This window comes from Nuphar pumila, chromosome 4 (assembly GCF_984573655.1).
Source record: "Nuphar pumila chromosome 4, dmNupPumi1.hap1.1, whole genome shotgun sequence".
Lineage (NCBI taxonomy): Eukaryota > Viridiplantae > Streptophyta > Magnoliopsida > Nymphaeales > Nymphaeaceae > Nuphar > Nuphar pumila.
Window position 1 is genome coordinate 84,468,117 of NC_143252.1, and position 72,089 is coordinate 84,540,205.

The window sequence follows — 72,089 nt, forward strand, 5'->3', positions numbered from 1 at the left end:
TACATTTAGTTCTTAAAATCATTTAGTGAGTTGTCATTAGGATTATATAGTTCATAGTTATCTTGTACACATTAGCATTATAGGATTAGTATAAATTGCTTAATATAGTTTTTACTTCTATCTTGTGTACTGCTGGTGTTCATTTGATTTGTGCAGGATAATGCAGGATTGGAGCGGAAGTGATTACACGACACACGAAGCGCAAGAATAGAAGAATTTAACTTTTCATTTTAGAATTAGGAATTTGATTTTGGGTTTGTAAATATTGCACTTTACGCCCTCTGCGAAGGGTATTCATTTGTTGTAATAGTTAGTTGTTTTTAATTTTCTCGTACATTTTACATTTCAAATAATTCGGCAATAAAGAATAGTTTAGATTTGTGTGCTTGAATACAAAATATTCCCGTTCCCTGAGTTCGACCCGGTCTCATCCACTAGTGAGAACCGGTTTTTATTATTTGATGTCTGGTTTTCACATGTTTTTCATATAAAAATCTTTTCAAAATTTACAACGATTGCAAAAAGACATCAGGGGCCACAAGAAAAGTGAGTCTTCGTCGAGCCTCTCCCTTTAAAAGGGGTTCCTTATGTGAAATTGGAAATTGTTTTGCAAACGGTTCACAAAGACACGAGTCCCTTCAAACTGTCTCTGAAAAGGGGCTATGTGAACGAATTGGATAGCATGCGAAAAGAATGAGCTCCCTCAAACTCTCCCTAAAAAGGGTCTCTCGTAAGAGAAAATAATTGAAATTTGATATTGAGCTAATAGGTGGAATGAACACGACCTAGATTGGCAAAGGTGACCCGCAGGTCGAAAATGATTGAAATAGACTTGGTAACCCGAAGGTTTGAAATTGGATGATCTAGCGATCGAAATTGAAAATTGGTTGACCAAAAGGTCGAAATTGGGTGACCGGAAGGTCGAAATTGAGAATTGAGTGACCCGAAGGTCGAAATTGAGAATTGAGTGACCCGAAGGTCGAAATTGGAGAATTGGATGACCCGAAGGTCAACATTGGAAATTGAACTTGAAAAACTGCAATTGGGTGACTCGAAGGTCAAAATTGGAGAGTTGACTGACCCGACGGTCAAAATTAAAGAATTGAATGACTTGAGGGTCGAAATTGAAGAATTGAATGACCCAAGGGTCGAGATTGAAGAATTGAATGACCTGAGGGTCGAAATTGAAGATTTGAATGACCTATGGGTCGAAATTGAAGATTTGAATGACCCGAGGGCCGAAATTGAAGAATTAGATGATCCAAGGATTTAAATTGGGAATTGGTGGGCAAAATGTCAAATTTGAGAAATTGACAGACCCTGGGGATCGAAATGACTTGGATCAATAAAGGAGAATAATGAGTTCGAGTCAGAACTCGAATAAAGTAAAGAGATCACGAGTCGAAACCCGGATCAACAAAAGAAAATGAAGAGCTTGAATCATAGCTCGAATAAGGTAAAGAGATCATGAGTCAGAACTTGGATCAAGAAAGGAAAATGAAGAGCTCGAATAAGGTAAAGAGATCACGAGTTGGAACTCGGATCAACAAATCAAAATAAAGAGCTCGAATCAAAGCTCGAATAAAGTAAAGAGATCACGAGTCGGAACTCGGATCAATAAAGGAAAATGAAAAGCTCGGATCAGAACTCGAGTAAAGTAAAGAGATCACGAGTCAGAACTCGGATCAACAAGGGAGAGATAATTTGAAGGAAAATCTGAGTCGGAACTCGGATCTTCAAAGGAAAATAATTTAGAGGAAAACCAGAGTCGGAACTCGGTTTTTCAAAGAAGAAATATAATTTAAAGAAAAACCTGAGTCGGAACTCGGTTTTTTAAAGAAGATAATTTGAAACAAACCCGAGTCGGAACTCGGATCAATAAAGGAAAATAATTTGAATAAAAACCCGAGTCGGAACTCGGTTTTTTAAAGACCATCTTAAAAGTTGGATTTTGAAAATAGTACCAGTTCAAGCACTGGATTTTGAAATAATGCCAATTCGGGCACTGGATTTTGAAATCATACAAGTTCGAGCACTGGATTTTGGTTGAGTATTAATGGTTGTTTTTCAATTTTTGAATAGCAATTTAGGAATTGTGATGAGACTGTTTGTTGAAATCCCAATACTGACCAGATTGTTATTAATGCAGTTGAAATGCAAATGAATGTAAATTGATAAACATGAGAGCACAAGTGTGTGAAATGAGAAATTTGTTTATCCTGCCTACATACAAAACAAAATTTTAAAATGCCCCAATGTAACTGGGAAAAGAAAGTTTGATCCTTATTGAAGAAAATGAGAAGATTACAAAGGAAGAATAGATGCTTCAAGTATAGAACTTTTTCAAGTGTCAAGCATTAATGGGATATGGTAATTCTACCCCATCGGCATTGATGAGCCGATATGACTTGCGGGGTAATGCTTCTTTGACAACATAGGGACCTTCCAGTTTTGGCGACCATTTGCCACCAAGATGATGCTTGAGATAAGTTGTGGATCGAAGTACTAGATCATTGACTTTGAATCTTCTTTCGATGACAGACTTCGCGTACTGCCTGGCTATTCTCTGGCGATAGGATTGAGCATGCTCTGCTACTTTTAGCCTTCTCTCATCGAGCAAGTCTAGTTGTACTAGTCATTGCTGTTGGTATTGATCAAGGGGTAATTGCAGGAGTGAAGCAAATTTCAAAGCGGGCTTCTGAACATGTAGCGACAATACTACTTTTGTTCCATAGACCAGTTCTGAAGGAGTAGCATTTGTTGGAGTGCTAATGGTACTCCGATAGGCCCATAGTGCATCATGGATCTTCTCATGCCAGTCACGGCCTGTTTCCACGGTTCGCTCCAAGATACGAATTAAAATCTTGTTGGTAGCTTCTGCCTGACCATTCCCTTGAGGGTAGTAGGGAGCGAAGAAATGATGATAGATTTTGAACTTTGAGCAGAATGTCTTCATTCTTTCATTCTTGAAATGACTGCTATTATCTGACACGATGTCATGTGGGATGCCGAAACGGCAAAGGTTGCTCTTGTGGATGAAAGAGACCACGTGTTAGCCTTCTACTGTGCGTAGGGTGATGGCTTCTACCCACTTGGTGAAATATTCCATTGCAGCGAGGAAGTATTTGTGGCCATTTGAAGCAGAGGGAGTGATGGGACCTACGACGTCGAAGGCCCACATAGAGAACGGCCATGGAGAGACAACAGACTGTAAATATGTTGCTGGAGCATGAATAGAAGGTGCATGTATCTGACATTGAACACACTTCTTCACATAATGATAACAGTCTTGCTGCATAGTTTTCCAATAATAACCTGCTCGGATGATTTGCTTGACAAGGGTTTGGTAGCCGACGTGGCCACCACAAATTCCTTTGTGTGCTTCTCGCACGACTTCTTTGGCTTTGTCTTCGTCTAAACATTTGGAATACTCTGAACTGAATCCACGATGATAGAGGACATTGGCCAGGATGAAATATCGAGTAGACATGCACTAAATTGCCCGTTGCTCTTTCTTTGAGAGTTCGAGAGGAAATTCACTGGTTTCTATGAAAGTTTTGATATTGTAATACCAAGGCTTCTTCTTTTGCTCAGCTTGATATACTTGTTCTATTGGAAGAAAGGCAGGTTGGTCAAGTCTGCCAATTTCGAAGGAGCAACAAGATTCTCCATTCTTGAATGCCATAATAGAGCCTAAGCTGGCCAGACTATCAGCCACTTGATTGAAAACTCTCTTAATATGGAAAAGCTGAAATTCTTCAAATTTGCTGACAAGAGCTGAAACGATTTTCTGATAAGGAAATAGCTTTTGATCTTTCACTTGCCATTCGGCTCAGACTTGATTGACGAGTAATGAGTCGCCGCAAGCGTGCACTCTCTTGACACTGAAGTCTAGTAGAATCTTCAGACCTTGAATCAGGGCTTCATACTCAGCCATATTGTGGGTGCATTGAAAATCTAACTTGAGAGAAAATGGAATCATCTCCTTCTCAGGAGTGATTAATAAGATCCCAATGCCTATTCCGGCCATATTCTTGGAACCGTCAAAAAATAAATTCCAGACTGGATATTGCAAATTTGCTCGTCTGGGAAATCATCTTCGGCTTTCACCTCTTCTGCCAAGGGAAAATCTGCCAATTGATCTGCAATTGCTTGGCCTTTAATTGATTGTTGCGAGACATATTCTAAGTCATACTGCATCAGTAAAACTTGTCATTTGGCGACTCGTCCGCTGAGAAAAGGTTGCTCTAGGATGTACTTGAGAGGATTGAGTTTGGACAAGATTTTGACTTCAGATGCCAGCAGGTAGTGTCTTAGCTTCTGACACATCCATACCAGAGCTAGGCAGGTCTTCTCTATTTGAGAGTATTTCTTTTCATAGTCTATGAAAGTATTACTCACATAATAAATGGCGTGCTCTATCAGGTTGCCTTCTTTATACTGCGCCAAGAATCTGCCGCATGCTACTTGATTGACTGAGATATATAACAAAAGAGGTTTTCCCAATTCTGACGGCTTCAGGATAGAAGGATTGAGAAGATACTTCTTGATTCGATCGAACGATTGCTGACACTCTGGTCCCCATTCGAATTTCACTCCTTTTCTGAGTAAGTGGTTGAAAGGTTCACATCTCATTGTCAAGTTGGAAATAAATCGCCGGATTGATTGCATACGTCCCTGAAGGCTACGCAATTCTTTGAGATTTGTTGGGGGTGGCATATCAATGATAGCCTTTGCTTTGGCTGGGTCAACTTCAATTCCCTTTTTGCTGACCAGAAAACCCAACAATTTGCCTGATTCGACTCCAAAAACACACTTTTGGGGGTTAAGCCTTAACTTATAAAGGATGAGTCACTTGAAGACTTGGTCAAGGGCTTCGAGGTGATCTTCTTCCTCTTTTGATTTCACGAGGATGTCATCAACGTATGCATCCATGATTTTGCGCATCTGATCATGAAAGATGACAACCATTGCCCGTTGATATGTTGCTCCAGCATTCTTGAGTCCAAAAGGCATAACTGTATAACAGAAAGTGCCCCAAGGTGTAGTGAAGGAAGTTTTGGATTGGTCGCGGGCGGCCAACTTAATCTGATTATAGCCGGAATATCCATCCATAAAGGAGAACATGGCATGTCCTGCCGTGCTGTTGACTAGAAGATCGATGCTTGGAAGTGGATAATCATCTTTCGGAGTCACTTTGTTGAGGTCTCTGAAGTCTATGCAAATCCTCACTTTTCCGCTTTTGTTTGGAACAACGACAATATTGGCTAACCAATCTGGGTAATCGATAGTTCGGATAAACCCTGCTTTGAGCAAGTCTTCAAGAAACTCTTTGACTTGTTCTATTCTGGGATCCATTTTCTTCAGCTTTTGCTTAACTGGCTTAGCATCTAGTTTTAAAACGAGACAGTGTTCGACTAGTTTTGGGTCTAAGCCCGACATATCTTCATATGTCCATGCAAACACTTCTTAATGTTGCTTGAGAAAATTTGTAAGCCTTTCCTTCTCTTCCGGACTCAGACTAGTTTCGATCCGGAGAATTTTGGGATTGTCCTCTGAACCGACATTGACATCTTCAGTTGGATCTTGTACTAGAGCAGATGGTTTATCCTGTTTCTGAACTGAGGCAAACTCTGGTAATTCCTGAAGAGACTGATCAAATTCTGCATAGTCATATGATTGTTTTGCAACCTTGCCATCTTCTGTGCTCGCTTTGACTCAATGAATTGCTGCCAACTTTTGAGAAGCCTTTGGGTTGAGAACAAGCCTCTTGATCGCTTGAGAAAACATTCTGAAATTTCAGATAAGAAACTTGATTCAGGTAAAATTTCCCATCATAAGACAAACAATCATTTGAAGAGAATCATGCATAGAATGACATTGGCATTATAAAATGAGGAGATAGAGGGAAAGGAGACAGATGGCATCCAGATAGACAAAGAAACTTGAAATTTTATTGATTTTGAATTAATCAAGGACATTGATAAAATGAGACATTTATTAAAAAGAATAGAAAGAAAAAAAATAATAAATGGTTCTCAATGTGCCCCTTTGACAAAAACAGTTTTCTTTGGTGAGCTTCTGTCGAAAAACCCTAATCCTGCTCTGTGGGGACAATGCTTTTGGATCATTGGCTTGATACGACCATCTTCATTTTGAAAATAGCCTTTGTCATCTTTCATTTTTGAAAATAGCGGGAAAATCCATGGGATGGGGCTCGACCTGTGGGTACGAGGTTCGACCGTTCCTGCCGCCTTTAACAGGAGTAATCGAACCAAGGACCAAAAATGTGCTTGACTTAGCTAAATTATCAAAATCGTGTTCTATCCTAAATGCACAGAGAATTCAGGCATGTGCTATGAAATTTTGTAAAATGTAAGTTGGAAAACATGATGTATGCTCAGAAAATACTTTGGAGTTGGAAAATATTTCTAAGTCAAAAGATGGAAATCAATCTCTCAGGAAACTCTGATGAAAATATTTGGAATCATAAGAAAGTTCATTTGGGAAAATCATGAAGGAGTGAGAATCTTGATAAAATAGAAAGAATTTTTGAGATAACCTTTTGAAGAGGAACTATTTGTGAAAGAAAACTCCAACTTTGGAAAGTTTCTTTGGAAAATGATTGAAATTTACAGGAAAATCAAAACTCAGGAAATTGAAATCCTGAGAATTAGACTTGAATTATTTTGAAAATCGATTTTGATTCTTGAGAAAGATTGAAAAACTCTTTTTGAAAATGAATCTTGGGAAAATAACCTTTTCCAGGGAAAATCACGAGAAAACTTAACTTGGGAAATCCAACTTCAAAAATTTTCAGAGTTTCTTAAGGAATGGGTTTCCAGGGAATGACATTTTCTTGAGAAAGTCATGAGAAAAGCAGATGATGCCACGATGCAGATGATTTGAATGAATGAATACACTTTGAAAAGATTTTTTGAGAAATTTGTTGGAAAATTGTGTATTAAGTCAAAGTAAATTCTTCACATATTCTGACTGTGGCCATGAACATGTTCAGAGTTTAATTGATTTAATTCACAATATTTTGCAAAATTGGAAATATGATGTGCACTTTTGAAGATAGCCTAAGAGTGTAGGCTCAGTGTGACTAGTAGAAAGATGCTGAATTTGGGTCTCGTCCATATTCCGACTAGGGCCGTAAATATGGACTCCACCGAGTTCATCAACTCCTTAAGAGTTGGTGCACGTGCCATTTGTGTACATCCATAGTGCTTTTGAAATAAAATGCATGAATCACATAATCAGGATATTGCATGAATTCAAACTATATGATATGCATCCCAGTCTAAGCAGAAAATTAAACCTCTTATTCCAAAATTTACATTATTACATCACTAAATAAAAAGAAATAAAGATAATTAAAGACTTCAGCTCCTTCCTTTGAATATCCCTGCCAAACTTGAAATGGGGTTAGCTCAAATATGTGGGTTTTTCGAAGATTTTGAAATAATATTCTGAAATTATTGGACTTAGTTGGATATAAACCCTATTTTCACAGTTTCTTGATATTTGAAATGATGTAAATACAAGAAAATTCAGCAATAAATAGTTTTAAATTCGGATTTAGGGTCAAAATGACCAAAATACCCCTAATATTGAAGTTATACCTTTAAAATTACGGTTATTTGAAAGAATTTTGGTAAAATTTGAGATTTTGAAATTTGAATTGAACCAAATGATGATGAAATGCATGATGAGACATGATGACATGCTGCTAAACATATTAGGACTGTAAAAATCAGAATTTGAGTTTGAAACTTGGCCAAAATAATGAATTTCGCTTGTTTTTCGCCCGGATCAGGGTCCCGCGGGGCCCTGTTTTGATGATACGGCTAAACCAATCATCAAACGAATTTCAAATCATGCCAAATTCGGTAGGGAGAACCCCTCTACGTTTAGAAACAACCTAGAATGATAAAATGCATGAAAAGACATGGCCTAGATGCAAAATTTCAAAGAAAATCCTAAAATAGGCAAATTTCGCATACGGGACGAACCAAATGTAGTATTGAACGCAATAATGTAAATTCCACCATAAAAATGTTTGATATTTTGCAGGCTGCTAAAGGACATAAAAATGAACATCTTTGGATTTTACAGCCTCGGGATTTGAACTACGGTGAGTTCGGTAATAGGAATTTGGTTATGATAGAGGTAAAATCAACCTAATCTGATGCAAAATTGAATGCAAAATAGCATCCGACCATAAAAACTCCTGAAATTTAAATGGAAAACTAATGACATATTCAGAAACAACTTTCATTTTTATGTCTTTCGCATTTGGTCAACAGTAACAGGGATAAAAATGCGACATTATGTGCCTAAATCAGAAGAACAGATAAACATGCCAAAACAAGAGACTGACAAGAAAAATCCGAAACAGATACTAAGACTATACTAAAAATCATGAAATTTTAAAAGAAAATAGAGGACATTCGTAACATAAACTTCACCTTTTACAGATTCAGATTTGAAGCTATATCTAGAGAGAACCCATCGACGTAAGTCGATCCAGAGTCTCATAGATGCAAATCAAGCTCTGACACGTGTTCCAAACTCTCAGATTTTTTTCAGACACAAAAAAACTTTAGAAAATTTTAAAACAATCATGTTAAATACTAGACATCATCCCGAGTTCAGTACATTTTTCAGATCGAAAATCGGATATCATATTAAGGCGATCTCGATTTTACAAGTTGGAAATAAATCTTTAAAATGTTTCCCGGGTAACAAAACCCGAATGAGCATTTCGAACTTTCAACGCCATAAGTTAATTCAAATCTTTCCTATTTATTTGCAGATTGTTAAGAACACCTAAGGGCATATACTGTGATTGTTTTAGCATTTTTAACCAAAAATAAATACATGAAATAATGAGTGGATGGACTGACAAAAGCAGAGAATTACAGAATTTAAGCAGGATTGAAATAAAGGCTAAAAAAAATCTAATTAATTTCTAAAATATGCTAAATCAACAAAATAAAATATGAACTAAATCTAATTAATGCATGGATGTTAAAAATCACCAAGGAAGCATAATTCTACTTTTGATATATGTCATTTTATGAGAATAGATCGATCCATCATTCAGATGAGCTCTTTCTTCAAAACGAAATTTCAAAATGCAAATCGAGACAAAGACATTACTTCAACAGAACCGATTGGAATAGAAACCCACCTTGTATTCTTTTGTTGTTCTGAAACCCTAGAGACAGACGGCTACCTTGATAGTGGACTCCAAAGGGGCGTGAATTCAGAGGAAAACAAAAGAAAGGAAAAGGGGAATTCCAAGTTGAAGTGCAAATCTCAAACAGGAGCCTCTTTCACTGGGAACGGGCTTGGGTATTTATAGAATTTTTGGAGATTTTTGAAATTCAAACAAAATGAATCTGGAGCCTCTATGTGGCGCCATCTCAGGGCATGCCATTTTGGATTTTTGAAATAAATAAAATGCATTTTTTGTGAATAGGACACCTCAGCTGGATTTGAAAATTTTCAAAATTAAAGTTTGTTTGATTTTCTCTGCAGGAGTTTCCCACATGGCGCCACCTCAGAGGATGCCCTCTTGGAGTTTGAAATTCAAAGCTTAGTTTTTCTGGAAGAAGGAGAGACTGCCATGTGGTTCCACCTCAGGGTGGCTCCACACTGCCATGTGTCATAAGGTAGGAGCAGAGAAAGCAGAAGACGCCACCTCAAGGGGGTTTGAATTTACTTTTTCTGATGAAAGGAGATCTGGACATGTGGCGCCATCTTAGACTAGATGGAAAAAGTAAAGTTCAGGATTTGCGCCACCTCAGCCTGGAGTTTAAATATTTGAATTGTTGCTTTTTCTGAAGGAGGCAAAGAGTGACATGTGTCTCTTGCTTTTTCTGAGAAGAGCAGAAGGTGACATGTGTCATTTGCTTTTTCTGAAGGAGGCAAAGAGTGACATGTGTCCCTTGCTTTTCTGAGAAGAGCAGAAGGTAACATGTGTCACTTGCTTTTTCTGAGAAAAGCAGAGAGAGACATGTGTCCCTTGCTTTTTCTGAGAAAAGCAGAACGTGACATGTGTCACTTGCTTTTTATGAGAAAAGCAGAGAGAGACATGTGTTCCTTGCTTTTTCTAAGAAGAGCAGAAGGTGACATGTGTCACTTGCTTTTTCTGAGAAGAGTAGGGAGTGACATGTGTCACTTGCTTTTTTTGAGAAAAGCAGGGAGTGACATGTGTCCCTTGCAGGAAGAACACATCAGATGGTGCCACTTCAGGGGGAGACAATTCCACTTTTTCTAGGAAAAGCAAAGCATGACACGTGGCGGTTCAGAGTGGCATCAGCATGACACATGGCAAGGGATGAAGGTGGTGGGCATTAAAACGTGGCATGGAATAAAGAGGGTGGCTAATGACATGTGGCGCCATCTTAAAGAGGCATCACACTGAGACATGTCAGAGGATGGAAAGAGAGAGAAAGTGACACGTGGCGCGACTCCTGGGTGAACCCCACGGTGACACATGGCAGAAAAATGGGAGGAGAGAGAAAATGGTCCAGTGGCGCCAATTTAGAGACAAGGCTCCTATATTTTTGGGTTTTTCAAAATTCATGTTTTTCCTGTGTCGTCTTTCAACAATGTGAAAGACGACACAGGAAAATCTTTCGAAGGGGTCAAGATGCATCAATATGGACATCAAGCTCTCACTTAACATCAGGATAACTAGAAAATATTGTCAAAATGTTGAAAATTTGTTGTTGAATCAAAGTAATTGAAAATGATGCTCATTGTTGTGAAAATATTCCTTCTTTTCTACATAAAGTATTACCTCCAAACAGGATTGACTTCATAGAATCAAGATTTGGAATCCAAATTGCTTGCGATTGACCTTCTTCAAAGAAGCTATCAATTTCCTTGATATGAGCAGGAAAGAGAATTTGATATTATGAAAGCAATCGATGAAAGGATATTGATAATAGAATTTCACAAATTTAAAGAAGATTCTTGATAAATGTGGCGGTTTGATATCCTAGGAGTTTCTCTCATGATAATCTTCCTGTGCTCTTTTGAACTCTCTTGGGCTTCGAGGGAGTTTATTACATCATCCTTCATTTTGGAGATGTCATGACTTTTCTCTCTTTCTTTTCCCTCTCTTGCTCTCTTTTGGAAAGGTACGTCACAAACTCTGTCAACTTGGAGATGTTTCGATCCTTCTTTGCCTCCGGGGTCATGTTGATGATATTGGCTCATTGGCTTGAAATCTTTGGATGATAGCTGAAATTAAATATCTTTTAGGGATTGTCTGGAGGTTCATCGCATTTGCCTTCATCTCGACAGTGCTTTGGACTTTTCCTGGAAGGATTCGTCTCAGACTCCGTCATCTTGGGGATGTTTCAAATCTTCTTTGGCCCTGGGGGTCTACTCGCTTAATTCGCCTTCATCTTGACGACAATTGAGAGGTCCCTTTTGCGGATATTTAATTGCAGCTTAGGTGATTTTGATGAGACAGGGCTTGGGTGAATTCTCTCTTTTTCTAGCGCTCAGAATATTTTCACTGCCTCATCTTTATGAGAATATTCTTTAGAGATGTGCCATAACTGCGATCAATATCAACCACCTATGGCTTTGCAATAACCTTGAATCTTCTTTTCTGGCCATATCGAGGACTTATCCTTCATCCTTTTGGTTGGCCAATAGAAAGAATTTGGATTTTGAATCCTTCTTCACAAAAGCTTTGCCTTTTTGGAAGTAATACTGAAGGTAAACTAAGGTAAAGATTTATGCAATAAAGATTTTGAAATCAACAAGTAATTGATTGACAAATTGACAAAGTATTCTTGAAATCCTTAGTAAAAGGAATCGCTTGACATCCAAGTTGACACATCCATGGGATGGTGCTCAATTTCGAAGGTGAATCCAATACAAAGTTGGAATTTTGAAGGTAAGTCCTGGCATAATGTTGGATTTTGAAGGTAAACCTAACTAAGAAGTTTGCTTTTGAAAGAACAGAGCTTTCAAAGGAAAGCTAGGAAGTTTGGTTCTTAAGGAGAGAACATTCAGATCGAAACCCAAATCTTCAAAAGAAAATTAGACCAACTCGAATTTTGAAGGAAAGAAAATTCAAGTTGAAACTCAAATCTTCAAAGAAAAGTTGGAAGGTTCGAGTCTGGGCTCGAATCTCGAAGAAAAATTGGAAAGCTTCAGATTTTGAAGGAAAGAAAACTCGAGTTAAAACTCAAATCTTCAAAGAAAAGCTGGAAAGTTCGAGTCAGGGCTTAAATCTTAAAGGAAATTTGGAAAATTTGAGTCAAAACTCGCATCTCAAAGAAAATTTAGAAGTTCGAGTAGAAACTCGAATCTCAAAGGAGAATTGGATGTTCGAGTCGAGTTCGAATCTTGAAGGAAAATCTTTAATCAGAAGATTGAATTTTGAAAATCAATAGTGTGAGGACTGGGATTTTAAGTTTTGAGAATGGCCAGTTCGAGGACTAGATTATTTGACTTGCAATGAAAAAGACCATCATATTTAGATGTATGTGGTCTAATTTTCAGGATTAACCCCTTATCTTGAACGGGAATATGAATAGAAATTTAAGAATTTTGGGGAAATCATGGAAAATGATTCAGGTTTATCCCTTAACCTGAAGGGGAAGAAAATGGATGAAGAATTAATACAAAATGAAATGCAAATGCACATGAAATGCACATGAAATGTAAATGAATGCAAAATTAATGCAAGTGGGTGCATATACATGCAAAATGAGAGATTGGTTTATCTTGCCTGCATACAGGATGTTTTGAGGTAAAGATAGATTTTCAAAAAAAATACCCCAGTGTAACTAGGGAGGAAGATTTTGGATACAAAGAAGGATAATCGAGGAATAAGGTGACAGGCTTCTTGATTGAGAGACGTCCTCAAGATCATTCCTCACAAGAGACATATCGTGAAAAGGAAAGAGACGCAAATAAAATGGTGCCAAACAATTGGCAAATTTCATAATTTTATTGATGCTTAAAAATCGAGGAAAGGAAACAGAATTATATTATCCCTTTGAAATGATAAAAGCAAAATGAGAAGTGAGAAAGTGCTTGCACATGGGATCTTTAAAGTAAAAGGAAAATGTTATTTTGAAAGTGAGAAATCATTTTGGAAAGAAAATCAATTGCAAAGTTGATTTTGAAGAATGATCAGCGTGAGAGCTGATCTTTGAAATGGATTCCCAACACGAGGGTTGATTTTGAAGAGAGATCATCATGAGGGTTGATTTTGAAAATGAATTGGTTTAACCATAATTTTGGAAAAGAAAATCAACACAAGGGTTGATTTTTAAAGATAATGGTTCAAAATTAAATTTTGGAAGTTAAGATCAACACGAAGGTTGATTTTGAAAACGAATTGGTTTAACACTAATTTTGGAAAAGAAAATCAACACCAGGGTTGATTTTAAAGATAATGGTTCGAAACCAATTTAAGAAGATCACCGCGATGGTTGATTTTTGAAAAAGATTGGACCAAAATATTAAACTTTTGGGTGATCATAACGAAGATGTTCGTAGAATTTTTTTTTTTTTTAAATTTCATGATTTTTGAAGAACTCTCATAGGTAATTTCATTTCTCTTATGAATGATGTTGGGATTGCCCCTCATCTTGAAAAAAAATGGAAATTTTATGCGGCTTAATAGAAGCCGATGGCAAAGAAGATTCTTTGAAAAAGGTGCCCTAATGGGGCAAAAGAAAGAAGTATTAGATGAAGAAAATTGACATTTTATTGATAAGCAGAATTGATAACAAAAAGACTGCATATTTATAAGCACTCGACCAAAAGGTTGCAAAAACTGGGCGGACTTGCCCCTACGAGGTGACTGGCAAAACGAAAGGAAGAAAGCAGGAAACTTTGGCATCATCAACTTTCTGAATGATCTGGGAAAGGCTAGGTCAGGATGGCCAGCTCGTCTTCTTCTTCATCTTTAGCAAGGAGGCTCTTGTTAATGCAGTCCTGAACAATATTTTTGAAGACAAAACAATGATCGATGTCATGCCCTACTGCCCGATGAAACTTGCAGAACTGATTCATGAATCTTCCCATGATGGTGGGAGGAGTTGTGGCCTTTGGGAGCTTCACTAATCCCTTGGTCAACATGAATTCAAGGGCTTCTTCGAGTGTTTGTTTGAGAGGAGTAAACACACGATCATTACTCCAACCTTCACGCTTTATCTTTTCCTTTTGTGGAAAGTTGGGCTGAGATAGCTTGCTATTCTGTTTTTCATCTTGATCCGCATGGTTACCCTTACTACTTTTGTTATCATTGCAGCTGATGTTGGCGGGAGAGGTGAAATTTGCCTTTTTCTTTGAAACTAGATTGTTCTTGACGAGGGTGATACCATCGTAGACATCGTTCTCCAACCCCATCTCGAACCATTCGGCTCGTTCAATAAGCTCTATGAAAGACTTGAAAGGCGAGGTGGAGATAAGACTTCTCAAAGGTTGTGAGAAGTTGTTCAGGATCAACGATAAAGCATGCCTCTCTGATATAGGATCCCTCATTTTGTTGCAGGTCTCTCTCCATCTGCGAATGAAGTCCTTGGCTTTTTCACTGTCTCTCTGTTTCAGATTACAGAGGTGATTTAACGTTGGTGGTGCTTCAGTATTGAACAGAAATCGCTCAATGAATAGGTTGACCACCTTATCGAACTCTCGCAGCTCGATTGGATTGATATGTTCCACGTACCATTTGGCTGCGGCTCCTTCCAGGCTTCGGGGAAAACATAAGAACAGTGCTTTGTTGTCCCTCTTGAATTTGGAATATTCAGCGAAGAACATGGCGAGGTGGGCTTTGGGATCACCAGAACTGTTGAACTTGATGAATTTGCAGAGCAAGTTCTTCAGATTTTCATCCCCTTCTAAACCGTCATAAAAATCCTCACTGGTAAAGACTTTCTTGCCCTTGTCGCGGGCTTGCAGATCTTTTACCACTCTAGCCATTTCTTTAAATTGCGCTTGAAAAGGATCTGTCACTGCTTGAACTTTTGTCTTGCGAGTGATTTCTGGAATGATCTCCCATTCTTCCTCGGTATCATCTTCATCTGAAGTATCTTGAACATTCTTCTCAGAGGACTTGGTTGCTTTCTTGGTCCCACGATCTCTAATTCTCTTACTGAAAGGATCTTTGTCTGAGCTAGTGTCAGCCTGCTCACTCATCATTTTCTGGAACATGGCGTACATCTGTGGATCTATGCCATCGTCCTCTTGCTGCTGATCTTGACTTCTGGGGTGAACCATTTCTCCTTCTGAGGCTGAGGAGTACTGAGGTGATGTTGTTTTTCTGCCTGATCTTGTCTGAACCATCAAATACTGCGAATGCTCTCTGCAGGATAAAGTCTTGATTAGACTCTGAGGAAATTTTGGATTGGGGGGAAAATGATTATTGCTGATATGGTAGACAATTGGAAGAATATCTCATTACTAGGGATGGAATCGCCGCTGAAATCACGACAATTGTGTTATTATTCTTTGTAAGAGAAATAAACAACATAAAATGTGCCTTGTTACCTAGGCAAGGTCGTCAACCACGAGGAAAACACCATTTTTGAAGGAAAGAGATATCTCTTGGAAAAACAATCCGCAAACAAATTTAGAATAAGGAGAAGGCAAGGGGGTAAACAATTTCCACCTCAATAATCAAGGTATGCACGAGGAAAATAAGGTGAAGAATTTTGCAAATAGACAAAAGGATAGAAAATCCAATGAGAGAAAACATATGATTTTGGAAAATTGCAGGCAGGATAAAAATGCAGCTGGAAATTCGAGATCCAGTAGAACGGAAGAATGAAAAATCACCTGGAGTTTTTGAGAGAAATTAGACATTTGGGAAAATCATCCAAGGTTTGAGAAAAGAAAATATCTCGTGGAAAATAAGGATATTTTGAAAAAGGCCTAATAATGTGGAAAAAAATTGGGAAATATGAAGAATTGAGGAAATAAGATACATACAATCACATCCTGCACAAACACTTATGCACATACAACACTTCCTAAAAGGCTGACTCTAGATGCATCATTTTGAAAAACAACTGTAGGACCTTAATCCTAACTCTAAGTTCAGATTATCTTTGTCCAATCCAATTATGTCAATATACTAGAGTTGAGACCCGAAGTACGTGGCATAGAATTTCAACTCCGGTTCTAAGGTAAGGTTTTCCAACATCCTTGAGCGCCTACCGATATACTTCAGACTGTGGCCCGCGATACGTGGTAGGGGAGCGTTAACCCAAATAAGTGGCCCAGTTGTGAGGCTCTGTCCCGAACTAGGGTTCTGGAAGAGAGCCCAACAACGTGAAGACCGGGTAAAGATAGGTACGTGAGGTTTGAAAAAAATGATCACATGCAAGAAATAGAGGGATCTAAGTCCTAGAGAGTTAGATTTTGAAAATCTTTAAAGAAGCATATATTGTTTGCATTCATATCCTAAATTGAGGAGAGTTGTGTTTAGACGTAAGTCTATGTGAGCATGAAAGTATCTCCTCAATATAGTCCTACCAAACCATGCCTAGTCTATATGCAGTCAATGTCAGCTTGGTCAGAATCTAGGCTCCTAGGTTCGCATGATATCAGAAAGTAAAGAGCTGACATTTTGAGAACACAGTTTCGATAATTGAACTAAGTCAAGCACACTTTTAATCAGACAAGGACAGGTCCCATCTCGGTCGCCAAACCTGTTATCATCGCAAAATTTTCCCGTCTTCCCTTCCCTGCGGTAGAGAGAGGAAAATTCTTTCGCGAGTCAAACTTGACCAGAGTTTTGGAAATTGTTTTGAAATACTCGCCTCCGTTTTTTAAAATAGCGGGATAATCCATGGGATAGGGCTCGACCTGTGGGTACAAGGTTCGACCGTTCCTGCGGCCTTTAACAGGGATAATCCAACCAAGGACCAAAAATGTGCTTGACTTAGCTAAATTATCAAAATCGTGTTCTATCCTAAATGCACAGAGCAGGCATGTGCTATGAAATTTTGTAAAATGTAAGTTGGAAAACATGATGTATGCTCAGAAAATACTTTGGAGTTGGAAAATATTTCTAAGTCAAAAGATGGAAATCAATCTCTCAGGAAACTCTGATGAAAATATTTGGAATCATAAGAAAGTTCATTTGGGAAAATCATGAAGGAGTGAGAATCTTGATAAAATAGAAAGAATTTTTGAGATAACCTTTTGAAGAGGAACTATTTGTGAGGGAAAACTCCAACTTTGGAAAGTTTCTTTGGAAAATGATTGAAATTTACAGGAAAATCAAAACTCAGGAAATTGAAATCCTGAGAATTAGACTTGAATTATTTTGAAAATCGATTTTGATTCTTGAGAAAGATTGAAAAACTCTTTTTGAAAATGAATCTTGGGAAAATAACCTTTTCCAGGGAAAATCAAGAGAAAACTTAACTTGGGAAATCCAACTTCAAAAATTTTCAGAGTTTCTTAAGGAATGGGTTTCCAGGGAATGACATTTTCTTGAGAAAGTCATGAGAAAAGCAGATGATGCCACGATGCAGATGATTTGAATGAATGAATACACTTTGAAAAGATTTTTTGAGAAATTTGTTGGAAAATTGTGTATTAAGTCAAAGTAAATTCTTCACATATTCTGACTGTGGCCATGAACATGTTCAGAGTTTAATTGATTTAATTCACAATATTTTGCAAAATTGGAAATATGATGTGCACTTTTGAAGATAGCCTAAGAGTGTAGGCTCAGTGTGACTAGTAGAAAGATGCTGAATTTGGGTCTCGTCCATATTCCGACTAGGGCCGTAAATATGGACTCCACCGAGTTCATCAACTCCCTAAGAGTTGGTGCACGTGCCATTTGTGTACATCCATAGTGCTTTTGAAATAAAATGCATGAATCACATAATCAGGATATTGCATGAATTCAAACTATATGATATGCATCCCAGTCTAAGCAGAAAATTAAACCTCTTATTCCAAAATTTACATTATTACATCACTAAATAAAAAGAAATAAAGATAATTAAAGACTTCAGCTCCTTCCTTTGAATATCCCTGCCAAACTTGAAATGGGGTTAGCTCAAATATGTGGGTTTTTCCAAGATTTTGAAATAATATTCTGAAATTATTGGACTTAGTTGGATATAAACCTTATTTTCACAGTTTCTTGATATTTGAAATGATGTAAATACAAGAAAATTCAGCAATAAATAGTTTTAAATTCGGATTTAGGGTCAAAATGACCAAAATACCCCTAATATTGAAGTTATACCTTTAAAATTACGGTTATTTGAAAGAATTTTGGTAAAATTTGAGATTTTGAAATTTGAATTGAACCAAATGATGATAAAATGCATGATGAGACATGATGACATGCTGCTAAACATATTAGGACTGTAAAAATCAGAATTTGAGTTTGAAACTAGGCCAAAATAATGAATTTCGCTTGTTTTTCGCCCGGATCAGGGTCCCGCGGGGCCCTGTTTTGATGATACGGCTAAACCAATCATCAAACGAATTTCAAATCATGCCAAATTCGGTAGGGAGAACCCCTCTACCCTTAGAAACAACCTAGAATGATAAAATGCATGAAAAAACATGGCCTAGATGCAAATTTTCAAAGAAAATCCTAAAATAGGCAAATTGCGCATATGGGCATGAACCAAATGTAGTATTGAACGCAATAATGCAAATTCCACCATAGAAATGTTTCATATTTTGCAGGCTGCTAAAGGACATAAAAATGAACATCTTTGGATTTTACAGCCTCGAGATTTGAACTACGGTGAGTTCGGTAATAGGAATTTGGTTCTGATAGAGGTAAAATCAACCTAATCTGATGCAAAATTGAATGCAAAATAGCATCCGACCATAAAAACTCCTGAAATTTAAATGGAAAACTAATGACATATTCAGAAACAACTTTCATTTTTATTTCTTTGGCATTTGGTTAACAGTAACAGGGATAAAAATGCGACATTATGTGCCTAAATCAGAAGAACAGATAAACATGCCAAAACAGGAGATTGACAAGAAAAATCCGAAACAGATACTAAGACTATCCTAAAAATCATGAAATTTTAAAAGAAAATAGAGGACATTCGTAACATAAACTTCACCTTTTACAGATTCAGATTTGAAGCTATATCTAGAGAGAACCCATCGACGTAAGTCGATCCAGAGTCTCATAGATGCAAATCAAGCTCTGACACGTGTCTCAAACTCTCAGATTTTTTTCAGACACAAAAAAACTTTAGAAATATCTGAAAACATCATGTTAAATACTAGACATCATCCCAAGTTCAGTACATTGTTCTGATCAAAAATAGGATCTCATATAAGGGAGATCTCGATTTTAAAAGTTGGAAATATATCTTCAAAATGTGAACCAGGTAACAAAACCCGACTGAGCATTTCGAACTTTAAACGCAGTTGTAAACACCCCAAATTTTTACCCTCATCCAGTGTTTGTCCATTTCATGTGTCATTGCATATCATTGCATGTATTCTGCATATCATTCCATAGCATTGCATGTCATTGCATTTCATTTTTGAGATCCAGCACTCCTATTTCAAAACATTCAATCCAGATTTGAATTTTAAAGCTTTTATTTCAAAATCAATTTTAAAACCTGGGTTTTTATTCAATACTCTGTCATTTTCCAACCCCAGGACTTTATATTTCGAAATATTTTCTCAAGAAAACAATCTGGATTCATTTCAAATTCAAATTTTAATCGATTTCAATTCACAGATGAGACCCATTGAGGTGGTGTCGCTTCTGAATTCCTCTATTTATCAAATTTCTCAAAGTTTTGAAAGTTTCAGTCCGATCAGGACTCTGTCCTAGAGTCCTAATTCAGTCAGGAGTCTGTTTTGAAATCTGTTTTACTTCCATTTTCAGTCTTTTTCGATTATTGTCAAAATTTAGGTCATTTTACAGAGTCTAGTTAGTTCAAAACTCTATTTTAGAGTTCGGTCGAGTTAGGAGTCTAACCCTGACTGCGTTTTCTGACTTATTTCATCATTTCTTGATAAAATCTTTCGAAAATTCTTTCATTTGGCTTTTAAAATCTAAGATCTCAGAGTCCTAAGAGTTCAGGACTCTAACTCGGAGTTCCAGTTCGCTTGAGACCCTATTTTCAAAGATCTTGAATTTCAAATGTCGATTTTAACCCTTTTTCAAAGCCATTTTCAGTGTTTATTTCAAAATTATTCAAAATTCGATGTGGGCCCACTCAGTTGGCACCATATTCAGAGGAGTTCTAACCTAGTTAGGACCCTATGCCATTTCAAAAATTATAACTTTGAAGTTTGTCTTTGAAAATCCTTTTGAAAACTCCTTCAATTTCAAGTTTTAAAATCGCTTTTTGAAAAACTCAAGTAGGGCTCACTCGGAGTGGTGCCATATTCGAGTCAGTCAGGGCTAGACTAGGGTTAGTTGATGTCTTGGTTAGTGTTAGAGGTTTATAAGAGTCAAAACCATTTTTGAAAAACTCATTTTTGAAAGTTAGTTTTTAAAACTAGTGTTTTTAAAGGGTTTTAAAGGTGTTTTAAAATGCCAAATGTAGAAAATGCCAAGTGGCATTACATTTGGGGATTTTTTAGGAAAGTCTAGGGGTTAATTAGGCACTAGTTTAGATAATTTAGGCTAGGGGTAGTTAGGTTTTTCCACCCAAAAATCGCCCCCCCTTGTTAGAGTCCAAAAAATTCAAAATTCCCAATTTTTAAACCTAAAAAAATTCTATAAATAGTCTCCATAGGGGGGTCAATTTTTCCAACTTGCTCTCCTTGGGATTCTTGGAGCTTCTCTCTCCTCTCCAGCCCTTCCTCCATTTCAGCCACCTCAAGGTAATTATTTTGTTTAATTTTTAGCTTTTATTTCATGTTTTTAATAGTTTTAAATCAATTTTAGCCATTAATACCTCATATTTCATGGATTCAACCATGGTTTCACCTCAAGAACCATCAAGAATCAGCAAGAACGATTCAAGAAGGTGATCTAACCCTGTTTTCGGTGATTTACAGGGATTTTAATCCATTAGAATTGATTTTAATATGATTCTTTACATTATTAACCAATAAAATATATGATTTACCCTTTTAATGGGTTAAATCTATGTTTTAAAGGTGATATCAAATTCCAGCCATTGATTCCCTATTTTTATTTTATTTTCATGGTTTATTCATATTTGTTTTACGTTCTATAGCATAGAAATAATTTTTATTTACTGTTTTATGGTTTATTTCATTGATTTACATTAGTTAATGCATGGTTTTCCAAGTTTCTTAAATTTCTGTGTGTTTTAGGTTTAGAACAGTAAAGATAATATTATTTCGGATTGAAGTACTCATTGTTTATTTCTGATTTTTTTATATGTGATGCATGCATGAGTTATTGAGTTACTGTAGAAAAATCAGAGGTTTTGGACCTCAAGAACCCTGTCAAAAAAATCAGACATCAAATCGGGTTTTTAAAGCTTTAAAATCATGGTTAAAATCAAGAAGGTAACTTGCTGTTATGATATTTCTCTCATCTTATATCCTATTTTGGATCTGTAAAGTGCTATGGATTTACATTGAGTAGATATGTCTGCTGTGAAATTTTCGGATTTTTTTATCACTGTTTAGTATTTTTCCTCTTTTAGAGAATCTGTTTTTAAATTTAAAACTCATTAGGGTTTACCAAAACCCTAATCAGACTTGTGTTAGTCATAAATCCCAAACCACAGATCCGATTCATAATCTGTAAAAAGTGAGTATTGCTATTTTTATGTATACTGTTTACTATTAAAATTTCAGAGATTTTTGTTTAGGTTTGCAATTTATGTTTGTATTTTCAATCTGAAACAGCTGTTTTAATCCCTGTTAAAAGTGATATATTTTAGCTCAGATTGCCGGAAGGGTTTCTCCCTAACCGAAGATGCTTTTTCTGATATGTAAATTAGTAAATCTCTGTTTTTCTTCTTAGTTAGTCTCTGTAAAATTACATAAATTTTCATGGAGATTTGACCCCTAGTTCGGGTCTTGGACTGAGACTGGTTGGTGAACTAGGTCAAAAATAGCATATTTTTAGGGTTTGATGCTATTTTCGGATTAATTTAATTCTAATTTGATATTAGGGTTATACCAAGTGCAGGTACCAATTTTGAGGATTTTTAGAATCTGTTTGATGTTTGAATGGCTTGAATTGCAAAACAGGGCACCCAAAGAATTCCAAAACACTGCCAAAAATCACAAAATTTGTGATATTCTTGGATTTTCGTGCATAAGCATATATTTTTAGGGTTTAATCATATTCATAATCCTATTAGGATACTTTAGGTTAAATTTGATGTTTATTTGATTTCATTTAGTGCATAAAACCTAAGTTTTACCAAAATATTTTCTAAAAGCCCTGATTTCAAGGCCATAGTCTTGCTATCAGGGGCAATTTGGTCATTTGACCTAAATTTCGAAATTCCTAACCCTAATTTTCATATTTTTAATCATGTCACATCATATTTAGTTTGATTTATCTTTATTCGTATTTCAAAACTTGCATTTACCAAATATCTTTCTAAAAACCCTAATTTCAAGGCCATAGTCTTGTTATTAGGGGTAATTTCGTCATTTTGACCCCAATTTCAAAATTTCATATCTTATCTTCCTTATTTATTCAATTTTATTTCATACTTTATCATTTTGATTTAAGGGAATCATGGCAAAAAGGCTTCCAATAATTTCCTGATATTGTTGGATAAATCTAGAAAAGCCAACATATATTCACTAACAAGTTTTCTAGTTTTGCAGGTACATTGAAGACTTTAGTTTCTTTAATTTCATGTATTTAAATTTCAATAGTGATGTAATTTGTAATTAAACTTTGGAATAAGAATTTACATTTCCTGCTTAGCTTAGGCTGCATTGCATATAGTTTATTTTCTTCTTAATAATGTTAATGTGTGATGGATGATGATTCATGCATATTCAAACTCACTATGGTCTACACGAATGGCACATACACTAGCCTTTATGAAGTTTAAAAACTTGGTGGAATTTGTATTTATGGCCATAGTCAGAATACGAATGATACTTAGATTTATGATCTTCACATTAGCCACATTCAGCCTACACTCTTAGGCTAACTTCAAAATGCACTGCATTTCTCAAAAATACAAAAAGTATTTCTCACATCCTGAAATTCATATTCATTCATTTCATGCATTTGCCAATTTCAATTCAAATTCTAAGTCAAGGAAATTGAATTCCTCAAAATCTCCTAAGTCTTATAGCAAAATCGATTTTCCCAAAAGCATTGAATTTCAAAGAATATTTCAAGTATTTCCCAAGTTCCAAATTCAAATTTTCTAAGTTAGAATTTCAATTTCAAAGTTTGAATTCAGAGAAATCAAGTTTCTCAGAATCGATTTTCACCAAATGTCAAGGATTCCTCAAAATCAATTTTTACTTCTCTCAGAAGTACATTTCAAATCCCAATTCACGATTTTTCATGTGATATCATTTCCAAGATTTACATTTTCTAAATATTTCAATCATTCAAAGCAAACATCATGTTTTCAAATGTGCATTTTCTGAAAATTCATAGCACATGCCTGATTCTATGTGCATTTAGAAATTAGAATATGATTTAGACAAGTTGAATAGTTTAGAGCATAAGATTGATCCTTGGTTCAATTACCCCTGTTAAAGGTGGCAGGAACGGTTGAACCTCGTACCGACAGGCGAGTCCCTTTCTACGGAATTTTCCTGCATTTTAAAAACGGAGGCGAGTTATTTTCAAAATCTTTTCAAAGGTCAGTTTGACTTGCAAAAGTAAAATTTTGCGATGATAACAGGTTTGGCGACCGAGATGGGACCTGTCTTTGCCTGATCAATCTAATGCTCTACTTAGTTCAAATTGTCAAAATCGATTTCCATGGAATGTCAGCTTTGCTTTATGATATCATGTGAACCTAGGAGCTTAGACCTGAACCCAGCTGACATGGAATGCATATAGACTAGGTATATTTTGGTAGGACCATATTGAGGAGAATTATTCATGCTCACATAGACTTAGGTCTAATACAACACTCCTCAATTTAGGAATTGTATGAAAACAATGTTTGCTTCTTCAAATATTTCAAAATTCTATCTCTTTAGGACTTAGAGCCCTCTGTTTTCTTGCATGTGCTCATATTTCAAAAATCACCCTACCTATAATGTCCCGGTCTTCACGTTGCTGGGCTCTCTTCCAGAACCATAGTTTGGGACAGAGCCTCACAACTGGGCCACCTATTTGGGTGAAAACCCCTCTGCCACGTACCAAGGGCCATAGTCCAACGTATATCGGCAGGTGCTCAAGGATGTTGGAAAACTTGAACCTAGAACAGGAGGAATTGATTTTATGCCACGTACATTGAGCCTTGGCTTGAGTATATAGGCATAACTGAATTGGATACAGTTGATCTGAACCTTAGAGTTAGGATTAAGGTCCTACAACTATTTCAAAATTTGTGCATCTAGAGTCAGCTTTTAGGGAATGCTGTATGTGCATACTTGTTGTGATTGAATATGTTATAGTCATTTCCTTTTATTTTCCATATTTTCCCAATTTTCTAAAATACTGGACGATTTTCTCAAAATTCCCCAATCTATGTCCATGTACTGTCCATGTTTTAAACCTTGGACGATTTTCCAAATACTTCATTTTCCATTTATTTCTTCATATTTCATCAAACCCTGGACGATTTTCCAAATTTCCCTTAATTTCCTTCAAAACTCCAGGTGATTTCCCATCTTTCCTGTCTTCTGGATCTCGAATTTCCTACTTTATTTTTATCCTGCCTGCATTTTTCTCAAATTTCCTGTATTTTCCCAAGTCTTATTCCAATTTTCCATGTTTTCCAGTCTGATGGCATCCAGTCAGCTTGATTCAGTCTTTCCTAAGGGTCACATCTCCTACGAGGTGCGACAAGGTCTTCCAGAACATCGACTCCTCAGCACCGAATCCTTCTTTCCCCGGTGGTACTATTTATGGTTCAATAATTTCTCTCGTATGTTTCCGGACCACTTGGACGATTGTGGGTTAGAACTGGCGTCCGCAGTGGGAAAGCAGACAGTCAACGGCAACTTGATCCATGCACTAGCAGAACGGTGGAATCCGAGCACTTCTACCTTCTGGTTCCCGTGGGGCGAGATGACAGTACTGATGGATGAATTTTCAGAGATTATGGGATTATCCGAGCCAGCCGGTCAGCCTGGAGATCCATTGAAGAAACAGTTTCTGATTAATGTTAAGGGTCAGGACCCTAAGGATGCCTTAGCTCGCATGACAGGACGCAAGTCTTGGCCATTGATTGAAGAAGATGGAAACGAATATGTGGACCTGCTCGAAATCTATAGACAGTATGGGACATTTGTGGAAGTCAGCTCGTTGTCCAGGACAGCTCGAGAGAGAATTCAGCACGCGATGGTTCTGTGCACAGTGGGATTAGCTTTCTTTCCCGACGGACGAAATTATATGGATATCAGAATAGTTCAGCTTCTAAGGAGATGGGGAAGTCGACAGACCAGCCGCCTCTCGATAGCCATGGCCGCACTCGCCTTTCTATACCGAGGGTTGACTCGTTTCGTACTCGGAGAGTCGATCCTAGTCGAAGGGTGCACCTATGTCTTGCAGTCTTGGTTCCTCCGGCATGTGCCCGCCCGAGCCAGTTCATTCAGATACAATGGAGAGAAGCTTCTTCCAGTTGCGCGATACCGGTTCTTGATCGACAACCTTCAGGAGGAAGAAGTCATATGGGACTACTTCAATTGTCAGGAATCACCTCTCAGATATACCTACGCTTATGGCAAGCGGTTCAGGCTACTTGGCCCGTTCTTCTGCGCATACTATCATTCAGAGCGGTGCGTCAGGCAGTTCTCTCAGAGGCAGAAGCGCGTAGAGATTCGTCCACTAGCAGGGGTACTGCCAGAATTCGACCTCACATTAGATCAGTGGTCCGGAGCATACCATTCTGCCAGACATGGCTGGGATTCCTTTATCAGTCTTACTATTTTTCCTGGTCCTCGTGTATCTTCCGATTATCCGGAGTGGTGGAAAATTGTATGTCCCCCTCCCCTCTGTCAAGTGTATTATTGATAAAATCATATTTTTCCCCTCAATAAAATTCTTTTATTTTACATTTCACTTTGGTTTGACGACCTCGCCTAGGTAACAAGGCATATTTCCAGTTGTTTATTTTGCAAAGAATAGCAGCGCAATTGTCATAACTCCAGTGATGACTCAATCCCTAGTAATGGGATATTATTTCAATTGTCTACCAAAATTCTCAATAAATATTTTCCTCCAACCAAACTTCCTTCAGAAGCCTAACCATCAGTTCTACCTTGCAGAGAGCATCAGCAATATCCAAGAGAACATTTGTGATACCCGATGGTTCATACAAGATCCGGAAAGAAAACCTCATCAATCGAAGGTGTGGCATACTCGATCGCTTTGGAAGAAGAGATGGATTCCCCCCGATTAGCTAAAAATCAGGGACAGCAGGTTGAGGATGACATTGATCCTCAAATGTACGTCATGTTCAAGAAAATGATGACCAAGATGCTGGCAGAACAAGCTGAGGCCAGTACTGAGCAAATTCAGACCAAATAGAAGGATAAGGGTCATGCCGTCAAGAATGTGAAGATCAGCAAAAAGCAGAGTCGTCACGAGGAAATGTCTGATGAGTCAGAATTAGCTGACGATGCTGACAAGGAATGTGAAAATAAACATGAATTCAAAAGGTCGACTCAGGGCCAGGGGTCGGCTTACAAATCCAAAAATCAGTCTGTTGATGACCCTACTCAGTCGCAACTAAAAGATATGACGAAAATGGTCAAAGATCTGCAGGCCCGCGACAAGGGCAAGAAAGTCTTCACCAGCGAAGACTTCTATGATGGCTTGGATGGGGACGACAATCTGGATAATCTCCCTAGAAAATTTATCAAGTTTGATGGTTCTGGCGACCCTAAGGCTCACCTCGCCATGTTTTTCGCTGAATGTTCACGATTCAAGCGTGACAATCGGGCACTCTTCCTTTGCTTCCCTCGCAGTCTGTAGGGAACGACAGCTAAATGGTACTCGGAGCACATCAACCCCATAGAGCTGAAAGAATTTGATAAGGTGGTGAATATATTCATTGAGCGCTTTCTGTTCAATGCTGAGGCGCTCCCGACCCTCAGCCACCTCTGTGGCCTGAAACAGAGAGAAAATGAAAAGGCTCGAGATTTTATCCACCGCTGGAGGTCAGCTTGCAACAAGATGAGAGACCCCATATCAGAAGGGCATGCTTTGTCCTTGATTCTAAGCAATTTCTCGCAGCCTCTAAAAGGCCTCATCTCCACCGCACCATCCAGAACCTTTATAGAGTTAACAGAGCGAGCCGAATGGCTCGAATTGAGTATAGAGAATGGTTTCTACGAAGGTTTCACTTTCACCAAGAACAGCAGTCAAAATGAGTCGAAAAAGAAGACTCATTTCACTAATTCTGTCAGTAATAAACGGAATCATCGCAAGGGGCAGAATGGAGACTTCTGTTATGGGGCAAGAGGTTCAAACAAGAATGACCAGAAAGAAAAGTCGATCCCGCAATTCAGCAAGCCGCTTCAGCTAGAGCAGGGACCAAAACCCCGAGAGAAAGTGAAGCACGAAGGATGGAGCTATGAGAGGAAGTTCACTCCATTAGATCAATCACTCGAGACTGTGCTCGAGTACCTGTTGACCAAGGAGATGGTCAAATTGCCCAGGCTGGTCGATCCTTCCGCTCCTATGGGAAAATTCAAAGACCAATTCTGCAAGTTTCATCGAACAGTGGGGCACAACACTGAGAATTGCTTCGTTCTGAAGAACATTGTTCAGGACCTTATTGATAAAAATCTTCTGGTAGAAGGTGCGGAAGATGAAAATATAGATATTCTAAAAGAGCCATTTCCTCGTCATTCTACAGTAGTCATTACCGAACAGTCGTTTCAACAACAGGAGCGTATCAGGCCGTTCTTTGAAAATGATATGCAAGCTCAGCATCAAGTCCTGGTATTGCAACAGGCTCAGTCCAAGGCCCAGAAGATGGACCTTATTTCAGCTTTCGACAAAATGAAAGTATCTGACAAGCCCGCTGGGTTATCTCCCGAGGTAGCCAGAAGTATGCCATGGCTCCCTAAGCATCTCATTAAGTCCACCCCAAAGAAAAGCGAGACATCCACTCTAAAGCCTATTACAGCATTATCCAATGTCTCAATTTTGGACTTAACCCAAGCTTCCGCTAAACATCAACAAGTATTAAATAATCTGTTGCAGAAAATCAAGGTGAAACCAAGCATAACTCCGGAAGACATGGCCCACATAGTCAATCAGGCCATGACTAATGCTCCAGTTACTTTCTCCGATGAGGATCTCCCTAAACCTCATGTATTTCACAACAATGCCTTGTATGTTGTGGTTCGAACCAGAGGGATGACAGTTCCTCATGTGCTGATCGATGGAGGCAGCAACCTCAATATATGTCCGAAAATGACCGCCAAAGCTTTGGGCATTAAAGAAGAAGAATACATTCCAGATCCAATCACCATTTATGGGTTCAACAATCATGGCCAAACAGCGAAAGGAAAAATCTTCCTAGAGATCTTCATTGACTACTCGGTCCATTCAATTCTCTTTCACGTGGTCAATGTGACGCCCACTTATAATCTGCTTCTCGGGAGACCATGGATCCACAACACAAACGCAGTACCATCTACTCTGCATCAGTGCATCAAGTGGTCAAAAGGTGGTATGATCACAATAGTCTTAGGAGAAGATCCGGAGCAGAGGCTAGCACAACCCATGGTTCCCAGGCCCTCTTTCACTACTGATATCTCTAGCATTAGGGGTATTGAAAAGGTCAACTTTGAAGAGAATTCGGGAATAATACAGATGACAGAGCAACCCGAGCATATGGTGGCTACGACCCGATGGGGAGGTCCACAGTTCTTCAAGATTGGGGGACGAATTGATTACAGCACACTTAAGGATCATCCTCTATTCTCCCAATTTATGAAAGCTAAAAAGGGATTTGATTTACTAGTGAAGCACGGCTACCAGCCTTTTCAAGGCCTAGGCAAAAATGAAGATGGTCGTCTTGAACCAGTGATTCCTCAGCATTGCCCTAAAAGGGCCGGATTGGGCTTTAATGGCCAAAAATCTCAGAAAGGGACTGTTTTCATTAAGGGAACGCATTAGAAGAATTCATTTGTCTTTCCTTTTCTATTCTTTTGTCGGGATGATATCCCATTTCATTCTCATCATTGTCATTTTGATTAATTCTATCTTTCAATAAAGTTGCAAGTTTCATTTGTCTATCTTGGTGCCATTTGTCTCTTTACTTCTCAATATTAAATCTTCACAAAATTGAAATCATTTTGCTCTTTTATCTTTCCAATTATTTTTAATAAAAGCAATTTATTTCATGATGAGCAATTTCCCTAAATCAATTTATCCTCCAATTTTCAGAATGTCTTCCCGATCTATCAAGAAGCGCGTCTTTAATCCAAAAGCCTGTTCGAAATCAGCAATAATTCATCAGGTCAAAATAAGAACAGAATGTAGTTAGACTGCAAAGCAGTCAGAAGAATCCGCAGAGTTCGATTCAGCTCTTCAAGAATTACCAGAATTTGCATCAATTCAGAAACAAGATGAGCCATCATCCTTAGTTCAGGATCCGACTGAGGACATCAATATCGGATCAGAAGATGATCCTAGAATTCTCAAGATTGGCAGTGGTTTGAGTCCAGGAGAGAAAGAAAGGCTCACTAATTTCCTCAAGCAGCATGAAGAAGTATTCGCATGGACTTATGAGGATATGTCAGGTTTAGATCCAAAATTGGTGGAACATCGCCTCGTTCTGAAACTTGAGGCGAAACCAGTCAAGCAGAAGTTGAGAAAAATGGATCCTCGAATCGAGCAGCAGGTCAAGGAAGGACTTGAGGATCTGCTTAAAGCAGGATTCATTCGAGCAATTGATTACCCGGATTGGTTGGCGAATATCGTAGCAGTTCCTAAGAAGAATGGTAAAGTGCGAATCTGTATCGACTTCCGTGATCTCAATAAAGCCACTCCGAAGGATGACTATCCACTCCCAAACATTGATCTCCTAGTCGATAGCACAGCCAGACATGCTATGTTCTCCTTTATGGACGGATACTCCGGATATAATCAAATCAAGTTGGCCGCTCGTGACCAATCCAAAACATCCTTTACCACGCCATGGGGCACTTTCTGTTACACGGTTATGCCTTTTGGGCTCAAGAATGCTGGAGCCACTTATCAGCGCGCTATGGTCGTTATTTTCCATGATCAGATGCACAAGACTATGGATGCATATGTCGATGATATTCTGGTGAAATCCAAAGAAGAGGAAGATCACATCGAAGCTCTTAATCAAGTCTTCAAGCGACTCATTCTTTACAAGCTAAGACTCAATCCACAAAAATGTGTCTTTGGAGTCGAATCAGGCAAGTTGCTAGGCTTCTTGGTCAGCAAGAAGGGGATAGAAATGGATCCCGCTAAGGCCAAAGCTATCATTGGCATGCCGCCCCCGACTAATCTCAAAGAATTGTGTAGCCTTCAAGGACGCATGCAATCAATTCGGCGATTTATTTCTAATTTGGCCATGAGATGTGAGCCTTTCAATCATTTGCTCAGAAAAGGAGTGAGGTTTGAATGGGGACCAGAGTGTCAGCAGTCATTCGAACGCATCAAGAAATATCTTCTCAATCCTCCTGTTTTAAAGCCGCCAGAATTAGGGAAACCCCTATTGCTATACATTTCAGTTAATCGAATTGCTTGCGGCGGATTCTTAGCGCAATACAAAGAAGGCAGCTTGATAGAACATGCCATTTACTATGTGAGCAAGACCTTTATTGATTACGAGAAGAAATACTCTCAGATAGAGAAGACGTGTTTAGCTATGGTATGGATGTGTCAGAAATTGAGACATTATCTATTGGCGTCTGAAGTCAAGATTCTATCTAAATTAAATTCTCTCAAGTACATTCTTGAACAACCATTTCTTAGCGGACGAATCGCCAAATGGCAAGTCCTATTAATGCAATACGACTTGGAATATGTCTCTCAGCAATCTATTAAAGGCCAAGCAATTGCAGACCAATTAGCAGATTTTCCTCTAGCAGAGGATGTTAAAGCTGAGGATGATTTCCCCGATGAGCGGATCTGCAATATTCAACAATCCCCAATTTGGAATTTATTCTTCGACGGTTCCAAGAATATGGCAGGCATAGGAATCAGAATTCTGCTAATCACACCAGAGAAAGAGATGATTCCCTTTTCTCTCAAACTGGATTTTCAGTGCACTCACAATATGGCCGAGTATGAAGCTTTGATACAAGGTCTGAAAATTCTACAGGACTTCAATGTCAAAAGAGTGCATGCTTATGGCGACTCCTTACTCGTCGTCAATCAAGTCCTAGTCGAATGGCAAGTGAAAGATCATAAATTACTTCCTTACCAGAAGATTGTCTCAGCTCTTGCCAACAAATTCGAAGAATTCCAACTTTTTCATATCAAGAGAGATTTCAATCAAGTTGCAGACAGTTTAGCTAATCTGGGATCTATCATGTCTTTCAGGAGTGGAGAATCTTGTCGCTCATTTGAAATTGGCAGACTTGATCAACCCGCTTTCGTCCCAGTAGAGCAGATAAACCAGGCTGAGCAAAAGAAGAAGCCCTGGTATCATGATATCAAGAATTTCATTAAAACTGGCGAATTTCCTCCAGAATTATCAAAGAGAGAGCAGCGAGCAATTCAACGCATGTCTGCTCGATATTTTATTCTTGCCGACGTCCTTTATCGTCGCAGATTCAGTTCTGAGTATTCCAGATGTTTGGACGAAGAAGAAGCCAAAGAAGTTGTGCAAGAAGCACATGAAGGCATTTGCGGTGGTCATGTTGGCTATCAGACTCTCGTCAAACAAATCATCCGAGCAGGATATTATTGGAGAACTATGCAACAAGATTGCTATCGTTTTGTGAAGAAGTGTGTTCAATGTTAGATGCATGCGCCTTCCATTCATGCGCCAGCGACATACTTGAAATCTGTCGTCTCGCCATGGCCATTTTCCATGTGGGCTTTCGATGTTGTAGGCCCCATCACTCCTTCAGCCTCCAATGGTCATAAATATTTTCTTGCCGCAACAGAATATTTTACTAAATGGGTAGAAGCAGTCACTCTACGCACAGTAGAAGGTCGACACGTGGTTTCTTTCATCCATAAGAATATCCTTTGCCGTTTCGGTATACCGCATGATATTGTGTCTGATAATGGCAGTCATTTCAAGAATGAGAGAATGAGGACATTCTGCTCAAAGTTCAAAATTCATCATCATTTTTCCGCTCCTTATTATCCTCAAGGGAATGGTCAGGCAGAGGCCACCAACAAGATTCTGATCCGAATCCTGGAGCGAACTTTAGAAACGGGCCGTGACTGGCATGAAAAGATTCATGATGCATTATGGGCATACAGAACCACCATTCGAACTCCAACGAATGCTAATCCGTCAGAACTTGTCTATGGAACTGAAGTAGTACTACCTCTACATGTTCAGAAACCTGCTCTGAAATTTGTATCACTTCTAGAATTACCTCTTGATCAGTATCAGCAGCAGCGACTGGTACAACTTGATTTGCTCGACGAAAGAAGGCTCAGAGCAGCAGAGCATGCTCAATCCTATCGCCAGAGGATAGCCCTATAATATGCAAAATGTGTCATTGAGAGAAAATTTCGGGTCAATGATCTAGTGCTCAGATCAACAGCTTATCTCAGGCACCGCCCGGGTGGCAAATGGTCACCAAATTGGGAGGGTCCTTATGTTGTCAAAGAGGCACTACCTCGCAATTCATATCGGCTCATCAATGCTGATGGAATAGAATTACCAGATCCCATAAATGCTCGACATTTGAAAAAATTCTATACTTGAACAATTTCCTATTCTTTGTAATTCTTCCAAATTTTCTTCAATAATGATCAAAATTCTTTTTCCCAGTTACACTGGGGCATTTTAAAATTTTGTTTTTATCTACAAATACCCTGTATGCAGGCAGGATAAACAAATCTCTCATTTCACGCACTTGTGCATTCATGTGCATCAATTTGCATTCATTTGCATACAATCGCATTAATAACGATCTGGTCAGTATTGAGATTTCAACTATCAATCCCATCACAATTCCTAACGATTCAAGATTGAAAGACAATCACCAGAACTGAACCAAAATCCAGTATCCAAACTGGTACATTTTTAAACCGGTATGCATACCGGTATCCTTTCAAAATCGAGCACTCGTGTTAGTATTCCACTGAATGGTCATGTCAGTCGACCTCTTGAGTTCAGTCTTCGTGCTGATCACTCATCAAATTCCCAAATTTCTAATTTCCAATTTCCAAATATCAATTTCCAAATTCCAAAATTTCTAATTTCCAAATATCAATTTCCAAATTCCAAAATTCTAATTTCCAATTTCCAAATATCAATTTCCAAAATTCCCAATTTCTAATTTCCAATTTACAAATATCGATTTCCGAATTCCAAAATTCCAAAATTCTAATTTCCAATTTCCGAATATCAAATTCCAAACTTCCAATTTCTAATTTCAAATATCAAAATTCCAATTTCAAAAATTCAAAATTCCAAATTCCAAATTTCGACCTTTTGGTCACTTAATACCAATTCCAAAAATTTCTCTTGCGAGAGACCCTTTTTATAGGGAGAGTTCGAGGGAGCTCGCTCTTTTCGCATGCTATCCAATTCATTCACTTATCCCCTTCTCAGGGAGAGTTTGAAGGGACTCGTGTCTTTGTGAACCGCTTGTAAAACAAAATTCCAAATTTCACACAAGGAACCCTTTTTATTGGGAGAGACTCGACAGAGACTTGCTTTCCTTGTGGGCCCATAATTTCAGACTAGGCCATTTCATCATGAAGGACCCTCTTTTCAGAGAGAGTGTGATGAACTCGTTCCTTCATGACCAATTTACCAACCTCACCAATTCCGGCCCCCTTTCCATAAGAGAAGCCTAATGTTAGGAAGTTTTGACGAAAGCTTAATTTCTCTTTGAAAGTTCGTTTTGCAAACACCTCCTCTTCAGGGAAGAGAGGAGTAATTCCCAAATTCCAATTTCTGAATCTTCTCCTTTGGGGAAAGGAGAAGAGAATTTTCGTCATGGATGTGCTGCATTGTGCTTCAAATGCTCGCTTTCACAAAAGGATTTCAAGAAAATTTTGCCAATTTGTCATTAAATATTTGTTGATTTCAAAAATCTTTATTGCACAAAATTATTACTTCAAGAAACCTCCACTATTACTTCCGAAAGGACAAAGCTTTCGCGAAAAAGGATTCTAAATTCAAAATCTTTTTATTGGCCAACCAAAAGGATGAAGAATAAATCCGCGATATGGCCAGCAAAGAGAATTCAATGTTGTTGCAAAGCCATGAGTGATTGATATTGATCGCAGTCAATGGCACATTTTTAAAGACCATTCTTGAAAAATAAAGCAGTCGAAATATCCTGGGTGATACAGAAAAATCCACTCAATTTTCATATCTCCTCAATCACCTAAGCTGCAATTAAATATCTGCAAAAGGGATCTCTTAATTGTCGTCAAGATGAAGGCGAATTAAGCGAGTCGACCCCCGGGGCCAAAGAAGATTTGGATCATCTCCAAGATGACGGAGTTTGTGACGGATCCTTCCAGGGAAAGTTCAGATCACCGTCGAGATGAAGGCGAGTGTGATGAGCCTACCGACAAACCCTAAAAGATATTTGATTCCAGCTATCATCAAGAGATTTCCAACCAATGAGCCAATAACTATCATGATAATCCTTGAGAGAAAAGAAGGATCGGAACATCTCTGAGATGAAGGAGTTTGTGACGTACCCTTCCTAAAAAGAAAAAAAGAGAGAAAAGTCAGGACATCTCCAAAATGAAGGATGATGTAATTCCCGAAAAATCCAAGAGAGCTCCAATCTGCTAAAAAAAAAAAAAGAGTGCAGAAAGATCATCATGAGAAAAGAATCCCAGGATATCAGACTGCCGAATCTATCAAGAATCTTCTTTAATTTTGTGAAATTCTTTTATCAATATTCTTTCACCAATAGCTCTCGCAATATCAAGAATACTTTCTTTTTCATCCATATCAAGGAAATTGATAGCTTCCTTGAAAGAAAGTCAATCGCAAGCAATTTGAATTCGAATCTTGATTCTACGGAGTTAAGCTCAGTTGGAGGTAATACTTCAGGTAGAAAAGAGGGAATACTTTCAAAACAATGTGCATCATTTTCAATTATTTTGAATCAACAACAATTTTCAACATTCTGACAATATTTTCTAGCTATCCTGGCATAAAGCGAAAGCTTGGGGTTCATCTTTGGCGCATCCTGACACCATCCCTTTTTAGGACTTGATTACGGGAGTTTTCAAGATTCCTTCCCTTCTTTGGTATAATCTGAGTGCACGGGCTCTCAGATTCGCACACTTTCTTGTGTCCCCACTGTCCCACCATAGACAGTCCAATTTCGGCTTGAGGTTAAGCCACCAATTCCAGCAAAAGGCAATTTCAAAAGTTAATTAGTCTCAGCAATGAGAAGCCCAAAATCAATCCCTTTTCAAACTTTAGGGACCCCAATTTCCTTCCTTTTGCAAAACCCCTATCGGATTCATTGTGCAGAAATCCGAAGGTTCCATCACGGTCTCTTCTTTCGAGGATTCCGTCCATTTTTCGCCCAATCAGGTTAAGGGTACAAACCTGAGCCTCACGTGATGAGGTATTTCATTGCCCAATCAGGTCAAGGGTACAAACCTGAGCCTCACGTGATGAGGTATTTCATTTCCCAATCAAGTTAAAGGTTAAGCCTGAGCTTCGTTCCATACGAGGTATTTCCCGTCCCATCCAGATTAAGGGCAAAACCTGAATCTCACTTCTTTTGAAATAAAATTTTCTCCTTATTCTCCATTTCATATCTACCATCATCACTTGAACTAATTCTTTCATACCCAGTCAGATTCATCTAACTGGGGCATTTTTATAATCCAAATTTGGTGTGTTTTCTTTGCCACTAAGCTCGGCTTCTAACCGGCTTAGCAGCAAAGAGGGGCATCTGTAAACACCCCAAATTTTCACCCTCATCCAGTGTTTGTCCATTTCATGTGTCATTGCATATCATTGCATGTATTCTGCATATCATTCCATAGCATTGCATGTCATTGCATGTCATTGCATTTCATTTTCGAGATCCAGCACTCCTATTTCAAAACATTCAATCCAGATTTGAATTTTAAAGCTTTTATTTCAAAATCAATTTTAAAACCTGGGTTTTTATTCAATACTCTGTCATTTTCCAACCCCAGGACTTTATATTTCGAAATATTTTCTCAAGAAAACAGTCTGGATTCATTTCAAATTCAAATTTTAATCGATTTCAATTCACAGATGAGACCCATTGAGGTGGTGTCACTTCTGAATTCCTCTATTCATCAAATTTCTCAAAGTTTTGAAAGTTTCAGTCCGATCAGTACTCTGTCCCAGAGTCCTAATCCAGTCAGGAGTCTGTTTTACTTCCATTTTCAGTCTTTTTCGATTATTGTCAAAATTTAGGTCATTTTACAGAGTCTAGTTAGTTCAAAACTCTATTTTAGAGTTCGGTCGAGTTAGGAGTCTAACCCTGACTGCGTTTTCTGACTTATTTCATCATTTCTTGATAAAATCTTTCGAAAATTCTTTCATTTGGCTTTTAAAATCTAAGATCTCAGAGTCCTAAGAGTTCAGGACTCTAACTCGGAGTTCCAGTTCGCTTGAGACCCTATTTTCAAAGATCTTGAATTTCAAATGTCGATTTTAACCCTTTTTCAAAGCCATTTTCAATGTTTATTTCAAAATTCTTGAAAATTCGATATGGGCCCACTCAGTTGGCACCATATTCAGAGGAGTTCTAACCTAGTTAGGACCCTATGTCATTTCAAAAATTATAACTTTGAAGTTTGTCTTTGAAAATCCTTTTGAAAACTCCTTCAATTTCAAGTTTTAAAATCGCTTTTTGAAAAACTCAAGTAGGGCCCACTCGAGGTGGTGCCATATTCGAGTCAGTCAGGGCTAGACTAGGGTTAGTTGATGTCTTGGTTAGTGTTAGAGGTTTAGAAGAGTCAAAACCATTTTTGAAAAACTCATTTTTGAAAGTTAGTTTTTAAAACTAGTGTTTTTAAAGGTTTTTAAAGGTGTTTTAAAAAGCCAAATGTAGAAAATGCCAAGTGGCATTACATTTGGGGATTTTTTAGGAAAGTCTAGGGGTTAATTAGGCACTAGTTTAGATAATTTAGGCTAGGGGTAGTTAGGTCTTTCCACCCAAAAATCGTCCCCCCTTGTTAGAGTCCAAAAAATTCAAAATTCCCAATTTTTAAACCTAAAAAAATTCTATAAATAGTCTCCATAGGGGGGTCGATTTTTCCAACTTGCTCTCCTTGGGATTCTTGGAGCTTCTCTCTCCTCTCCAGCCCTTCCTCTATTGCAGCCACCTCAAGGTAATTATTTTGTTTAATTTTTAGCTTTTATTTCATGTTTTTAATAGTTTTAAATCATTTTTAGCCATTAATACCTCCTATTTCATGGATTCAACCATGGTTTCACCTCAAGAACCATCAAGAATCAGCAAGAACGATCCAAGAAGGTGATCTAACCCTGTTTTGGGTGATTTACAGGGATTTTAATCCATTAGAATTGATTTTAATATGATTCTTTACATTATTAACCAATAAAATATATGATTTACCCTTTTAATGGGTTAAATCTATGTTTTAAAGGTGATATCAAATTTCAGCAATTGATTCCCTGTTTTTATTTTATTTTCATGGTTTATTCATGTTTGTTTTACGTTCTATAGCATTGAAATAATTTTTATTTACTGTTTTATGGTTTATTTCATTGATTTACATTAGTTAATGCATGGTTTTCCAAGTTTCTTAAATTTCTGTGTGTTTTAGGTTTAGAACAGTAAAGATAATATTATTTCGGATTGAAGTACTCATTGTTTATTTCTGATTTTTTTATATGTGATGCATGCATGAGTTATTGAGTTACTGTAGAAAAATCAGAGGTTTTGGACCTCGGGAACCCTGTCAAAAAAATCAGACATCAAATCGAGTTTTTAAAGCTTTAAAATCGTGGTTAAAATCAAGAAGGTAACTTGCTGTTATGATATTTCTCTCATCTTATATCCGATTTTAGATCTGTAAAGTGATATGGATTCACATTGAGTATATCTGTCTTCTGTGAAATTTTCGGATTTTTTTATCACTTTTAGTATTTTTGCCTATTTAGAGAATCTATTTTTAAATTTAAAACTCATTAGGGTTTACCAAAACCCTAATCAGACTTGTGTTAGTCATAAATCCCAAACCACAGATCCGATTCATGATCTGTAAAAAGTGAGTATTGCTATTTTTCTGTCTACTGTTTACTATTAAAATTTCAGAGATTTTTGTTTAGGTTTGCTATTTATATTTGTATTTTCAATCTGAAACAGCTGTTTTAATCCCTGTTAAAAGTGATATATTTTAGCTCAGATTGCCGGAAGGGTTTCTCCCTAACCAGAGATGCTTTTTCCGATCTGTAAATTGGAAAATCTCTGTTTTTCTTCTTAGTTAGTCTCTGTAAAATTTCATAAATGTTCATGGAGATTTGACTCCTGGTTCGGGTCTTGGACTGAGACTGGTTGGTGAACTAGGTCAAAAATAGCATATTTTTAGGGTTTGATGCTATTTTTGGATTAATTTAATTCTAATTTGATATTAGGGTTATACCAAGTGCAGGTACCAATTTTGAGGATTTTTAGAATCTGTTTGATGTTTGAATGGCTTGAATTGCAAAACAGGGCACCCGAAGAATTCCAAAACACTGCCAAAAATCACAAAATTTGTGATATTCTTGGATTTTCGTGCATAAGCATATATTTTTAGGGTTTAATCATATTCATAATCCTATTAGGATACTTTAGGTTAAATTTGATGTTCATTTGATTTCATTTAGTGCATAAAACCTAACTTTTACCAAAATATTTTCTAAAAACCCTGATTTCAAGGCCATAGTCTTGTTATCAGGGGCAATTTGGTCATTTGACCTAAATTTCGAAATACCTAACCCTAATTATCATATTTTTAATCATGTCACATCATATTTAGTTTGATTTATCTTTATATGTATTTCAAAACTTGCATTTACCAAATATCTTTCTAAAAACCCTAATTTCAAGGCCATAGTCTTGTTATTAGGGGTATTTTGGTCATTTTGACCCCAATTTCAAAATTTCATATCTTATCTTTCTTATTTATTCAATTTTATTTCATACTTTATCATTTTGATTTAAGGGAATCATGGCAAAAAGGCTTATATATAGCAAAATCCAACAATTTCCTGATATTGTTGGATAAATCTAGAAAAGCCAACATATATTCACTAACAAGTTTTCTAGTTTTGCAGGTACATTGAAGACTTTAGTTTCTTTAATTTCATGTATTTAAATTTCAATAGTGATGTAATTTGTAATTAAACTTTGGAATAAGAATTTACATTTCCTGCTTAGCTTAGGCTGCATTGCATATAGTTTATTTTCTTCTTAATAATGTTAATGTGTGATGGATGATGATTCATGCATATTCAAACTCACTATGGTCTACACGAATGACACATACACTAGCCTTTATGAAGTTTATAAACTTGGTGGAATTTGTATTGATGGCCATATTCAGAATACGAATGATACTTAGATTTATGATCTTCACATTAGCCACATTCAGCCTACACTCTTAGGCTAACTTCAAAATGCACTGCATTTCTCAAAAATACAAAAAGTATTTCTCAAATCCTTAAATTCATATTCATTCATTTCATGCATTTGCCAATTCCAATTCAAATTCTAAGTCAAGGAAATTGAATTCCTCAAAATCTCCTAAGTCTTATAGCAAAATCAATTTTCCCAAAAGCATTGAATTTCAAAGAATATTTCATGTATTTCCCAAGTTCCTAATTCAAATTTTCTAAGTTAGAATTTCAATTTCAAAGTTTGAATTCAGAGAAATCAAGTTTCTCAGAATCAATTTTCACCAAATGTCAAGGATTCCTCAAAATCGATTTTTACTTCTCTCAAAAGTACATTTCAAATCCCAATTCACGATTTTTCATGTGATATCATTTCCAAGATTTACATTTTCTAAATATTTCAATCATTCAAAGCAAACATCATGTTTTCAAATGTGCATTTTCTGAAAATTCATAGCACATGCCTGATTCTATGTGCATTTAGAAATTAGAATATGATTTAGACAAGTTGAATAGAGTAGAGCATAAGATTGATCCTTGGTTCAATTACCATTGTTAAAGGTGACAGGAACGGTTGAACCTCGTACCGACAGGCGAGTCCCATTCTACGGAATTTTCTCGCAATTTAAAAACGGAGGCGAGTTATTTTCAAAATCTTTTCAAAGGTCAGTTTGACTTGCAAAAGTAAAATTTTGCGATGATAACAGCGGTAAATTAATTCAAATCTTTCCGATTTTTTTGCAGATTGTTAAGGACACCTAAGGGCGTATATTGTGATTGTTTTAGCATTTTTAACCAAAAATAAATACATGAAATAATGAGTGGACGGACTGACAAAAGCAGAGAATTACAGAATTTAAGCAGGATTGAAATAAAGGCTAATAAAAATCTAATTAATTTCTAAAATATGCTAAATCAACAAAATAAAATATGAACTAAATCTAATTAATGCATGGATGTTAAAAAGCACCAAGGAAGCATAATTCTACTTTTGATATATGTTGTTTTATGAGAATAGCTCGATCCATCATTCAGATGAGCTCTTTCTTCAAAACAAAATTTCAAAATGCAAATCGAGACTAGGACATTACTTCAACAGAACCGATTGGAATAGAAACCCACCTTGTATTCTTTTGTTGTTCTGAAACCTCAAAGACAGACGACTACCTTGATAGTGGACTCCAGAGGGGCGTGAATTTAGAGGAAAACAAAAGAAAGGAAAAGGGGAATTCTAATTTGAAGTTCAAATCTCAAACAAGAGACGCTTTCACTGAGCACGGGCTAGGGTACTTATAGAATTTTTGAAGATTTTTGAAATTCAAACAAAATGAATCTGGACCCTCCATGTGGCGCCATCTCAATGCATGCCATTTTGGATTTTTGAAATAAATAAAATGCATTTTTTGTGAATAGGACACCTCAGCTGGATTTGAAAATTTTCAAAATTAAAGTTTGCTTGATTTTCTCTGCAGGAGTTTCCCACATGGCGCCACATCAGAGGATGTCCTCTTGGAGTTTGAAATTCAAAGCTTAGTTTTCCTAGAAGAAGGAGAGACTATGTGATCATTGCAAATTTTTTCCTCTCTTGTGGTTTCTCTCTCTTCCTTCTCTTTTCCTTTTCTGACCTCTATTTTCCTCCTTTTTGAAGGGAGAAAAATAAAAGAAAGAAAAGAAAGAGAGAAGAGAAAAGAAAGAAAGAAAGAGAGAAGAGAAACTCTTTTGCCGGTTTTCACTTGACCTTGATTTAAAAATATTTAGAAAATTACTCGCCTCCGTTTTTGAAAATTTGCGGGAAAATGGAGAGACGGGATTCGCTCGTCGGTACGAGGTTCGACCGTTCCTGCCGCCTTTACCAGGGGTAATCGAACCAAGGATCGAATCTATGCCTTTTGCTTTGCCTAAATATAATCTAAGAATTTATCCTAAAGATCTAAATGCACGAAGAATCATGCTTGTGCAATGCAAGGATGTATGCTCTTTTCGAAAATTGATTTGGAAAATTTCCAAGTATTCTGAGATGAACTTGGTAAAAGAGTGAAGAAATGATTGAATCTAACTTAGAACTTGAGATAGATCAGAGAAGTTCTAAGTTTTTGAAGTAAATCAAAGTTGGAAGAATAAATCTTGATTTTGAAAGGAAAGATTTGAAGATGAGAGATAAAGAAATGAGGCTTCAAAGTCAGAATTGGACTTTGAAGGTGAATTTGAGTTTCAAACTTGGATTTAGGAAAGGAAGTGAATACTTAAAATGGAATTGAATTTAGATTTTTGAAGTTTGAAATTCAGAATGGATCTGAAAAATGGAATTTGGATTTGAAATCTAGAATTGGGAATGGAATTGGATTCTTAAGATGGATTTGGATCTGAATTCTAAGATCCAAAGTAGAATTGGATTTTGGGCCCTAAATGGATTTGGATTTGAAGTCTGAGATCCAAGATGGAAGTTGAGTTCTGGATCCTAAAGTGGAATTGGATCTGAAGTCTAAGATCCAAGATGTAGAGTTGGACTCTGGACCCTAGGATGAAATTGGATCTGAAGTCTGAGATCCAAAGTAGAATTGGGTTCTGGATTCTAAAGGGGAATTGGAGTTGTTAAATTCAGAAGATGAATTAAGAACTTCCAAGTTTAAATTGAACTTGGAAAATGAAATTTAGAATTTGAATATACAAATGAATTTCAAAGTCGATTTGGACTTTGAATTTGGGGCTTGAATTTGGAATTTTAGAAAATGAGTCAAGAATCTCAAAGTTAAATTGAACTTTGAGTTTGATTGGAGTTTTGAAAAAAATGAATTTGGAATTTCAAAGTCAAATTGAACTTTGAAATCTGATTTGAGTTTGAATATAAAATGAATTTGAAATCTCAAAGTTTAAATTGAACTTTGAGAATGAAAAATAAAATAGAATTTTGAAAAATAAAAGGATGAATTGGATTTTACAGAAATTGAAGATTGATTAAAGAAGATATTAATATCACTTGGAGTTTTTGAAAAAGGAATTTTGAAAATATGATGCAGTTCTATTCTAAATGATGAATGAATTTGAAGAATTTGAAATTGGATTTTGAAAAGCTATTCCATTCTTTAGATGAATTAAAATAAGATTGAAGATATAATACATCCTTGACTATGGTCATTGAATGTATTATATAATAATCTACATTTAGATTCAAGAGAAGAATGAAATACATTTGGTGCTTTTATAGAATTTAAAATGAAATGAACTCTCAATATACCCTGACTATGGCCATTGGTATATATTTTGAGTTAATTTTAAGTTAAATTCTGATAAAAGAAGAAAATATTTAAAGAAAATATGATGAATTTTAAAAAGGATCCAGTGTGGATCCAGTGTTATTTCGTAAAAGATAAAAATCCTAAGTCTTGTTTACATCCTGAATATGACCATTGATGTAAATTGTTAACTTAGGATTAATTACCTCTTACGAAATGGTGCACGTGCCATTCGTGTTTCACCATTCGTGAGATTTTAGAAAATAAAAAGTAAAATGAGATGAAATAAGTAATTTCTAAGGTATGTACATGCTCGTACATTCTAATCTAATATTTGAAATTTAAATTTCTCATTAATATCTAGCTATTACATTGTAGACTTAAAATCCTAATCTAAGAAGAAAAATAACACTTTTCCTGCAAAAATGTAAGTTAGTACAAGGCAATAGAAAAGGCAGGCGCAAAAAGAAGCATCATATTAGAACTAGCATGCATATGGCTATGCTAAATGAGAATATGGATATCTAGGGTGAATGTGTACAATACATCTTATAATGCCTATATAAAGTAGAAAGGGCTTTTATATCTAAAGAAAACATATGTATTTGGCTGGGAATGATACCTATGCTAGCTAAAGAAACATGTATGTATGTATATATATATATATGTATATAGGACCTAAGCATTGTGTCTAAGCTAGGCATGAAAATATAGGTGATATACATGGTTGAAATGAGGATAGCTATGCAGGTGCGGTATACTGACTTAATATAGTGATATGACTGTGATGAACCTCAAGGAAAAGGCTCAGCAAGATGCTGTTGGTGATTGTGAGGCAGCAGTAGGTTGTTACTATATACCCAAACAGATAGTAGAATGAAGATAAGGCTGTATGAAGATAATTGACAGGGGTCGGGTATGGAGGCAAGTGTGGTTTTTGAAGAGATGATAGAGTGTATATGAACAAATGATACAGGTCATGAAAGATACAGGTATTAATGGTGAGGGAATGGGAGGCTAATGGTAGGAAAGTTAGCTGCAATATTGAGGCAGCAGTGGAGGTAAGGTAGTTGTGCAAAAGAAGATGCAGGAAGTGTGGAAATGTTGCTGTTTTGTAAAATAAAATGGAGATTCAATAAGGTAAAGATGCTGATAATCAGTACTGGTAACAAGTGTTGTGATGAGGTGTTGGATCTGCTGATGAGAATGAGATGGAAGGTGTATGGTAAGAATGAGAGAAGGTGCCTATGTAATGGCAGTGATGCTGCAAAAACATGGAAAGGGGGGTAATGCACAGGTAGCAGGGTAGGCTGCTGGAAATGGCGGAATGTGCATAGGTTGTGCACAATGGAACTGCTGAGAAACGTGTAATGATTGAAGATATTGCGAGTCGTGGCAGTGATATGGTAGGCTATACTGCTGTGCATATTGTGCACAGTGGGATGTATGTAATGGGCAAGTGCGATGGAGGATAAAATGTGATAGGTGAAGCACTATGCAAAAGAGCATAAGTGCTGAGATGCAACCGGTCGTGCAGCGTGCTGCTGCCAGAGATGCAGCTGGGAGCTTAGAAGGTGTTATGTGCTAGAAGGTGGATGTTGTGGGTAGTAGGTGGTATGACTAATAATGCAAGGCTAATGGGTTGTGTGAGCATAACGGATGGTGATAGCTGATAGGAAGGTGCTATAGTAGGTACAGGGGAGTGAAGTGGAAGGTGATAAGTGGTGAGGGGCTGTGATGGTTGAAGAATGCAGTGGATGTTAATCCAGCACGGAGAAATGCATGTGATGCGCTGGGGTAAATGCTATGGGGTCTTACTAATGAGGTTTGGGCTGGAGGGGTAATCTACAGTAATGCATAACAAATGAGTTGCAGCAAGTCTTGTTAGGGGTACATTATATGGATGTTGGAAGGCCAATGATGAAGGTAGCATAAGGAAGCAGGGTATGTATACTGTGGGTAAAGTGGAACCACAACAGGAAGCATGTGTGATGTGCAGGGGTGGACATTAGGTGATGAAATGGAGTTGTGAGCTGAAAATAATATGCAGGTAGTGTGAGAGTTCCTAGGTGATGGTATACTGATAGTGAAGCACCTTTAGCAAGGGAGCTGTGAAAACAATGGTGCATGAGGAATGTAATTCGCAGACATAATGAGGATGTTATATACAAGGTATAATGAATTACTAATGAATCCACAGTAATATGACAGTTCATGAATTTAGCATACACTATCTGTAATTCTCAAATATCAATATCAGATCTGTAGAAGGCATGAAGGTACTCAAAAATAAAAAAAATTTACCTCCCACCATATGACTGCAAATAGCTTGTAAATGTTGATAATTGTCTCTAACAGGTTCCATACAAGGGATGAGCCTAGTAGGGGAGGGGAATACTGTAGATAGTTGGGTGATGTGCTGACTAATGTCACCCTGGTCCCTCCTCTCTTCCAATAAGCTTATTTTAGACATGTTGCTTTCCCACTAATCCATTTTGAAATCCAGCAATCGCAATGCCTTGTTCTAGATAGATCAAATTTATCGGATGTTACCCTACTCGCAGTGGGAAAAAGCACCAAGGCCTTATGATCATAGAATAAAATAAAATACAACTCATGGAATATTATGGTTATAGAAAGAGATGGAAAGTGAAGAGAACATATGCGAAATGATTAGAAAACAGGTAAAACAATTCATTCCTGCCTTCAACCTACCCAAAAGCACTGCAGACAATATCAACTGAACCTGTGATTCAGGATAAACCTCACGATTAGCATCTCAAGCAGTGGAAAATATATAAAAACGCAACATAATAGCCTGAGTAACTTTAATTTAAAAAGCTTTTGATTCAATTAGGTACAGCTCTGTTTACTGCATTTTAGGAGTCACCGTGCTCCCTGTGGACTCAAAGGGGCTCCTCAATGTTGATTCCAACCATAGAATCCAATCAAAAGGCTACTTATAGCCAGCTGATATACTGAACAAAGAATAATTAAAAAAGGTATACCGTTACACATTTTACAGGGACATAACCCTGCAAGGGTGTGCCACGATAACGTATGCAGCCAAAGGCAACGCGTGAAGGAATGAGGAATAGGTATCTCGTTCAGCAACATGGGCGGTCCTGCTTTTTTATGAGCCGATAACCTTGAAACCATTTGAAGAGATCATTCTTACTGAACACCTCTACTCAGATCTAATATGGCGGCACTATGGTGGAACGAATTGTAAGCCTCTGCCGATACAACGGTGAACAGGAGACAGGATGGATTGATTGTAATGGAACACAACACAATTAAAATGAATAAAGCACAATAAGCATTGATGAATCCAATGCTATTAAGGTGTGAAAAAAAAAATGGAAAACCAAAAGATCAAAACGGAAGGGAAACCAAAATACAATACAATTATCTAGAACATGACCAGAAATCAGATGCAAGTAAGAGAATTAAGAGGAGGAAATCAACGATGGAACAGATCTTGGATTGGACTTTATGATGACGAACTGTATTTAACAAATCAACGCAGAGGAGAACAGGGAATACAATATATTGCCATTGAATAAGATATTATGAATCGAAGAAAGAAAAAAAAATGCAATCTAATACTGTCAAAGCAGGAAAAACAAATGTGAAACATATAATCAGAATAAAGTGGGAAAAACATGGAGATCTAAGACAATGTTGGAATGAACATTCCATTAATATAGCAGGAGATGGGTCGAGCCTGCTATATGCATGACGATTCCATCGTTTATGCCATAAAAAAAAATACATATACGTAATGAATAACTTGAAAATTAAGGAATGATCGAAAACATAATGCCAAAGAAAATTGAATTTGAATTGCAGAAACAGGAAAAAATATTGGAATGTGGTCATTCCATTTCATATTTGCACATAGATAGACTGGTTTGCTACAAGCAAATCGAATGCTATCAAAGGTGCTTAAAGAGACATATGAGCGAGAGAATCCAGAACTACAGAGATAATCAAGAGAAGAGGGGCTTACCGAAACGTTGCAGGGTTGACCGAGCTTCCTGCTGATTAGAGAATACCAGAAGGAAAGGAGAAGAAGGAGAGGGGAGTTCCCTTACTTCGTCCGCCCAAGAGGAGGCATGGCCTTGCTTTGTGGAATGGTCGGCTGAGCCAGGAGGGTTGAAGACGGATCAAGAAGAAGAAGATGGAGGGGTCGATAATGGATCCGTGAAGGAGGAGAATGTGGAGGGGTAGAAGACAACCTCTTGAAGAGGCACAGGCAACCCCTTCTTAAAGAAGAAGCCGACTCGAGTTGTTGGAGATTAAGGGTCGATGGGGGTTCGGTTGTAGATGGATGGTCACTCGGTGGGGAAGAAGAGGCGATGGGAGTGGCCATTGTAATTTTTCTAAAATTCCCTACAGGGGTTTCCTTTTCATAATTTTTTTTAAAAAAAATGGTTTTGTTTTAAAAAAGGGGTTTCAAGAGAGGTTTTTTTTTTTAAAAAAAAAGGTTTAAAAAGGAAGGTAAATTGCATAGTTTCTGAAATTTTTGGATTTTTTGATTTTCTTATTTTTTTGTTCTTTTCTTTTTAAACATATATTTGTAAAAAACAAAACTCTAAAACTAAGAAAATTAATACTAATTTTACAAAATTTCAAAATATTCATAAGAGAAAGGTTTTTCTGAAAGATCAGGGTTATTTTGGGGAAAGTTTCTTCAGAAGAATGGGTTTGAACCCAGGTTTTGAGAAAATGTTCGAGTTTTGACACTCGAATCGAGAAATACAATGTGATGGATCCAAACAGATGTCGAATGGACTATCCGAGCTATTTAAAGGCTATTTTTGGTATTTTCTATAATTTTAATTTAAAATTTGAACAATGAGACTCAGATTTGGATCTGAACAATGGATCCAGATCCGAAATCAATTTAAACATATAAAATGAATTTAATTTCAGTAAAACTTGAGAAATGAACTGGAATTTATATTCAAAAGTGGCTTAATTTCTCAGAAAATAATATCAAGGGCAAAAAGGGAATATTTAAAAGATTTTGAAAAATTTGGGGTGTTAACAGATGCCCCTCTTTGCTACTAAGCCGGTTGAAAGCCGAGCTTAGTGGCAAAGAAAACACTCCAAATTTTGAAAAATGCCCCAATCAACAGATCTGAACTGGGTGTGGAAGAATTTATTTGAAAGACATGGTTTCAGGCTTAATACCTTATCCTGAATGGCTTGGGGGAGCGAAATCCTCGACCATGATATCACTGAATGATAGAGATGAGGAAATCGTGATAGGACTTTGGGCGATGATATCGAAATGATGAAAGATAAGGAATTTAGATCAAGTCTCGTGGGTGAGACTAGATCAGCTTTGTGGAATGACTCAGGTTTAGCCCTTAACCTGGATGGGTCGAAGATATCTCAAGATAACCTGAATGGGGAAGGGAACATATGATGACCTTGATGGGACATTTTTGAGAAAACGCCTCATGAGATAAAGTTCAAGTAGGACTTTATTTCGGATGGATATACAAAGCATGGATTCCTCGATGGGAAGAACCATGATGGGACTGAAGGAAAACACCTCGTCGAAACGAGGGAAACTCGTTGGAACGAGATTCAGGTTTAACCACAACCTGAAGGGGACGACCATATGGAATCTCGAGTGAAGAGACCATGATGGACCTTCGGAGTTTGGACGAACAAATCCGACAGGGGTTTGCAAAAGGAGGAAGGAAATGGGGTTCCCTAAAGCTTGAAAAAGGGATGAACTTGGGCGTCTCATTGCTGAGACTAAATCAGCTTTTGAATTTAATGACCTCTCGCAGGGAGTACAGGTTTTGACCCTTAACCTGAGTGGGAACAACCATACGGATTTCTCGAAACCGTGATGGGACAGGAGAGATACTTCAACTGAATGGGGTAACTCTTTTGGAAGATATAAACAACGCTAGGTTGCACCAAAAAATGGATATCGAATATTTATTTCATTCTTTAGAATATCTAGAGAATTTTGCCAATAAGATAAATTTATAGTTGACTTCAATGCTTGAAAAATGTGTACATGTGTGCAAAGATATTCCCCTTTTTTTACCTAGAGTATTTCCTCCAACGAAGTTAACTTCTCGGTTTTAAGAGTCAAATTCAAAATTTTAGCGCTGATGATTTTCTTCAAGGAAGTTATCTATTTCCTAGATATGAGAAGAGAAGAGATATTCTCAATTTTATAAAAGCAAGTAGTGAAGAGATATTGATAAAAGAATTTCGCATAAGAAAAGACAATTTTTGCCAATTTATGCAGTTTGATATCTGAGTGTTTTCTCATGATGATCTTCTTACACTCTTTTTGAGTCATTGGGCTTTTTCGGGCTTTTTACATCATCCTTCATTTTGGAGATGTCCTCACTTTTCTCTCTTTTTCAGGGAAGGGTACGTCGCAAACTCCTTCATCTCGGAGATGCTTCGATCCTTCTTTTTCTCAGGGATTATATATGATATTGGCTCAAAGGTCTTTAGATGATAGCTGAAATCAAATATCATTTAGGGTTTGTCGGTAGGCCCATCACACTCGCCTTCATCTCGACGGTGATCTGAACTTTCCCTGGAAGGATCCTTCACAAACTCCTTCATCTCGGTAGATGATCCAAATCTTCTTTGGCCCCGGGGGTCTACTTGCTTAATTCACCTTCATCTTGACGACAATTGAGAGATCCCTTTTGCAGATATTTGATTGTAGCTTTAAAATGAGAAGATATGGATTAAGTGGGTTCGTTTATAGCTCGGGATATTTTCACTGCCTAATTGCGAGAAAGTCATTTTAAAACATGCGTCATAACTATGATCAATATCAATTCGCTTTTGACTTTTCAACGTCATTGAATATTTCTTTCGCCAATCATACCGAAGATATTTCTTACATCCTTTTGGTTGATCAACAGGAAAAGATTTGAATTTTACCTCTTTTTCGCAAAAAGTTTCACCTCTTTGGAAAGAATACTAGTGGCAATCTGAGGTAATTCTTTTGTGCAGTAGGATTTATTTGGAATCAACACATATTTTTAGCAAATTGGCAAAGTTTTCATGACTCTTATGTGAAATATTTACTCAATATAGATTTTTGATGCGACCCTTAGTTGCAATTTATGAATTTGGACGTTCTGACCAGTAAAACTGGAACCTTTCATTTAATGACCAGCGAAGGAGCTGGAACCTTTTATTTAACGACCAGTAAAAACTGGGACCTTTCATTTAACGACCAGCGAAGTAGCTGGGACTTTTCATTTAGCGACCAACGAAGTAGCTGGGACATTTCATTTAACGACCAATGAAAGAGTTGTAACATTTCATTTAATGACCAGCGAAGTAGCTGGGACATTTCATTTAGCGACCAGCGAAGTAGCTGGGACATTTCATTTAATGACCAGTGAAAACTGGGACCTTTCGTTTAACGACCAGCGAAGTAGCTGGAACTTTTTATTTAATGACCAGTGAAAACTGGGACATTTCATTTAACGACCAACGAAGGAGTTGGAACATTTCATTTAACGACCAGCGAAGTAGCTGGGACATTTCATTTAGCGACCAACGAAGTAGCTGGGACATTTCATTTAATGATCAGTAAAAACTGGGACCTTTCATTTAACGACCAGCGAAGTAGCTGGAACTTTTCATTTAACGACCAACGAAGGAGTTGGAACATTTCATTTAATGACCAGTAAAAATTGGGACCTTTCATTTAATGACCAGCAAAGTAGCTAGAATATTTCATTTAATCATTTAACAACCAGCGAAGTAGCTGGGACATCTCATTTAATCATTTAACGACCAGCGAAGTAGCTGGGACATTTCATTTAATCATTTAACGACCAGCGAAGTAGCTGGGACATTTCATTTAATCATTTAACGACCAGCGAAGTAGCTGGGACATTTATTTAATCATTTAACGACCAACGAAGTAGCTGGGACATTTCATTTAATCATTTAACGACCAACGAAGTAGCTGGGACATTTTATTTAATCATTTAACGACCAGCGAAGTAGCTGGGACATTTCATTTAATCATTTAACGACCAACGAAGTAGCTGGGACATTTCATTTAATCATTTAACGACCAGCGAAGTAGCTGGGACATTTCATTTAATGACCTAATTTAAGATTGAGACTTTCTGAGAGACAAACAGCACGAGGACTGATGAACTTGATCTTTAGAGCAAAATAACCAATGCAAACACTAGGTTTTCCAACTGAGAGTTGGGAAGGAGATCGGCCTATTTAAGATATTTAGAGATCAAAGCAAGAAGAATGGTCAGGGTTTCAGGATTATCCCTTATCCTGAAAGGAAAACAAAATAGATATTTTGAAGAGAATTTAGAAAAAGAATGATTCAGGTTTATCCCTTAACCTGAAGGGGAAATGGAATAAACATTTGATGAGAATTTAGAAAAAGAATGATTCAGGTTTATCCCTTAACCTGAAGGGAAAATGGAATAAACATTTGATGAGATTTTAGGAAAAGAATGATTCAGGTTTATCCCTTAACCTGAAGGGGAAATAGAACATTTTATGAAAAGATAACCTGAGACTTGAATTTAGAAGGGATATGACAAGATTTAGAATTTATGATCTATGATTTAGATGGACCAGGTATGTGACGGGGGATATAAAAAGAATAAACTTTGAGAAGACAAAAGGATATAGAACTTTGAAAAAAATGTAGAATATTTGAGGAAAATTTGATTTTATTTTTGTAAAAAGAATTCCCACAGGTAGCATGGTTGCCCTTATGAGTGATCTCAGGATTATCCCTTATCCTGAATGAAAAAAAGAATAGAATTTAAAGAGATTTAATGAAGGGGAATTGATATAAATCTAGAAAATCAATAAAGATTGGCAAAACTTGTATTTACAAAAGAATCCTCATAGGTAGCGTTATTACTCCTACAAGGGGTCTCAGGATTTTCCCTTATCCTGAATGGGAGCACCTCGGACAACGAGGGTCAGGTTTATCCCTTAACCTAAAAGGGTACAAGAATTGATAAAATTTAATGGAATTTGAGGAAATATTTGATAAACTTGATAAAATTGATGTAAACTTGATAAAAATATGAATAAAATGAATGAAACTGATAAAGATATCAAAATTAACTAAAGATTTACAAGATTTTGAAAAAAAGGAGTTTTTCTGATCCTGCCTGTATATGGGATTTTGAAAGGAAAATGTTTATTTAGAAGATAAATGATAAATCATTTTGGGGGAAGAAGATCCATCACAAGAAGAATAATCAACGCGAGATCTGATCCTTTAAATCAAACATGAGAGATCATCATGAGGGTCAAATTTTGAAGGCAATGGTTTGGAAAACCTATTTTTGAAGAAGAAGATCAACACTGGATCTGATTTCTAAAAATGACAGTTCGAAATTGATAATAAGATCAATACAAGGGTTGATCTTTGAAGATAATGTTTTAGAAACCAATCTTGGAATATGAGACCAACACAGGGGTTGATCTTTGAATATAATGATTTAAAACCCATTTTTGGAAGATAAGATCAATGTAAGTATTGATCTTTGAATATGATGATTTATGACCCATTTTGGAAGATAAAATCAATGCATGGATTGATCTTTGAATATGACGATTTAAAAAGCCAAACTTGGAAGATAAGACCAACACAGGGGTCGATCTTTGAATATAATGATTTAAAACCCATTTTTGGAAGATAAGATCAATGCATAGATTGATCTTTGAATATGACGGTTTGAAAAACCAAACTTGGAAGACAAGACCAACACAGGGGTTGATCTTTGACTATAATGATTTAGAATCATTTTTTTGGAAGATGAGACCAATGCCAGGATTGATCTCTAAATATAACGTTTTGAAAAACCACTTTTGGAAAATATGATCAACATAAGATTTGAGATCTATTTTTGGAGGATAAGACCAACACAAGGGTTGATCCTTCAATGCAATGGTTCAAAACCTAATTTGGAAAATATGATCAACACGAGGGTTGATTTTCAATACAATGGTTCGAAAAACCTATTTTTGAAAACATGATCAACACGAGGGTTGATTTTTGAACGAAGCTTGGACCGAATAATATTTGAACTTTTTTGGTCATAACGAAGACTTTTTGAAACTTCATGATTTTTGAAAAGGCCCTCATAGGTAATATCATTTCTCTCATGAATGATGTCAGGATTGCCCCGCATTCTGAAAAAGAACGGGAATTAAAATGCCCCAGTATGGCAAAAAGAAAAGAAAAGATATAAAGGAAATTAACATTTCATTTGATAAGCAAAGGTTTGATAACAACTGAATATTTACAAGAACTTGAAAAGAAAAAAAAGACTCATAGAAGACTGGGCTGACTAGCCCCTACAAGACAATTGACAAAAGAGACGAAAGCAAACAAAAACTTTGGCTTTATCAATTCTTTGAGTGGTCCGGGAATGGTTCTGTCAGGACTGCTGGCTGCTTTTCTTTCTCGTCCTCTATCAGCTCACTTCTGTCGATGCAGTCTTGTATCATGTGTTTGGGGACGAAACAGTGCTTGGTATCGTGCCCTGTTGCCCTATGGTACTTGCAGAATTGGTCATTGAATTTTCCCAACATTACGGGAGGATCCGCGATTTTAGGGAGTTTGATCGTCCCGTGCTTCAAAAGGTAATTCATAATCACTTCTAGACTCTCAGATAACGGAGTGAAGACTCGATCTTTCACCTACTTGATGTACTTGGGTTTCTCTTGAAGATCACCTTTTTGCTGAGGGTCAATTGGAAGCGGCTTGTCATTGTTCTTATAAAATCTCTCCTTTTTCCCCTTGCCCGGATCTACTCTCGGACCGCTACCACTGTTGTTCTTGTTTCCTTTGCTGCTACTACCAAGATTATTGCAGGAGGCATCAACTGAATGAGTGAACTGCGCTTTCTTCTTCTGGTCTTGGACATTCTTGACCAGAGGCGTGCCCTCGTAAAGTTCACTTTCTATTCCTGCTTCGAGCCATTCAGCTCGCTCAATCAACTTGATGAAGGATTTCGCCGGGGAAGTGGCAATGAGGCTCCTTATGGGCTGAGAGAAATTGTTGAGGATCACCTGCAATGCGTGTTCCTCAGGAATGGGTACCTTCATCTTATTACAGGTGCTTCTCCACCTGTGAATGAAATCACCTGCCCTTTCATTCTCTCCTTGCTTCAGGTTGTAAAGATGATTTAATGTAGGTGAGGCTTCAGTGTTGAATAAGAAGCGCTCGATGAACAAATTTACTACCTTATCAAACTCTCGTAGTTCGATAGGATTCACATGATCAACATACCATCTGGCTGCTACACCCTCCAGACTGCGGGGGAAGCAAATAAACAACGCTCTGTTGTCTTTTCTGAAACGACTGCACTCTGCATAAAATGTGGCCAAGTGGGCTTTAGGGTTGCCAGTCCCGTCAAATTTGAGAAACTTGCGGGGAAGATTCTCCAGGTTATCGTCCCCATCTAGACCATCGTAAAAATCTTCGCCGGTGTAGGTCTGCTTGCCCTTACCCTTGGCTTGAATGTCCTTGATTGCTCGATTCATCTCCTTCATCTGCTTGCTCATCAGGTCCTCTGCTGGAGCCCCAGACTTGGGCTTGTTGACGAATTCGGGCTCTTCTACAGCTATCTTTACAGTCTGTCTCAGAGGATTCTGTTTGTAGACAATCTGCTCTTCCTCTTCTGATTCTTCCTCGACTGACTCTAATTCCTCAGAAGTAGTGTCTGGCTGTACCTTCTTTTTGATGATTCTGACTTGCTTCTTTACAGGCTTCTTCTTCAGCTTGCTTTTAGGAACTGTCTCTTTCAGCTTGGCCTCGGCTTGTTCTGACATCATCCTCGCCATCATCTTTTGGAACATATCATACATAGCGGGGTCGATGTCATCTTTCTTGTTCTGACCCTGTCCCCTGGCCGATTTGGGAGAGCTCATCTCTTCCGCCTCACTGTCGCTGAGTTGAGGATCTGTTTCTTTTCCTGCTCTTGTCGTGACCATTTTCAGATATCAACTCTCTCTGTAGAGAAAAGTGGAGGTTTTTAGATCAAAGAAACTTTTTTTTTTTGGAAAAGTTTTGACAAGAGAGAGGATTTTAGGTTGAAATCTAAAAATTGTATCCCATTACTAGGGATGGGGTTGCCACAAAATCGTGTTGTTTACTCCACGAGGAGAGTAACCGACTAAAATATGAAAGAAAATACCATTTCGAAAAGGATATCTCTTGATGGAAAGAGTTTTTTTATGAAAATATAAACAAGAATATAAAATCAGAAGAAAATAAAAGAATAAATGAAATTTGAGAATAAATGGTAAAGATTTAAAATTTTAAGAACTTGCAGGCAGGATCAGAAGAATTTTTTGAAGAAATTTTAGAAGGAGGAGAAGAAGAAAAAGAAAAATACACCTGGGTTTTAAAATCAAAGAGGAAATTTTGAAGTATATACCCCGGGTTTTGGAAAATATAAGGAAGATATAAAATATCATACAATCACAGATATATCAGCAAGGACGCGCAAACAACACTCCCTAAAGATGACTCTATATGCAATATTTGAAATGGCTGATAGGACCTTGATCCTAACTCTAAGATTTAGATCATCTGATTTCAATCAAGGTACGCCGATATACTCAAGCCGAAGCTCGAAGTACGTGGCATATAAGATAGAACTCCGGTTCTAAGGTAATGGTTTCCCAACATCCTTGAGCACCTACCGATATACCTCGGACTATGGCCCTTAGGTACGTGGTAGGGGGGCGCGAGCCCAAAATAAGTGGCCCAGTTATGAGGCTCTCTCCCGAACTATGGTTCAGTGAGACAGCCCAGCAACGTGAAGACCGAGACAATATAGGTAGGGATGTTTTCAAAATATGATCGACATGCAATAAAATCAGAAGGCTCTAATGCAAGTCCTAAAGAGATAGATTTAAATAAAGAGAAGCACACACTTGCATACATTGTTTTGCATTCAATCCCTAAAATTGAGGAGAGTTGTATTTAAGACCTAAGTCTAATGTGAACATGGATAATCTCCTCAACATAGTCCTACCAAACCATACTTAGATCCTATATGCAATAATGTCAGCTTAGGATAGAGTCTAGGCTCCTAAGGTTTGCATGGAAATGTAGCTGACATATGTTAGAATAAAGACTTAGATTATATAAAAGCAAAGCAAAGGCATAGATTTAACCGGACGAAGACGTGTCCCATCTCGGTCACCAAAACTGTGATCATCGCAAAAAATTTCCTCTCTTGTGGTTTCTCTCTCTTCCTTCTCTTTTCTTTTTCTGACCTCTATTTTCCTCCTTTTTGAAGGGAGAAAAATAAAAGAAAGAAAAGAAAGAGAGAAGAGAAAAGAAAGAAAGAAAGAGAGAAGATGAACTCTTTTGCGGGTTTTCACTTGACCTTGATTTAAAAATATTTAGAAAATTACTCACCTCCGTTTTTGAAAATTTGCGGGAAAATGGAGAGACGCGATTCGCTCGTCGGTACGAGGTTCGACCGTTCCTGGCGCCTTTACCAGGGGTAATCGAACCAAGGATCGAATCTATGCCTTTTGCTTTGCCTAAATATAATCTAAGAATTTATCCTAAAGATCTAAATACACGAAGAATTATGCTTGTGCAATGCAAGGATGTATGCTCTTTTTGAAAATTTATTTGGAAAATTTCCAAGTATTCTGAGATGAACTTGGTAAAAGAGTGAAGAAATGATTGAATCTAACTTAGAACTTGAGATAGATCAGAGAAGTTCTAAGTTTTTGAAGTAAATCAAAGTTGGAAGAATAAATCTTGATTTTGAAAGGAAAGATTTGAAGATGAGAGATAAAGAAATGAGGCTTCAAAGTCAGAAATGGACTTTGAAGGTGAATTTGAGTTTCAAACTTGGATATAGGAAAGGAAGTGAATACTTAAAATGGAATTGAATTTAGATTTTTGAAGTTTGAAATTCAGAATGGATCTGAAAAATGGAATTTGGATTTGAAATCTAGAATTGGGAATGGAATTGGATTCTTAAGATGGATTTGGATCTGAATTCTAAGATCCAAAGTAGAATTGGATTTTGGGCCCTAAATGGATTTGGATCTGAAGTTTGAGCTCCAAGATGGAAGTTGAGTTCTGGATCCTAAAGTGGAATTGGATCTGAAGTCTAAGATCCAAGATGTAGAGTTGGACTCTGGACCCTAGGATGGAATTGGATCTGAAGTCTGAGATCCAAAGTAGAATTGGGTTCTGGATTCTAAAGGGGAATTGGAGTTGTTAAATTCAGAAGATGAATTAAGAACTTCCAAGTTTAAATTGAACTTGGAAAATGAAATTTAGAATTTGAATATACAAATGAATTTCAAAGTCGATTTGGACTTTGAATTTGGGGCTTGAATTTGGAATTTTAGAAAATGAGTCAAGAATCTCAAAGTTAAATTGAACTTTGAGTTTGATTGGAGTTTTGAAAAAAATGAATTTGGAATTTCAAAGTCAAATTGAACTTTGAAATCTGATTTGAGTTTGAATATAAAATGAATTTGAAATCTCAAAGTTTAAATTGAACTTTGAGATTGAAAAATGAAATAGAATTTTGAAAAATGAAAGGATGAATTGGATTTTACAGAAATTGAAGATTGATTGAAGAAGATATTAATATCACTTGGAGTTTTTGAAAAAGGAATTTTGAAAATATGATGCAGTTCTATCCTAAATGATGAATGAATTTGAAGAATTTGAAATTGGATTTTGAAAAGCTATTCCATTCTTTAGATGAATTAAAATAAGATTGAAGATATAATACATCCTTGACTATGGTCATTGAATGTATTATATAATAATCTACATTTAGATTCAAGAGAAGAATGAAATACATTTGGTGCTTTTATAGAATTTAAAATGAAATGAACTCTCAATATACCCTGACTATGGCCATTGGTATATATTTTGAGTTAATTTTAAGTTAAATTCTGATAAAAGAAGAAAATATTTAAAGAAAATATGATGAATTTTAAAAAGGATCCAGTGTTATTTCGTAAAAGATAAAAATCCTAAGTCTTGTTTACATCCTGAATATGGCCATTGATGTAAATCGTTAACTTAGGATTAATTACCTCTTACGAAATGGTGCACGTGCCATTCGTGTTTCACCATTCGTGAGATTTTAGAAAATAAAAGGTAAAATGAGATGAAATAAGTAATTTCTAAGGTATGTACATGCTCATACATTCTAATCTAATATTTGAAATTTAAATTTCTCATTAATATCTAGCTATTACATTGTAGACTTAAAATACTAATCTAAGAAGAAAAATAACACTTTTCCTGCAAAAATGTAAGTTAGTACAAGGCAATAGAAAAGGCAGGCGCAAAAAGAAGCATCATATTAGAACTAGCATGCATATGGCTATGCTAAATGAGAATATGGATATCTAGGGTGAATGTGTACAATACATCTTATAATGCCTATATAAAGTAGAAAGGGCTTTTATATCTAAAGAAAACATATGTATTTGGCTGGGAATGATACCTATGCTAGCTAAAGAAACATGTATGTATGTATATATATATATGTATATAGGACCTAAGCATTGTGTCTAAGCTAGGCATGAAAATATAGGTGATATACATGGTTGAAATGAGGATAGCTATGCAGGTGCGGTATACTGACTTAATATAGTGATATGACTGTGATGAACCTCAAGGAAAAGGCTCAGCAAGATGCTGTTGGTGATTGTGAGGCAGCAGTAGGTTGTTACTATATACCCAAACAGATAGTACAATGAAGATAAGGTTGTATGAAGATAGTTGACAGGGGTCGGGTATGGAGGCAAGTGTGGTTTTTGAAGAGATGATAGAGTGTATATGAACAAATGATACAGGTCATGAAAGATAGAGGTATTAATGGTGAGGGAATGGGAAGCTAATGGTAGGAAAGTTAGCTACAATATTGAGGCAGCAGTGGAGGTAAGGTAGTTGTGCAAAAGAAGATGCAGGAAGTGTGGAAATGTTGCTGTTTTGTAAAAGAAAATGGAGATTCAATAAGGTAAAGATGCTGATAATCAGTACTGGTAACAAGTGTTGTGATGAGGTGTTGTATCTGCTGATGAGAATGAGATGGAAGGTGTATGGTAAGAATCAGAGAAGGTGCCTATGTAATGGCAGTGATGCTGCAAAAACATGGAAAGGGGGGTAATGCACAGGTAGCAGGGTAGGCTGCTGGAAATGGCAGAATGTGCATAGGTTGTGCACAATGGAACTGCTGAGAAACGTGTAATGATTGAAGATATTGCGAGTCGTGGCAGTGATATGGTAGGCTATACTGCTGTGCATATTGTGCACAGTGGGATGTATGTAATAGGCAAGTGCGATGGAGGTTAAAATGTGATAGGTGAAGCACTATGCAAAAGAGCATAAGTGCTGAGATGCAACCGGTCGTGCAGTGTGCTGCTGTCAGAGATGCAGCTGGGAGCTTAGAAGGTGTTATGTGCTAGAAGGTGGATGTTGTGGGTAGTAGGTGGTATGACTAATAATGCAAGGCTAATGGGTTGTGTGAGCATAACGGATGGTGATAGCTCATAGGAAGGTGCTATAGTAGGTACAGGGGAGTGAAGTGGAAGGTGATAAGTGGTGAGGGGCTGTGATGGTTGAAGAATGCAGTGGATGTTAATCCAGCACGGAGAAATGCATGTGATGCGCTGGGGTAAATGCTATGGGGTCTTACTAATGAGGTTTGGGCTGGAGGGGTAATCTACAGTAATGCATAACAGATGAGTTGCAGCAAGTCTTGTTAGGGGTACATTATATGGATGTTGGAAGGCCAATGATGAAGGTGGCATAAGGCAGCAGGGTATGTATACTGTGGGTAAAGTGGAACCACAACAGGAAGCATGTGTGATGTGCAGGGGTGGACATTAGGTGATGAAATGGAGTTGTGAGCTGGAAATAATCTGCAGGTAGTGTGAGAGTTCCTAGGTGATGGTATACTGATAGTGAAGCACCTTTAGCAAGGGAGCTGTGAAAACAATGGTGGATGAGGAATGTAATTCGCAGACATAATGAGGATGTTATATATAAGGTATAATGAATTACTAATGAATCCACAGTAATATGACAGTTCATGAATTTAGCATACACTATCTGTAATTCTCAAATATCAATATCAGATCTGTAGAAGGCATGAAGGTACTCAAAAATAAAAAAAATTTACCTCCCACCATATGACTGCAAATAGCTTGTAAATGTTGATAATTGTCTCTAACAGGTTCCATACAGGGGATGTGCCTAGTAGGGGAGGGGAATACTGTAGATAGTTGGGTGATGTGCTGACTAATGTCACCCTGGTCCCACCTCTCTTCCAATAAGCGTATTTTAGACATGTTGCTTTCCCACTAATCCATTTTGAAATCCAGCAATCGTAATGCCTTGTTCTAGATAGATCAGATTTATCTGATGTTACCCTACTCGCAGTGGGAAAAAGCACCAAGGCCTTATGATCATAGAATAAAATAAGATACAACTCATGGAATATTATGGTTATAGAAAGAGATGGAAAGTGCAGAGAACATATGCGAAATGATTAGAAAACAGGTAAAACAATTCATTCCTGCCTTCAACCTACCCAAAAGCACTGCAGACAATATCAGCTGAACCTGTGATTCAGGATAAACCTCACGATTAGCATCTCAAGCAGTGGAAAATATATAAAAACGCAACATAATAGCCTGAGTAACTTTAATTTAAAAAGCTTTTGATTCAATTAGATATAGCTCTGTTTACTGCATTTTAGGAGTCACCGTGCTCCCTGTGGACTCAAAGGGGCTCCTCAATGTTGATTCCAACCATAGAATCCAATCAAAAGGCTACTTATAGCCAGCTGATATACTGAACAGAGAATAATAAAAAAAGGTATACCGTTACACATTTTACAGGGACATAACCCTGCAAGGGTGTGCCACGATAACGTATGCAGCCAAAGGCAACGCGTGAAGGAATGAGGAATAGGTATCTCGTTCAGCAACATGGGCGGTCCTGCTTTTTTATGAGCCGATAACCTTGAAACCATTTTAAGAGATCATTCTTACTGAACACCTCTACTCAGATCTAATATGGCGGCGCTATGGTGGAACGAATTGTAAGCCTCTGCCGATACAACGGTGAACAGGAGACAGGAGGGATTGATTGTAATGGAACACAACACAATTAAAATGAATAAAGCACAATAAGCATTGATGAATCCAATGCTATTAAGGTGTGAAATAAAAAAAAATGGAAAACCAAAAGATCAAAACGGAAGGGAAACCAAAATACAATACAATTATCCAGAACAGGACCAGAAATTGGATGCAAGTAAGAGAATTAAGAGGAGGAAATCAACGATGGAACAAATCATGGATTGGACTTTATGATGACGAACTGTATTTAACAAATCAACGCAGAGGAGAACAGGGAATACAATATATTGCCATTGAATAAGATATTATGAATAGAAGAAAGAAAAAAAAATGCAATCTAATACTGTCAAAGCAGGAAAAACAAATGTGAAACATATAATCAGAATAAAGTGGGAAAAACATGGAGATCTAAGACAATGTTGGAATGAATATTCCATTAATATAGCAGGAGATGGGTCGAGCCTGCTATATGCAGGATGATTCCATCGTTTATGCCATAAAAAAAAAACATATACATAATGAATAACTTGAAAATTAAGGAATGATCGAAAACATAATGCCAAAGAAAATTGAATTTGAATTGTAGAAACAGGAAAAAATATTGGAATGTGGTCATTCCATTTCATATTTGCACATAGATAGACTGGTTTGCTACAAGCAAATTGAATGCTATCAAAGGTGCTTAAAGAGACATATGAGCGAGAGAATCCAGAACTACAGAGATAATCAAGAGAAGAGGGGCTTACCGAAACGTTGCAGGGTTGACCGAGCTTCCTGCTGATTAGAGAATACCAGAAGGAAAGGAGAAGAAGGAGAGGGGAGTTCCCTTACTTCGTTCGCCCAAGAGGAGGCATGGCCTTGCTTTGTGGAATGGTCGGCTGAGCCAGGAGGGGTGAAGACGGATCAAGAAGAAGAAGTCGGAGGGGTTGATAATGGATCCGTGAAGGAGGAGAATGTGGAGGGGTAGAAGACGACCTCCTGAAGAGGCACAGGCGACCCCTTCTTAAAGAAGAAGCCGACTCGAGTTGTTGGAGATTAAGGGTCGATGGGGGTTCGGTTGTAGATGGATGGTCACTCGGTGGGGAAGAAGAGGTGATGGGAGTGGCCGTTGTAATTTTTCTAAAATTCCCTACAGGGGTTTCCTTTTCATAAATTTTTTTAAAAAAAATGGTTTTGTTTTCAAAAAGGGGTTTCAAGAGAAAGTTTTTTTAAAAAAAAAAAATGTTTAAAAAGGAAGGTAAATTGCATAGTTTCTGAAATTTTTGGATTTTTTGATTTTCTTATTTTTTTGTTCTTTTCTTTTTAAACATATATTTGTAAAAAACAAAACTCTAAAACTAAGAAAATTATTACTAATTTTACAAAATTTCAAAATATTCATAAGAGAAAGGTTTTTCTGAAAGATCAGGGTTATTTTGGGGAAAGTTTCTTCAGAAGAATGGGTTTGAACCCAGGTTTTGAGAAAATGTTCGAGTTTTGACACTCGAATCGAGAAATACAATGTGATGGATCCAAACGGATGTCGAATGGACTATCCGAGCTATTTAAAGGCTATTTTTGGTATTTTCTATAATTTTAATTTAAAATTTGAACAATGAGACTCGGATTTGGATCTGAACAATGGATCCAGATCCGAAATCAATTTAAACATATAAAATGAATTTAATTTCAGTAAAACTTGAGAAATGAACTGGAATTTATATTCAAAAGTGGCTTAATTTCTCAGAAAATAATATCAAGGGCAAAAAGGGAATATTTACAAGATTTTGAAAAATTTGGGGTGTTCACAGACTACCATGTGGCGCCACCTCAGGGTGGCTCCACACTGCCATGTGTCAGAAGGTAGGAGCAGAGAAAGCAGAAGACGCCACCTCAGAGGGGTTTGAATTCTACTTTTTCTGATGAAAGGAGATCTGGACATGTGGCGCCATCTTAGACTAGATGGAAAAAGTAAAGTTCAGGATTTGCGCCACCTCAGCCTGGAGTTTAAATATTTGAATTATTGCTTTTTCTGAAGGAGGCAAAGAGTGACATGTGTCTCTTGCTTTTTCTGAGAAGAGCAGAAGGTGACATGTGTCATTTGCTTTTTCTGAAGGAGGCAAAGTGTGACATGTGTCTCTTGCTTTTTTTGAGAAGAGCAGAAGGTGACATGTGTCATTTGCTTTTTTTGAGAAAAGTAGAGAGAGACATGTGTCCCTTGCTTTTTCTGAGAAGAGCAGAAGGTGACATGTGTCACTTGTTTTTTCTGAGAAAAGCAGAGAGAGACATGTGTCCCTTGCTTTTTCTGAGAAGAGCAGAATGTGACATGTGTCACTTGCTTTTTCTGAGAAGAGTAGGGAGTGACATGTGTCACTTGCTTTTTCTGAGAAGAGCAGGGAGTGACATGTGTCCCTTGCAGGAAGAACACATCAGATGGTGCCACTTCAGGGGGAGACAATTCCACTTTTTCTAGGAAAAGCAAAGCATGACACTTGGCGGTTCAGAGTGGCATCAGCATGACACATGGCAAGGGATAAAGGTGGTGGGCATTGACACGTGGCATAGAATAAAGAGGGTGGCTAATGACATGTGGTGCCATCTTAAAGAGGCCCCACACTGACACGTGTCAGAGGATGGAAGGAGAGAGAAAGTGACACGTGGCACGACTCCTGGGTGAACCCCACACTGACACATGGCAGAAAAATGGGAGGAGAGAGAAAATGGTCCAGTGACGCCAATTTAGGGACAAGGCTCCTATATTTTTGGGTTTTTCAAAATTCAGGTTTTTCAAAAGGGGAGCCTATGTGGTACCACCTCAGGGTGGACCCCACATTGCTTCTTTATTGAAATAAAGGCAAGACAGTGAGACCCCTATTTGGAATTTTCATAAAATTTAGACTAACTGGAAAATAAGGAACACTTGGTCTAATTACAGAGATTTTGAAAAGAGGTGGCCTCTAGAGGGCGATTTTGTAAAAGGATGATTTTGAAATTGCTGGCAAAAGGGCAAAATCTGAGATAAAATGGCTAAATCCACAGCTAAAATCCACATTGAAAGCTTTCCAGATTATTTTCTTGAGAAAATATTTTGAAATTCGGAGTCCTGGGGTAAAATGGGAAGAATTGACAATTTTAAAGACCTAGGGTTTTGAAAAGACTTGAAATTTGAATCTGGATTGAAAATTTTGAAATCGAGAGTTATGGATCTCAAAATGACATGTTGTGCAGTGCAGTGATATGAATTGCTCATGCAATGATATGCAATGACATGTCTTATGAAATGTAATCTTGAACCAGGATTTGGAGATTCCTGTCTCCCGTCAGGAATAAAACTTTGAACATTTGAGCTAAAATAGAGGAATTTTGAGAGTTGCAGATGGAATTTGGAATTTTGCAAGTTCTAGGCTCAGAAAATGACCATTTTGCCCTCCGGTGATCTCAGAGGATGGATGATGATGCTTGGTGGAAATGTCAGGGAGGTGATTGAAAATTTGGGGTGTTTACAAATATCCATCCATAAACGAGAACATGGCGTGTCCTACCGTGCTGTCAACTAGAAGATCACTGCTTGTAAGTGGATAATCATCCTTCGGAGTTGCTTTATTGAGGTTTCTGAAGTCTATGTAAATTATCACTTTGCCACTTTTCTTTGGAACAACGACAATATTGGCTAACCAATCTGGGTAGTCAATAGTTCGGATGAATCCTGCTTTGAGGAAATCTTCGAGTCCTTCTTTCACTTGTTGTTCTATCCTGGGATCCATTTTTCTTAGCTTCTGCTTAACTGGCTTAGCATCTGGCTTCAAAACGAGGCGGTGTTCAACCAATTTTGGGTCTAAACCTGGCATATCTTCATATGTCCATGCAAACCCTTCTTCATGTTGCTTGAGAAAATTTGTAAGCCTTTCCTTCTCTTCCGGACTCAGACAAGTTCCAATCTAGAGATTTTTGGGATTGTCCTCTGAATCGATATTGACATCTTCAGTTGGATCTTGTACTAGAGCAGATGGTTCATCCTGTTTCTAAACTGAAGCAAACTCTGGTAATTCCTGAAGAGACTGATCAAATTCTGCGTAATCATCTGAGTGCTCTGCAACTTTGCTATCTTCTGTGCTTGCTTTGACTCGGTGAATTGCTGCCAACTTCTGGAAAGCCTTTGTGTTGAGAACGAGCTTCTTGATCGTTCGAGAAGACATTATGAAAATTTGGATAAGAAATTTGATTCAGGTAAAATTGCTCATCATAAGACAAACAATCATTTGAAAAGAACCATGCATAAAATGACATTGGCATTATCAATTAAGGAGATAGAGGGAAAGGAGACAGATGGCATCCATGTAGACAAAGAAATTTGAATTTTTATTGATTTTGAATTGATCAAGGACATTGATAAAATGAGACAATTATTTTGAAAAGAATAGAAATGAAATAACAATGGTTCTCAATGTGCTCCTTTGACAAAAACAGTCTTCTTTGGTGAGCTTCCGCTGAAAAACCCTAGTTGTGCATTGTGGGGACGATACTTTTGGATCACTGGCTCGACGCGACCATCTTCATTTTTGCCCAGTCCTTTGAAGGGTTGATAACCATGTTTCAGAAGTAAATCAAATCCCTTTCTTGCTTTTATGAATTGTGGGAACAACAAATGATCTTTGATGGCACTGTAGTTGATCCGCCCTCCAATCTTGAAGAATTCAGGCCCTCTCCATCGGGTCATGGCTATAGTGTGCAGAGCTAATTCTGAGGATGTCTGGAGTATTTCTCGATTTTCTTCGAGATTGATTTCTTCGCTCTCTCTGATGCTAGGGATATCTGCAGTGAATGATGGTTGAGGGATCATTGGCTGCGGGAGCCTTTCTTCTGGGTCCTCTCCCAATACTGCTGTAATCATTCCACCTTTTGACCATTTTACGCATTGATGCAGGGTGGAAGGCACTGCATTAGCATTATGAATCCACGTTCTTCCGAGCAACAGGTTATAGGTGGGTGGTACATTGACCACATGAAAAAGCACTGAATGCACCGAATAATTGATGAACACCTCCAGGAATATCTTGCCTTTAGCTGTTTGACCATGATTGTCAAATTTGTAGATGGTGATAGGATCTAGAATGTATTCTTCGTCCTTGATCCCTAATGCTTTTGCTGTCATTTCAGGACATATGTTGAGGCTACTGCCTCCATCAACTAGCACATATGGTACTGTCATCCCTCTTACTCGAACGACGATGTATATAGCATTATTATGAAAAGAATGAGGCTTTGGAAGGTCCTCATTCGAGAAGGTGATCGGTGCAATGGTCGTGGCTGAATTCACAATTTGTGCCATGTCTTCAGGTGTGGTACTGGGCTTAACTTTAATCTTCCTAAGCAAATCATCCAGTACTTGTTGATGCTTGCAGGAACTCTTGGCTAAGTCCAAAATTGAAACATTGGACAGAGCGGTCAGAGGCTTTTGACTTACATTTTCTGGCTGGGGCTTGATGAGCTGATTAAGGAATTCTGGGATTCCTTTTAGTTTGGGGGATGACTTTGTGGGCTCTTCAGACACTTTCATCCTGCCAAATGTTGAGATTATGTCCATTTTCTTAGAAGTTGGAGCTGCTTGTCATAGCACTGACACCTGATGCTGAACTTGGAGATCTTGTACGAAACACGGTTTGATGTGCTTATGAGGTATAAATGGTTGTTCAGATATCATTGTTGTGGTGTGTGGAGGAAAGGGCTGATTTAGAATGTCCATTTTCTCTTCTTCTTCTCCTTTTACCAACAGATTCTTGTCAATAAGATCCTGCACGATGTTCTTGAGAACGAAACAGTTCTCAGTGTTATGTCCCACTGTCCTGTGGAACTTGCAAAATTGATCTTTCCATTTCCCCATAGGCACAGGGGGATCAACCAGTCTTGGAAACTTGACCATCTCCTTCGATAGCATGTACTCGAGCACATCTTCGAGCGATTGATCGAGAGGAGTGAATTTTCTATCGTAACTCCATCCTTCATGCTTAGCCTTTTCACGCTTTTTGGACCCTTGATCTTGCAGAGGAGGTTTGCTGTATTGGGGAGCAGGCTTCATTTTCTGATCCCCTTTGTTGTTGGAATTGCCTGCGCCGTAGCAGTAATCTTTCTCTTGCCCTTTGTAATGGTTTCGACTGTTGTTGTTGTTGGCAGAATAGGTGAAGTGAGTTTTCTTCTTTTGTTCACCTTGGGGGTTATGTTTGGGAAATGTGAAGCCTTCGTAGATTCCATTTTCCACACTCAGCTCGAGCCATTCGGCTCGTTCAGTCAGCTCGATGAAGGTTCGGGATGGTGCAGTAGAGATTAATCCTCTTAATGGTTGCGAGAAATTGTTGAGGATCAATGATAGGGCATGTCTTTCTGATATAGGATCCCTCATTTTATTGCAGACTGACCTCCATCTATGAATAAAATCCCGTGCTTTTTTGTTCTCATAATGCCTTAGAATGCAGAGATGGCTTAATGTCGGGAGCGCCTCCGTATTGAACATGAAGCGTTTAATAAACAAGTTTACAACTTTATCGAACTCCTTGAGCTCGATGGGATTAATATGCTCAGCATACCATTTAGCTGCAACTCCTTCCAAGCTGCGGGGAAAACATAGAAATAGTGCTTTGTTGTCCCTCTTGAACCTTAAGCACTCAGCGAAGAATGTGGCGAGATGAGCTTTCGGGTCGCCACAACCGTCTAACTTGATGAATTTACGAGGAAGGTTTTCTAGATCTTCATCACCTTATAAGCCATCATAAAAGTCCTCGCTAGTGAAAACTTTTTTGACCTTGTCGCGGGCTTGTAGATCTTTAACCACTCAGGCCATTTCCCTGAATTGTGCTTGTAGGGGCTTTTCTGTGACCTGACTTTTTGATTTGCGGCTTTTCCTTTGTTCTCGGCCCCATTTCTGAAATGCCGGAGGCACCTCATATTCTTCATTGGTGTCTTCCGCTGATTCTGATTCATCTGAAATTTTCTCTGTCTGAACCTGCTTCTTAGAAGCCTTCTTATCCTTGTACCCGTGAAACTTCTCTCTAAATGGATTCTTTTCTGAACTGGTCCCGGGTTGCTCGTTCATCATCTTGTTCATCATCTTCCGGAACATGGCATACATTTGTGGGTCTATGCCATCATCCTCTTGTTGCTGCTCTTGACTCCTGTCGGATCGCGAAGAGCCCATCTCTTCTTCTGAAGCTGACGAGTAATGAGATGTCGTTGTTCTTTTGCCTGATCTTGTCTGAACCATCAAATGTTGTGGATGCGCTCTGCAGAGCAAAGACCTGATTAGATTCTGAAGGAATTGGCTTTTTGGAAGAAATATTTGCTGGAAATATGGTAGACAATTTGAATGAGGATATCCCATTACTAGGGATTGAGTGTAAGACCCGCGAATTTCTGAGTGCTTTATTGTGTGATTTGAGTTGGAATGTATGTTTGTGCGTACTTGTGAAGTAGCACGTGATTTGATGAAATTTGACTATGCTTTGTATTTTTGCCTTGTATTCGCGACCTGAAAATCGCGTAAATATATTGTGAAAGTAAGAAGTGTCTAATTCTGGACGAATTAGCTTCCAAGAATTTAAGGGTTGAATTATATTATATTTTTATGGGTTGTCCCCGAATTTGGGACTTATACGACGTAAAAACCTCGTCAGTGCATGCGAATTACGAGTTTTGACCCAAGTTTGAACCCGAATCATAATATGCTTAATTCTTGCAATCAGATGAGAATTTCCTTATAAGACTTCATGCATTTCGTAGTAATTGAGGTTATAAATAGAACTGAAAGATTTAATTGGATTTATTCAGTGTTTTAAGGCATTAAATAAGTATTGTTTTGACACTTATTAATTGGCAATTTTTGGATCTTGGATCCGGGTCACCTAGAAGACCCAAACCCTTGTGCGCCCTTCTAAGAGGATGAGTTTAGACTTGGTTGACCAATTGGTCAAGGGTTTGACCAGCTGGATGGCATACTTGTAAGATTTTGCATGGCTTTTGAAAAATAGGCCACGATTGGCCCTTTTCTTCTTTTGAAGCTCATGATGAGCCTTGAAGCTCATGATGAGCCTTGAAGCTCATCATGAAAAACATTTTTTTTAATAAGGGGACCATAGGGTTGGCGCCCCATGGCATTTTTGTAATTGTTTCAAAACAATTCAAATGCTAAAATCAGATTGGGTGAGCTTGGGTGGCTCTTTCGTAAAACTTTCAAACATTAAAGGTACTTTGCAATGGCATTTTTGAAAGATTTCTGAAATGTTTTAAAAGCTCAACATGCATTGGGCGTGGATACCCATGGGTGGGGCGTGGAGCACTCCAGACCTCCATCTTATGAGTTTTTATCCTAGCCGTTCCTTTTTGTAAACCCTATGTACTTAAGGTTTCAAGAGAGAGAAAGAGGGGACCTCTTGGGCGATGTTCTTGGAGGAACCTCTCTCTCTTCCTCTTCTTCCTCTTCTTCTCCAAAACCGAGTGAGAGTGAGTTTGTGGGTGTGGGGTGGTTCCAGCCGTGAGCACCTCCTTCATCTCTTTAGTTGATTCAAAGCCGCGAAGGTGAGACACCTCCTTTTCCCTATGCTTAGTGTGGACTTCGGATAAGTAAATGCACCTTGTTTCATGCATTTTCGTAAGTTGCCAATACATGTGATGTCTTCTTTTAAATCATTGTAATTTTGAAAAGATTGTTATATGAAAAACATGTGAAAACCAGACATCAAATAATAAAAACCGGTTCTCACTAGTGGATGACACCGGGTCGAACTCAGGGAACGGGAATATTTTGTATTCAAGCACACAATTCTAAACTATTCTTTATTGCTGAATTATTGAAATGTAAAATATTTTAAGAAAAGTAAAAACAACTAGCTATTACAACAAATGAATACCCTTCGCAGAGGGCGTAAAGTGCAATATTTACAAACCCAATTAAAATTCCTAATTCTAAACTAAAATGTAAAAAGAAACTTTATTCTTAGTACTTCGCGTGTCGTGTAATCACTTCCGCTCCACTCCTGTGATATCCTGCACAATGCAAATGAACACGAGCAATACCAGAAATAGAAATAGACTATACTAAACTAGATAAATGCTAAAAATTGTGAATCAACTTATGCAAGAAATCTAAATGACAAAATAAAATTGATTTCTAATTAAATCTAACTAACTACTTACTAATTAAAAACTAAGTATAATCGTAATTATCTTGCTTAACTAACAACTGATTCAATAAACTGATGGCTAACAAGAAGGTAAACTAATTACTAAAACAAAACAAGGAATGCAATCAATTAAAAACAAGAAATATCATGAATTAAAAACTTTGAATCACTAACTATGACAAACTAAAAAACTAGAATGAAACACATAACATCAAAAAAAAAACAGTCACAACAAAAGATTTCTACTACAACCGAATAGCAACAGAAAACAACTATGAAGAAATGGTAATAATAACTATGCTATATCAAAATACATCATCTAACTACTGAATCAATTAACAACTACTAAATCAATTAACAAAATCTACTGAAAACAACTACTGAATCAATTAACAAACAGAAATTACTACTAAATCAATTAACAAAAACTAAATCAATTAACAAAAACTAAATCAATTAACAAAATCTACTGAAAACAACTACTGAATCAATTAACAAACAGAAATTACTACTGAATGAATACAACTACTGAAGCAATTAACAAAATCTAAAAAAACTGTAAACTAAAAATGATCGGCCGATGAACAAAAGAACATACTCGTAAATGTATTTTTTTTCCTTTTTGTTTTTTTTTCTTTCTTTTTCAGTTTTTTTTTCTTTTTATTTCTGTTTTACAGATATAGCAATAACCAGAAGATGATTTGAAGAAGAAGAAGAAGAAGAAGACAGAATTAATAGAAGAAGAAGAAGGATTAGCTGAAGAAGGAACAGATCGGCAGAAAAATCAGACAAAGCAGCAGAAGAAGAAGGATTGGAAGAATTGGAATAGGAAGAAGAATAAGAAGAAGTAGAAGAAGAAGAAGCTGCAGAAGAAATCGAAATAGGAAGAAGAAGAAGAGATTCGGAGCTTACCGTGAAATGGAAGAAATCGAGGAAGAGGTGGCAGCCTCCTCCACCACCGCTGTCACCGGACTGAAGCTCCACCACTGCTGCCGGCTGGAATGTAGACAGAGAAAGAGGGAGAAGGGGAAGGTAGGAAAAGAAGTGGCCGGTGTTGGTGGAGGAGGGTGAGAACAGAGGGAAAGAGAGGGAAAGAGGGGAAAACAAGAGGGCTTCAGCCATATGGGGGAGGCGCCTGAATTTTTTTTTCTTCGTGGGTTTTAAAACCCCAAACCGGTTGGAACCGGTTTGAAACCGATTTTTTCAGTTTTTAAAAAAAACGCAAACCGGTTCTAGCCGGTTTGCTATTATATTTTTTTTTAGTTTTTAAAATTCAAAAACCAAACCATGTAAACCGGTTTATTAGAAATTTTTTTTTTCAAAAAGTTATAAACAAAACTTTATTTCATTTATAAGGAAAATAAAAATTATTCTACTAATTTTTTCTTCTTTTCTAAAAAAAACAAACATTTAAAATGATTTTAAAAACTATTTTCTCTATTTTATTTTATTTTTAATTTAAAACTAACACTAGACTACTATGAATATAACAAAAACTAAAATATGTATAAAAATGTAAAATAAAACTATTTTTCATGCATTTTCTATTTTTAAATCATTTTAGCACATTTACTCAAAAACTAACATAAAATTGGGTTTTTGAAACATTATTTCATAAAATCATGCATATTTAAATGTTAATAAACCCTGAATTATATGCATGATCAAATACC